Source organism: Mercurialis annua, linkage group LG6 (assembly GCF_937616625.2).
Source record: "Mercurialis annua linkage group LG6, ddMerAnnu1.2, whole genome shotgun sequence".
NCBI lineage: Eukaryota > Viridiplantae > Streptophyta > Magnoliopsida > Malpighiales > Euphorbiaceae > Mercurialis > Mercurialis annua.
This window is the reverse complement of record NC_065575.1, coordinates 40,581,253-40,653,155: the sequence shown is the minus strand read 5'-3', so window position 1 is coordinate 40,653,155 and position 71,903 is coordinate 40,581,253. Positions and strand designations below refer to the sequence as shown.

Genomic DNA, 71,903 nt, shown 5'->3' with positions numbered 1-71,903 from the left:
ATGTTGAAACTAATAAATAGGCAATTTGTATTGAATAAGAAGTTTGTTTAGATTAAAAACTAATTAAATCAATTATAGTAAAATAAGTAGTTTAAATAAATTGGAGACTACCACAATGCTCTATTTGCTGAGAATGAATGAGAGGGCTCCGTTGGTCCTCTCAATTATATAATACTAGTCGCAATCCCGCGCATTTGCGCGAATCAAATTAAAATTTTATTAAAAAATAATGTCAAAAAATCAAACATTTTTAATATTTGTATCTAATTATAGTTATTTTTCTCTCTCATAATTTTTTTGTTCCTCTCGAATTTAATTGTTTTGTGCTCTTGTTGTAAATTATAAATCATGTACTATAATTATCAGTATTTAACGATATTCATCAAAAACTACTTGCATTATTTTTTTGCAATTTCTTTTATTATATTTATGTTTATTTTCTATTATAAAATGTGTTTTCAATAATCACATAGACAAATACAGTAATACTTATTTGTCATTTAGACTACGGAATATTAATAGTTAACAATTTTATAATCATCTCATTAGTTCTAGTGAAAAATAAAAATAAACAGCAGAACAAAAGATATTATTGAAAAAGATAAACACTATTCTATGTTCAATTGGAAGCCCCTTCAAATAATTATTTTTCTCTTTAATTATTGACGAAATAGCATCATTGCTGCACAAAAATAACAAACAACAAAATAATAATTATAAATGTGAAAATAGATTAGATATATAAATGATCCTTGATAGTTGCTGCTGAATACAATTTATATATGTGGTATATGATTCAAATAAAAAAAATGACCATACACATAAAAAATGACCATACACAAAAATTAGATACAAATGCATATGATTGTTAAATATAAAGGATTAATTCCTAAAAAAATCACGAACTTTACACGAAATTTCATTTTAATCATGAATTTTAAAAGTTGTCATTTAAAGGCACGAACTTTCATTTTGTTTCAAATCTATTGCCAAAATAAAATCCGGTGTATTTTATCTAACCAAAAATTCCTAATCCTATATACTCTAACTAAAAGATAATAAAATTTAATGTCGATTTATAATTTGGGTCTTTCATTAATAGTTTATTGAAGAATTTAGTCAACAAAAATACACTGAAATGATAGATTTGAAACAAAATGAAAGTTCGTGCCTTTAAATGGCAACTTTTAAAGGTCATTGTTAAAATGAAACTTCGTGTAAAGTTCGTGATTTTTTTAGGAATTAATCCAAATATAAATACATGCATGCTAAACTAAAAAATAGAAAACATACTCTTTAGGCACATTTCCGAAATTTGGAACTTTACGAAAGCACTATGAACTCTCAATGATGTTCAATCAAAAAAGACAATATAGAAGAATAAAGGGTTAATTGCAAATGCATACACGAACTTTATCCTAAATTGCAATTACAACATAAACTTTAAAACTTGGCAATGTCGGTAACCAACTTTCATTTTTTGGCAAATTAGTACATCGACCAATCACGCAACGACACATGGCGGTATATTACAATGTCCACGTTAGTGTTTTTCGTGTTTGGTATATCGATTTGCCAAACGTGTAAAGTTGGTTACTAACATTGTCAAGTTTCAAAGTTTATGTTGTAATTGCAAATTAAGGTAAAGTTCGTGTATAAATTTGCAATTAACCCAAGAATAAATTTTAACAAATACATAAAATGTACATTTGGATTTTCACATTCTCTTAGCCAAAAATATTTTTGAAGATTACATAACCATTTGCTAAATAAAATGCAACAATCCTAGACTTGGTTGTGCCAGATTAAAGCTGAAAATAACCAAAAGAATATAACAAATTAATTATAAGTGTTTTAAACAACAACATTGGACATGCAGATGATAAATAAAGTTGAACTTATGTTCATTATTTTTCATATAGATCTAACGGGCAAGAATGAAAGAATGGAAATAAATACACACTTTAAAATAATTATTAATTGTATAATTAAAACAAAACAATAGATATTCATTAATTGCCTCATCTATACGTATAGTATTTGCTGTTCAAATTGCTATAAAAGGGTTAGAGGATGTTCCAAGAACACAATGTTAAGATGCAAAAGAAATTTATCAAAATAGAAACTCTTATGACAATTCTTAACGAAATACACAAGATAGAAATTCATACAATTTATTTTTAATTATTGTGCTTATAGACATATTTCTGTTGGAGTAGTTGTTTTATATAAATCAACCAAGTAAGGGAGACTTGCTAAATTCAAATCTTAAAGACACAATTCAAATTGGAAACAATATATAAAATAACTATAAACTGAATAAAAAAATCACAAACCAAGTGAAAAGAAAAATATCAATGATTGACTCGGTATATTTTTTTCAAGTCTACATCATAAAAATGCAGTGACTAAGAAAAACAAATAAACTGGTAACCCAATTGAAATTTTTTGGTAAGACTGAAAATACTACCCGCAAAAGCTAAGCTCCTTCTCAGACATTTAGTAAAATATAAAGCAACTCATTGAAAGTTTTAGAGCATAAAGCACACAACTTGCTCATGTGGCAATTAAATTAAAAAGAACATAAATATAAACAATAGGGATAATAAAATAGAACACACCGGTTCTATTTTGACGGGATGCTCATTTGGGTCAATTTCACTACATCTCAACCTCACTGAAAATTCATGAAATTAAAATATGTCTTAATCAAAGCAATCAAATTAAAAACAACTTAATTTAAAATTTAATAAAGATTACATGCAAAAAGTAAAGGCCTAATCACTTAAAAACCCCTCACTTTTAATTTTTTTTTCAATTCCACCCCGACGTTGAAAATTTATCAATTTTACCCACTTTTAAATTTTTCGTTTTCAATTGTACCCCAATATTTTAATTTTTGTTAATTTTTTTACTTAAATGATGAAATCATTCAATTAATTAAGTCTAAACATGAAATTAAATTCTTTTTTATTCAAAAAAGTACAAATAAGTCCTTTATTTTTAAAAACTAACTAAAAACCATAATCAAATTAGCACTAATTTAAATTTTTAATTAATTTAACTAAATTTAAATAAATTTTAAAAATATACAATTAATATATGTGAGACATGGAGAATGTTTTAAACAAATTTCCAAATTCAAAAGACGTTAATTTAATTTTTCAGGGTACAATTGAAACACAAAAATGCAAAATAGGGTAAAATTGACAAATTTTCAACGTCAGGGTATGATTGAAAAGGGGCTAAAAGGTCGGGGTTTTTTAAGACATTAGGCCAAAAGTAAATCGATCTCCATCTTTCAGCGTAAATAAAAGATGCCAAAATAATGAATGCCATGGCCAATATGGTGTAACTCCTATTGGAATTACGAATTCAGCTTCTCTGCTAGATATGTTAATGAGTAAAGAACTAAAAATAGCCAAATGGAAAACACTTTCTTCATTGTTTTGATCTATAATTCTCTCTCTCGTTTTCTGTTTGTTCGTTTAATGCTTTAATGGAGAAATAGTAGTAGTAATAGTAGTAGAGTTCTTTTACATGACTGATGTATTAAGTGTTTGTTATTGTTTTAAAGACGTTTTTGAATTAGTATTATGTTTATCACACTCAAATTGTTGTTGAAATTATATTATTATTTATTTTTTTCTGGAATTATATGTTTTCTAGCAATTGTTTCACTGGTAACCAATTTTTAAAATATAATTTATTAGTATATAATTTATTTTTCTTTATATATTCTTATGAAATTATAATTTGATCATTATTATTTTTTGTGCAAATGGATGTATAATATTTAAATCTTGATCAGTCTTTAAATTAAATGATAAGTTCAAAAACTTGATCTTACTTTTTTTTATTTTTACATTTTTCTAATTTACTGTAAAACCATATATTTTGGATTGTCTTCCCAAAAAAAAAAAACCTTGCTTAGATTTTATGTTGAATTATTAAAACAAATTGAATTTAGAATGACTTGTTTTTAGTACGAATTTGATCTAACGTAGGAGTAATGGTATATATATTAAAAGTGATTTATAAAATGTAATATTTAAATTAAATTCAAATAAGTGTTTCAAAAAAGATGGGAATTAATAGGAATGCTCTATTTGGTGAGAATGAATGAGAGGGCTCCGTTGGTCCTCTCAATTATATAATATATAGATAATTGATAGGCTTATCTGATATATATTGAAAAATTAAAATTTTTAATTAAAATTTTGATATTAATTATTTATAATATTTTTATTAAATAATTGATGATTGATCAATTCACCATCCTTGTATATTTGTATTAAATAATTATTTAAAATGACTCATAAAATTTATATATTACTAATTTTAAAATTATGAAAAATAATTAATTTTATACCAAAGTTATAACTAATTTAATTGATTAAAATTTATTTAATTAAAAATATTTTAAATATTTACCTAGTTAACCAACTTTAAAAATGAAATAAGTTTATAAACTAGAACTCTCAATATCAATTGATTATGAAAAAATGAACATTTTTTATTGGTTTAATAGCGTAAAAAATTACGAACTTCACCATGTTTTGCAAATTTAACATGAACTTTTAATTTAGACAAATTAATACATCAACTTTAATTTTTTTGTAATTTTAGCACAGATTAATTTTTCTTCAGAAAATAGAGAAAAATGTTGATGTGTGCACCGGAATAACCACTGTTCTGGCGTCCACATATGTATTTTTTTGACAAAAAATTGCTCGGTGCTAGATGTTTTAATTTGTCAAAATTTGAAAATTAAAAATTTATATAAAATTTGCTGAACACGCTAAAATTCGTGATTTTTTATTCCAGTAAGCTTTTTTATTTGACAAAGATACTAATTATATGAAAATGTCAAGTTATAACAAAAAAGAAAGATCTGCAAATTTATGTTTATTATTACTGCATTTTATATTCAAATTATACATTTATAAGTATAATGTTTAATAGTACACAAGACAAATGAATTAATGAAATAAGTTTTATTTTTGGATTATTAATTTTTTTTATTCTACTTTTTTTATGAATAAAACTATACTGAAAATTCTTGAGAAAAGGCAAACCAACCATTACAAGCAAAAACGCAACTAAAAAATGTGGCAAATACCAAGCAACATTATTCAAGTAAAATAAATCTGAATTTTAAACAACTTCAAAATAGAGTAAGCAAAAATCGAATTAGAATATTTGTAGTCATTTGAAACCATAGTGAAGCTAATAAAAACCTTATCCTCAACTGAAGTGTTCTTCCTCTGAAAAATCGCATTTTTCTGCTTACCTAAAAATTTCATATCGTAAAAAATCATATCCCAAACCACAACTCAGAAGACGAGCTATTATGAATCAAATGGCACCAATGATAAATAAAACTTCAAAAGAGTGAGCATCAGCCGAAGCAAAACCGACCTTTGAGATGCTCAAATTCCAAATTGATCTAGCAAAGAAGCAATGCATAAGAATGTGATTATTCGTTTCCGTCTCTCCGTAAACACTACACCGAGTTTCATTAGCTGGAATAATATTATGAATAGCAAGGAAGGAGCAACTCGCTAACCTACCATGAAAACATTCCAAGCAAAGAACTTGACCCTAGGAGAAAAGGATGATTTCCACAGCTTGAAAAATGTTGTATTAGCAGCTCCATTTGCAGCACAGCATCACGGCAAAAGAGTGAGCTGAAAACTGTTAATAAAACATTTTATCAATTGAGTTAAATCATCTCAGTCTAAAAATATAGATTAGAAAATTTGATTTATGAGTTGTATAAAAGCTATCTCAAATTATTTAAACCATATAAATTTTACACCAAAATCATGTGCTAATTTTTTTTTTCCCGAAAAAAGAAGCTGAAGTGTTTAATATCAATCATTTACAGCATTTTCAACATCAAAAATAAAATTCTCAAAATATTCTTATCGAGTGGTAACATTATATTATATACATATTTTTCACATTACACCATGATTTATTCAATGTTTACAAGAGACGTTCATATATTTATTTATAATAAAATAAATAATAATTAATATAAATAAGTTTATAAATTTTACAAATTAATAATAAATAATTTAATTAATTATATTCATGCATTCTTAATTAACAAAAAAGCTAAAAGACTTGAAAATAAATTTATTAAAAAGATATAAATTATACATTAAAATTAAAATAGTGGATTACCGGATTATTAAATGATAGTATGTGTTTTAATTTATGGTTTCGAATATTATTAATTTAATTGTTGTTGGGAGTTCTTTTTTCAAATTGTTGTTTAGATTAGTGCAAACTATATGTTTGTTTGCATATTAAAATTTGGACTATTTGTTTTTTTTTTTTAAGAATTTGGACTAAATTCAATATATATAATTTTATCAAAATAAAATATGTTTTTTTTTTATCAAAGCAAAATAAAATATGTTGCTCAATCATTATCAATTATTGTTATGTAAATAGCCTTAACCTTTGACAACAAAAATGTGCATACCGAATTTGTTTTAGCCCCTCACCTAACTAGAGCCTGAGCCACACAATAGAGTAGGGCAGTTTGGTAATAATAGTGCCTGGGTCAAACAAGGCAAACAAAATGTGATTTTGTAATCGTAGAGTTGCACTTGCACAACCAAACAGAGCGGTAATTTTCTTTAAAAATCTTGTTTTGATTTGAACATTTTAAATCTGTTGACCATCATCGATACAATTTTCAAAAAAAATTATATCTATATCTATACTATATATATAAAAGCACGGATGAGGGACATACAAATTTACTTAATAATCCTTTTCAGTTTACTACTAAATAAAGGTTTTATAGTCATTAACTAATTAGTTATTTAATTAATCACTATTGTAATTAACATCCTAATTAGAATAGGTAGCTAAATTATCTCAAATTTAGGAAATTGTCTTCAAATTAGTAGGAATACCTAATTTTTAGCTTGATTGAACTACAACTAATTAGTTATTTAATTAATTATTATTATAATTAAAGTCTTAATTAGAATAGATAGCTAAATTATCTCCAATTTAGTAAATTGTCTCCAAATTAGTAGGAATATCTATCTTTTAGTTTGATTGAACTACAAAATAAAAATACTATATTTGGTCAATATAATTATTATTTAAATTTCTATCTTTTTATTTTTAAAGATATTATTAATAAAATTAAGTTAATTATTTAATTATAATTATTATAAAACCAAAAGAAGAATAAATTCAGTATTAAAAAAAATTAATAACCGAATATATTATATTTACTTTTACAAAAATTCTTAACTAATTTAATATTAATTATAAATAAAATATTGATATAATAATAATAAATTTACTAATATATTCATTGCCGAGTTACGTTACGAGCCACGTGCATAGCACGTAATGCGAAACTAGTTATTAAAAAAAAGTAAATAGAATTGAAAAATATAAAAAAACCTTTAACTTTTTTTTGCCAAAAGTTAAAGCTTTTATTAATGATAATAAAAATTATATGAACGGTTTTTCAACACATTAAATAAATTATTTTAAAAAGGATGATGAGAACTGTACAAATATAGTCTTCAAATAGGACTAAACTAACCAGTAAAAGTCATCCAAATACATAAGTTAAAATAATTAAATTAAAAAATCAAATTTAATTAAAAGACAATAATAAATTATAAATCTAAATAATTGCAATAAGAAAAGCCATAGATAAGTTTAGAGAACAATAATCAAGTTAAAAAAAAAATCTAAATTTTGTAAGTTAACCTTCCAAGTAAACGATTTTTTGTAAAAATCCCATCTTTGAAGAAGAAAATACTCCATAAAATGAATAAACTCATGAAAAGTAGATAAATCCAAACTGAAAAAAACAACAATAAACTTATTTATATGATACTAGTTTTGCTTTATGTGTTTCACACGTGACTCGTAGTGTGACTCGTCAAATTATCAATCATAATTGAAATAGTAGTTAATTTGTAATAGTTTATCTTGTTATGTGGAATTAATATCCAAATTTTATAATTATATTATATTTTAAAAAAATATAAAATAATAATTAAAATTGTAATTTATTGGGATGGTTTATCTTATTTTGAATTCTATATGATTAAAAATAATTAAAATAGTAATTATTAGATATTTAACGTAGTATATTTTAATTAATATTCTAAATAATTATCTTAACATAATAGTTTGTTTTAATTAGTACTCTAACTTATCTTAATATAATAGGCTATTTTAGTTAGTACTCTAACTCTAATAATTATTTTAATAGTTTTCAATTAATAATTAAATTTTATAAAGTGAAAACGAAATTAACATAAATGTGTCTGTCTCATCCCCTTCATATTTTTATATATACTATAGATAATTATTTATTTTATGCGATTTATAAAAAAAATTGAATGTGAAAAGGTGATTTTTAACTAAACACCGGTTAAAAACCACTTCTCTAAAGAGAAAGAGAGTGTTCGGAAAGAAATGTTGAGAGAGAGAGAGATGAATTTGTAAGTGCCTTACAACTTGAACCATTTCTTTAAATTATTTAAAAATAATATATAAGCTTTTTATGTTATTTGTGAACCATCTAAACCTTGATGTTTCCAAATTTTGTGAATAGGTCTTCCAATTTTTTTTTAAAGAGAATTCAGCCTTTTAATTTACTTTTTGGACATTTAACAAATCAAGTTTTCGATAAATATTTAAACATTAATATTATTTTTGAACCTTTTTCCTATATGATTATGAGATACATGTCAGTAATTAGCAAGCGTTTCTAATGGTGTTGGACGAAAAAGATTATTTGTTCTATTTTAAAAACAAAGAGGATTTAATTGTGCTCATAATTAGTTTAAGGACGAACATTAAGGAAATTATGAAAAAAAAATTGTACCTTTTACCGTAAATAAATATTATAAAACAATTTAGATTTCGAAAACCACAAACAAGTTTAGTAATTATATTATTAAAAAATAGTAGTGCTTCACAAATAATTCTAAAAATTGCATAATCTTCTATGATTATTAAATTCTCAACTCTTAATTTACATATTTCTTTATCTTTTCAAATATAATATATGTAATTATTACATATTTAAAAAAAAATTATATATATATATATATGTAAACATAAAATGGTGTATAGAAATTTCTAATAGGAAATTCCTATTAGAAATTCCTAAATATTAGAAAGTTTGTAGTTATCTAAACATAAAAAAAGATTATTTAATAAAATGAAAAACAATTAGGACGAAAAAAATGAAGAACAAGTATCAAAAAAGAAAAAGTAATCTCAGGGGAGATCCATCCGTCTACGAAGCATAAAATGCCCTCATTTTAGGTTGTATATCTAGCACTATAAATTAATCAAGTAGAACGAATTTTGAGGTGTTCATGTCTAACTCTTAACATGAACGAGGTCATCGTCCAATCATTCAAGCTTCATTTTTTCTTTATTTAAATTTTATAGTGTTCATGTTCAATTCATATGTTCATATCATGTTCGTTCGTTTAGCTGCTGAACTAGTCAAACTTGAACCAACCTTGTTCAATACCCAACAAACAAACATGAGTTCGACTCGTTTAATAACTAAAAATGAACACGAGCTCAATACATTATAAAAAATACTATTTAATAATGATATTTTGAAAAATATATAGTTAAAACTTACATACTATAATTTTATGTTATACCTAATTTTTATAATTTGCAATTATAATTATTTAAATTTTTATACTAATTAAAATTAATTATTATATTTAATTTAAATATGAGATAGTTCGCGAACCTATAATCGAGCTTATACAAGAGCAGTTCGTGGCGTCTTTATCGAGCTCGTATACGAGTCATTTCACGAACTTTTAATCGAGCTCATATACGAGGTCATTCACGAACAATCAAACAAGCTCATATTGAAGTTGTTCGTGAACGTAAATGAGTTGAACATCATTATCTTCATATTCTACTCCTTAAATAAGTGAATATAAATCTAAGTTCGGCCTTGATTTGTTTAAAATACGGATGAATATAACCCAAGTTCTTATATAGACGAAAACCGAGTTGAGCCGCTCGTAAGCCGCTCGTTTCATTTACAGCATATGTGTCTCCTCTTGAACTATATTTCATGAGAATTACATACATACAAATCCTATATTTAATTCCTATTTCTTTTTCGCGTATAAAAAAATTGACAAATACTATCTATAATTATTAAGAAAAATTGAAACTACTATATCAATTTGATTTAAATTTTAGTTTTTTTCCTATAATTTATTTTTTTATCATATTTACTGATATATCTATATGTAATGGACGTGGTTGAAAAGTCTCATTGTCAAAGTAAAATTTAATTTAATTTATAAAATAATTTATTTTTAAGTCATAAGATAATAATTAGTCATATAGATTTAAAATTAATTATACGTTTATACTAAATTACTTATTATATATTGGTATTTTATATTTTAATTTAAATTGAAAATAAACAGTAACTTAACTATACATATATAATTTTTTATTATAAGTGTTAGAATTAATATTTCTGGATTATGTAATTAAATGAGAATAATTTCATAAATGAGAATAATAATAATCATAATTATTAAAAAATATGCTGATATAAAATAAAAATAACATTAATCACAAATAAATTTTAGTTTAAATAAATTTTATTTTTATGAAAAAAAAAGTCTAAAAAATTAAATTAAATTTTAATTACAACAATTAGATTCTTTGACCTTCAACCAGTATTGATGGAATAAGGATAAGACATTTAGTATTTTCATTTTCTACTATGTGGCTATTGCTGAGTTGGCAACCAGACAGCGACAATGTCATAATGAACCGGATAGTGACACGTCAGCAATTTTTGCCGGGATTTTGAACGGTATATTGATTTGAAAAAAATTGATAGTTGGCGTATGAAAATGATGATTTTTAAACGACATGATTAAAATTAACAAATGTATAAAGTTGGTGAATTTTTATAACATTACCCCTATATTTTTATGATATATGTATTATACTTATTATTTTTTTATTTGTATGCTAAAAATAACATAAAATATAACACATGCAATGCAGATGCTTTAATATTATATATATGCGTGAGTGGTAGGCTGAGGTGCACGCTTCAAGTTTTCGCGACATTATTGTTAATCAAAATTTAAGATATTAGACTAATTACATGAACTAACACGAAGGTTATGGTGTCGCACCCGGTGAGACTAGACCATTTTTATATATTCGGGCAATGACTAGATTCTGTCATGTAATACTAGTAATGACATCAACCGTAGATAAAAGTTGGGTACTAATATTCTATAAGTTATGTATAAATTTTTATATTTAATTAATGTCATGATCTACCATCTTTATCATGGGGAGAAGGTTTTAAATAATCGAACCATCAAGTTCTTTTCCACAATTACCATACGCTAAATTTGTCTAGCTAACATCACTATATTGAAATCTCGAACTTTCTTTAAATCCAAACCGCAAAATTTTTCCGGGCTCCATAACTTATCCCATCTAGTGCAATTTATACATTTCTTATTCACTTGATCTCTATCCATCAAAAACTATTCACCATCCTTTCAAGCTCGTCACAGAGATTGTGATAAATAATAAAAACAAAGTTATGTTTGTCATAGCATATTTGAGGCTCAGTTGGGTATTGAGGTAGGAGCTCGTATAAGAATAGAAAACAAGCACTCTACTTCAGTTTGGGGTTCCCCTTGGCTACTAGACTCTAATTCAGGTATGGTGGTTACTGAACAACCGCCTAATCTTAGGCATGCTTCAATCGATCGATTGCTGAAATTTGAAGGTGATGGTTGGGACGTTGCTTGGTAAGTGATATTTTTGCGGAAGAAGATGTTAGCCGTATTTTTAGTATCATTGTTAATAGCAAAAACGTGAGTGATCGCTTGTGGTGGAGGTTTGAGAAGAAGAGAAACTTCAGCGTGAAGAGCTTTTTATGGACAAATGAACAATTTTGAGGTAGGAAATCCTAATGTGTTATGGAATAAGTTATGGAATTTAAACGCTCCCCTTCATATTATGAGCTTTCTTTGGAGAGTGTGCTCCAGATACCTTCCTAATGTTGAGGCTTTGGCAAGTCGACCTGTTTTTGTGCATACAGCGTGTATGGTTTGTAGCTCAGGTCAAGAGACAACTTTCCATCTTCTTTGTGAGTGTTATATGGCAAAAGATTGTTGGAATCTGGCCGGGTTGTCTCTTGCCAAGTCAGGTTTCAATAATGTCCAGGAATGGTGTCTTGATTGACTTAGTGTTTTAGGAAAGGAAGATTAGCCTGTGACTTTGTTTATTTGTTGGAATCTCTGGCTTAATTGGAAATAGTCGGTGTGGATGAATGTTGGTGGAACGGCAAGGGGGATTGTGGAGGCAACAAATTTCCAACTTTCGTCTTGGTTGATGCGAGATCTTCTTCCCTGCAACTACGTGGAGTTGTAAGGGTGATGGTTTCCCGAAGTGCAGAGTCCTCCTACGGGCTGGTTAAAAGCTAATATTGATGCCTCAGTTTCTTGCCAAGTCAGTTTCTTGAAGCTAAGCTATTAAGACTGTTGATTCATTTTCTTCCACAAGGGCTTCTCCATTTGATGATAAAAAAAAGATAAAAGCACAATTAACCAAGAGAATTGAGTTGGATAGACATAGGCATGGTTTTAAAATCGAACCGGACCGCCCGATTAAATTGGAATCCGGTTACAGGTTCGATTTTTTTTTTTTAAAAAAATTTCAATCGATTTGGGTTGGACCGATTTGAACCGAATAAATCGATAGTTAAACTGATAATTGAACCAGTCAAACCGGACAAAAAGAATTAGTGAAGAAAAAATCTGTCACTTAAAATCTAAAATACGCCTTAGTTCAAGATTCTTCTTATTAAATGAAATTAAAGATTTAATTGATCTGTTTCGTCCAAAATGGGATTAGGTTAGAGTTATGAATTTATAATCTATAATTTGATAATCGAGTCGATTCCATAATTATAAGTTCATTCTATACCGACCTTTATAATAAGTGAATGTCTCTTTTTTGTTGGAAGTTGTCAGAATTATTCGTGATAAGATATTGGATATCGACTACAATTAAAAAATCTTATCAATAAAAATTCCGGTTATCTGAGATCTAGGTATAAGTAGCAATCTCTTTTTCAACTTTTTTAATTACTTCTCATGAGAAATTGATCCCACAAAAAAGTAGTGTTGATTTTAAATATTTTAATTTTTTATTGAACCGGTTCAATCGGCGGATATAAGAACTACTAAATGAATTATACCGAAATTAAAAGAAATTAGCATTAATTTCAAAGAACAAAAAGAAAACAGTTCAACAAAAACCGAAACAAACAATAAAAAGCGTGGAATACACGTGTTACATCCCGCTCTTCATAAAAACACTGCAAACATAATTTTCAAACAAGCTTCCCCGCAGTAACTTTTCTTTTAACAGCAGTAATTTTATTTTTAAATAAAAACTACACAACTTAAAAATTCCAAATTAATTCCATAATTATTTATGCACTACGTTGCACTTGATATTAATTAATTAATTAAATTAAACCAATTAATTAAAAAGTAAAATAAAAAAAATAACGGAGAAAAAAAACGCGGCTGCCGTAGACACCAAAAACCAGAGAAAGAGAGAGAAAGAGTCTGTTTTCTGCAAAAGATCGCACCAAAGCCAACACAAACAAACCTTTTAGGTCCCCAAATACAACAAATTTATTTAAATTTTTCAATTTATTCGTCGACAAAAAAATAAAATTAAACTGATCTTTTTATTCGATTGTTTAGTAACTTTCAGAAGTTTAATTAATCTGGGTCGGTGGTGTGGGCATCATCGTCGATTTGGAATTTTCTGATCGGGTCAGATTCTGATCGTTCAATTGGGGAAATTCCGGTTGTGTTTTAGGTTTTATGATATGGGTCGGGTGTGTTTCTGTGTTTGGATTTATAGAAATAGAGGGGTGAGGTTGTTGTTGTTGCCCTGATTTTTCTTAGGTTTTGTTTAATTTAATTAATTGGTTATTGTTGTGGTTTGATGATTTCGTTGGGGAGGAGAGATGCGAGAAAGGAATTAGGGTTAGGGTTTGGAGAGATGGAAGATACTGAGCTTGAAGAAGGGGAGGCTTGCTCTGACCATAATGTTATGAATAATAATAGTGATGATGGTTATGATGCAAGTATTGACCCTGATATTGCTCTCTCTTACTTAGTAAGTTCCTGTTAATACTGTTCTCATTTTTTTAAATATATTTTGATGTGTTTGATTGATATTTCATATGTTTGTTTGACTTTTTAATTCTGGGTATGTATGTTTAGATAGAAATTACTAGTGTTAAATGAGCTTTGAGCATAGTTTTTAATTGTCTACAATGTACAATGCAGAGTATAGTTTGTTGTATTTGACTATTGTCTGCTATGAATATGTTTGGCGCTTCATACTTTGAAACAAAGGATCACATGATTAGACTATTAGGAGCATTTCTTTTAGCAATTATAGAGCTGCTTTTGGAAATTAATCACTTTGATCTATCGAATGGATGGAAATATATATGAAATTTGGTTATTGTGCTAGTGGAGATGTGGAACTTTTGTTTAGATGGTTTTGATAGTGTGAAGTATACTGTCGAAGATATAATTCTCAAGTCTTGAGATTGACGAGGTTGATCCTATAGTTACTTGGTTTATGATTCTCATGTGCCAATGCTCGATAATTTCAGATGAGATAAATTAGGATTCAGTTAGTTTAGTTTTTCATTTAAGAAACTTTTGAACTTGGGGATTCTTGGAATTGAAACTTGAGAGGTGGCATTCTTAAGCTCTATTCTACTGGAGATTTGAGTTGAGACAACACGAATGCACTTTACATATTGTCCTTATTGCCATTTCATCTTTGTAACTCTTTTTTTTTTTTATATATTTTGTAAAGGATGCAAAACTTCAGAATGTCTTGGGACACTTTCAAAAAGATTTTGAAGGTGGCGTTTCCGCTGAAAATCTGGGTAAGTCAAAACAACAGCAGAAATAATACCATTGGAGTCCTACACCGATATTAATTATCTAGGGGTTTACATTTCAAACAGGGGCAAAATTTGGCGGCTATGGTTCATTTCTACCTACCTATCAGCGCTCTCCGGTCTGGTCTCACCCAAAGACTCCTCAAAAAATTCAGAACTACAATGCACCTAGATCTCCAAACAATATCCAACTGGAGGTATTTTCAGTATTAGGCATATTACCTGTTCATAATGGACTCATTTCATTTAACAGCTTACTGTTCAATTAAATTTTTGTTGACTGGGGAGTTTCCATATTGCTTGATCGCTTTTTAAAATTAGGGCACTCGTTGTGGCCTGGTATCTTCATCAACTGCTTCTCAATCAGTGAAACGTGAACCTGCTTCTGTGTCGAAAGCATCATCCTCTCCATTTCTTGCAGTAAGACAAGAAGCAGGCATGCAATCCTCTGATCTTGCTAAGGAAAATGCACTCAGATATGAACCGCCAAGCAGAAAATTTACTAATTTACCAGACCAAAAATTGCTCAAGGTTCGAATCAAAATGGGTTCAGATAATTTGTCAACACAAAAGAATGTTGCAATCTACAGTGGACTTGGCCTTGTTATGTCACCATCTTCATCTCTGGATGATAGCCCATCTGGAAGTGAAGGGATGTCACATGGACTTCAGGATTCTCCATATGAGTCTCCTGCTCATATTCTTCAGGTGAAGTGTCCTTCCTAGATTATCCCGTTTTATACCTTTTTCTTATTTTCCAGTAGTGATTAGTGTATTTGCATTGATCTTTTGTTGAAGCAGATTATGACTTCCTTTCCAGTGCGTGGGGGCAAAATGTTGTCACCTCTTGCTGATGATCTAATTCATTTGACAGAAAGAGCGAAGTTTCATAAAGGCAGAACATCATTTCCTGTTCTTACTGTTGGCTCAGGAAATTCTGGCAGTTTACTGAACGGGTCCCTGAAAGGCGATGGAAAATTATTGGGAGAGAAGAGAGTAAAATCACTAGAAAGGAATGAAAAAATTGCAGAACCAAAATGTGAAAATGGAAAGGACTCTCACAGTGTCGATGCTTTGCCGAAGGAGGTAGATATGGACACTTCGGCTTGCGAGGATCTTGTCTCTAACACATTAAAGCTTCCGCTTGTCTTGGATTCATATTCTGCTGGTGCTGCTGCAAATATATTTAGGTCATCCAATATATCCAGGGAGGTTTCTAATGGTGTGGTGAGAGATAAAAGTTTTTCTGATCAATCAAAGGAGCCAGTGTGGCCAATCAGTACTAATGAAGATATCTGGGTTGAGAATCCCAAAGGAAATTCAGCTGGAAAGATCTGGGAAGACGAGAAAGCTAGTTCTCTTGACAGTGTTCCTTTTTATTCCCGGAAAGATGCCCATGCGAGAGTAGAAAAACCTTCTATCAAAAGTGACTCAAATGTGTCAAAGGGGATGAAGTCTTTAAGTTCAGAATTGACAGATATGATAAATCTGAAGGCTGATCACAAATTTACCTCCAGTGAACAAGAAGGGATCAAGCTTCCTTTTGGAAAAGAGCGTTCATCCTATGATGGAAAGAAGAAACTGAAAGGAAGTCAAAATCAGGTAAATATAGCTGCAGATGTACCAAAAGATGGCTTGATTAGTGGTTCTTCTTTAGTGGTGAAAAATAAAAAGAGCACCCCCTCAGATGAGAATATAAATAGAAGAGAAGTGGAAGACTTGAAGTCGCAAAAGAATACTGGAAAAGTTGGGGATAAATATGCAGATTTTTTTGGAGATGAACTAGATCAAGAAGAAAATCAGACGAGTCCACTGGAAATGAGATATACACATGGGCAAAAGGAATCTGACCTAGGTGAAAAAAACACATGTTTCTTTAATAATGCACCAAAAGAGAGATCAAGTAGCAAGAAAAATGATAAGCTTCTAACAAGTGAGATGCATCCTAGAACTGCTCCTCCTGTCACTCCCTTCCCTGGAAATGGGACCTTATCTGATGTTACTCCTGCAGCAACAGCTCCTGCTGCAACAGAAGACCTTTGGGTATGTTGTGACAAATGTCAAAAGTGGCGGCTTCTTCCACTTGGGAAAAATCCTCATGATCTACCTGATAAGTGGATATGCAGCATGCTTAACTGGCTGTAAGTTCTACTCCACTATCATTTAGTCTTCGTTTTTTTAATATCTGTGTATTTATAATGATAAAATAAAAACACAGATGACTCGATATAAAATAGATTAAAAGAAAATGACGATGGCTTGAATTCCTGTGAAGTTTGATAATTTGATCCTAAATGATACAGGCCTGGTATGAATCGGTGTATTTTAAGTGAGGATGAAACAACGCACGCTGCAATGGTACTGAACCAAGCCCCTCTGGCAAGTCAAAGTAATATGCCAACAAATCCTGGTGGTGTTGTACCTAGGATAACCATGGCTGGTGATCAGCTTGATTATAATCATCAAAACCTCGGTTTGCATCCCATATCCAGTGGGGGAAAGAAGAAGACATCCAATGATGGCACCACTCTATTGTCAAACTCTATGAAGAAGAGCATACCGGCATCAGTAATAAATAATGGAAACTTAATTGAGGTGAACCAACCATTGGTAAGTGAACCTGGCTTTCCAAAACAGACTAAGACTAGTGACTTAACTGTGGAGAAGCACAAACATAAACAAAAAGAGAAGCATAAAGTACTTGACAACGGTTCTGATGGAGGTACTGTTTGAAATCATGTGCCTCTTGTATATTTTCTTCTTTAACTATGGAATTTAACTCTTGGCTAAACATGTGGACAGGTGATACTAGGCAATCAAAGATGAAGGCGAGAAGGCACCTTGAGGAAGATTTATTCAGGGAATCCAAGAAAACCAGGAATGAGGGTTTATCAGAAGATTGGGTTTCTGATAATTCAAACATTGAAAAGGTAGGGCCTAGTTCTAGTCATGGGTTTCCTACAAATTCATCCGGGATGAAGTTGCCTAAAAGCAATGGCCGCATGTCTTCTAAGGATCAAGTTCTTTCTAGAAAATCGAAGGACAGAGTTCCGATGTCCTTGGATGATATGCCCTCAGATATGGGGAAAAGAGATGATAGAGAGGGTGGGAAAAAGAGGAAATTAAAGGCAAGTTATGATACTGAAGTTAATACAGGACCCATCTTAAATTCAGGACATAATCTCCAGGATAGTAGCATTGTGGCCAAGGAGGAGTTCAGTGACAATGAGTACAGGAAACAGAAGAAGGCTAGGGTATCCAGATCTGATGGAAAAGAGTCTAGTGCAAGTAAAGGTTGTGGTAAAACAGAAAGAAAAGGTAGTCACAGAAAGAACCAGCAGCAGTTAGGGAAAAATATGGGTAGTTCTTTGTCTCTACGCGGCATGGATGGTGTGGATTTTTCAAAAAGGGATTCTGGATCTCTGCATCCTTCTGTTGCAGCTACTTCTAGTTCTTCTAAGGTTTCTGGTTCGCATAAAACCAAAGCTAGTTTTCATGAAACAAAAGGGTCTCCTGTAGAATCTGTTTCGTCATCACCTCTAAGAGTTTCAAAACAAGGCAAGCTTGCATCGGGACAAAGAAAGTTCACTGAGAAAGATGACTCTGGTGATGCTGGATTTTTGGCCCAACGTGGTCGGCCAAGATGCTCGGATGTAGAAGATGATGGTGGGAGTGATCGATCTGGGACAGGGAAAAAGGAAAATTGTTTAGAGGTGGCTCGTCATGGTTCCCATGAATCATCTCTGCTTGATTTTCAGGAAAAGGACTTTGGCCGTGTTTCTAATGGTAAAGCTAAACAGCAGATTGTGCCTTCTCCTGACATTAAACGCAACATGTTGGCAAATGGTAGCTCAGAATATATAGAACAAGCAACTCGATGTTCTAGTAAAACTACCACATTGGCCCGTTCTCGTGATGATGCTAGACAGCATGAAAATCATTATCATATGAATGGATCCCGTCCAAAGAAGTCTGGAAAAGGATCATCTTCACGCTCTAAAGACAAGAAAATTAATTTTACTTCTGAATTTGATGATGGTAACATTAAGGTTTCCAAGTCTATTACTGAACTAGCTCCTTCCTTAGAAGTGAAGCCAACAGATGTTAAAATTAAGATGGAAGATAAGTTTGGGGTCAGGTCCGATGAAAGTGAGAATAGGCATGTTGATAAAAAGGACTCTGCTGGACTGTTCGGTGAGACCAGTAAAAAAGAGAACCAGTCAAAATCTCGCGGACATGGGGTTTCTGATAGCAAAGTGCATCCCATGTGTAGCCGTGATGCAACCTCTACTCCGAAGCAGAATATGTTGCTAGCTTCTGAGATAGCATCAAGGAGAGGGAAGTCACCATCACTACCTCCATCTGGAGGTGCTCAAAATGAAACTGCTCCCTATAGCCCTCAACTTGTTTCTGGATCTCACAAAGAAAATGGAGCAAATGTTGCTGTTAGTAATGCCTCTGTTGGTGATAATTCTTTGAAGACACTGAAACAAATAAAAAATGTAGATTACCCAAATGGTACTCATCACAGCAGTTCAAGAGATTCTAATGGGCGTAGGACCAAGGATCTTGATGCCCCAAGTCCAGCTAAAAGAGAGTCTTCGAGTCAGGGTGCTATGAATGCTCTCAGAGAAGCAAAAAGTCTTAAACACCTGGCTGATCGTTATAAGGTCTTTATCCTTTATGTTATTCTAAATGTGATGCAACTTTATATTTCTGGTATTTTGGTTTTGAAAATTGGTAACCATTTGCAGAGTACTGGGCCCTTTCAAGAGCGCACAAAGTTTTACTTTGAGGCAGCTCTTAAATTTCTTCACGCAGCCTCCCTGCTTGAAACTTGTAGCAGTGAGAACCTCAAAAGTGGGGAAATGATTATGTCAATGGAAGTGTATAGTAGCACAGGAAAACTTTGCGAGTGAGTCAAAGCTGAAACCTTTGAGAAGCCATTTTATTATGTCTCGTTAATCTTGCAACTTAATTGGTTGTCACTTGAGTAATTCGCAAATGCTTGCAGTAGCACCTGTAGAAAATATGCACTTCAAGTGTTTTGTTTGAAACAGGATGTCTGAATGTAGTTTGTGTGGCTTGCAGATGTCTTACTGCCTTTTTAATCAGAGTGTTGATTAGATCTAATACAACAGCTTTATGGATGTCAAAACACTTGAACTCGTATATGAAAATAATGTGCTTCTATGTTGAACAATTAACAATGGTCTGAAAGCTAGTTTCTGATCTTGGAACCTTCAAATATGGTGTTCCTATATTGTTTTTCTACCTTGTCATCATGGATAGATTTCTTCTGGGTTTTCTCTCTGGTATTGATCATGACGTCTGCTAGGTATCGTCAGTTAGCATTCTAATTCACTTAGGTAACTTATTGCAAAGAGATGAGATTCCTTCATCCTAGAAGGGTTATCTTAAGAAGGAAACAGTTCCTTATAAATAAATAATTGATTGCTTTTCTTATGTAATTTTTGGAAGTATGGCCGAATTTCTAAGAATTTGTTGGGTTTTCCTTCTATTTGAAATTTACAATTCGGCTTTTTCATTTGGGATTTTCTGCCTTCTTGCAATTGTTGTTTGATCAATTATTAGTGTTCTTTATTTGTTTTCATAAATTTTGTTCTGAAATATATAGCAAGAATAATATCCTATATCAAACTGTGACATTCTATAGGATTTTCTTAATGCTAAAACAGAGCTTTTGGATGGTCTGGTTTTTCATTTGTTGACTTATTCTTTTTTTTGAATTTGCTCATTTAGCAGTACAGTATTGCTTGGAAAGAATTTCCATGCTGTTGTACATCAGTCTGATACATGTCAATAATACATAGGGTTGTGTGTGTTTATGTGGTTGCATTCTTTCAGTAATTCATTTGCAGTTATTTCTACTGTTGTCTTTCTCTTAAACTAGTCTATTATGCAGGTTTTGTGCCCATGAATACGAAAAATCCAAGGACATGGCTGCTGCTGCCCTTGCCTATAAATGCATGGAGGTGGCATACATGAGGGTGATTTATTCTTCACATAACATTGCATTTAAAGATCGTCATGAATTGCAGACAGCTCTTAACATGGTTCCTCCAGGTAATTAGACTAATGATTTTGTTTATGCAGGATGAAATTTGTGATTTGGTATGGGTTTAGTGCCTGCTTGTAATGTGTGTGTTTATTTCATTTGTTATTTGGAATATATTAACAAGATGTCAGGGCAACCTGTGTCTTTAGGAAATGCAAAGCTGAGTCTTGCTTAACCGTTGGCATTCATATATATTAATTGTTCTGAATGGTACATTATAAATACGGAGTTCTTTAAAAATGCCTTTTCCTTTGTGTCTTTTGGATTGAGGCAGGTGTGTATTGTAATGAGAGAATAAGAGAACAAACTTCTACCCCTATAACACAATAGTAGGATGATAAATATTTTTATTTGAGTTAAATTCATGATTTATGATGCTTTTTAAAATTGTATTTCTTACACGGTATTTAATTTGAATGTAAAATGATAGTTGAATTTGAGGTGATTGTAAAACATGACTGAATATTCTCAATTTTTATGTATAATGGTTTGCCTTTTTGTATATATTCAAGGATCCTGCTAATATCACTTTATACTGTTAGATAATTCCCTACTGTGCAGCTTTCCTCTTTGTTTCATCAAACAATTAAGTCTTCTTTATTTTTGACTTTAGCTTTTTCGGAGTTTTTTGTTTTATGTTGATATGATACTCTGGTTATATTATCAGGCGAGTCTCCTTCTTCTTCTGCCTCTGACATTGATAACTTGAATCACCCAGCAACAGTAGACAAGGGTATCTTGACCAAAAGTATTAGCTCTCCTCAAGTGACAGGAAGCCACATCATTACTGCACGTCATCGTCCAAATTATGTGCGTTTGCTCAATTATGTAAGTTCATTTGTTTTCTCCTGAAAATTCTCTGTTCTTTTCATTTTTATTGCTGTCTATGTCAGACTATATCTATTAACTAGGGTAATAATATGAAGATATTGGCCTAAACAATATTATGATGCAGGGAAAGGTTAAAGCTTAAATTATCTGTTTTCTATGATACCTTGAAATAAATATGCAAAAGCATGTTTTTTTGTCTTCTATGATCATATGTTCCAACATTTAGTGAGTGCCAGGCAACCAAGAGAGAACTCCGGTATAATTTATTTTTATTTTTATTATTATTGATAACTAACGTTACGAGACACGTCGAAGCATGTAAAGCAATACTAGTTTCCATAAAATTTTGCATCACCAAGTGCTATCATTTTGTAGGCCCAGGATGTAAACTATGCCATGGAAGCCTCAAGAAAATCACGGAGTGCTTTTGCGGCAGCTAATATAAGCTTGGGAGAATCTCAGAATACTGATGGTATATCTTCCGTAAAAACAGCTCTGGATTTTAATTTCCAAGATGTAGAGGGGTTATTACGTCTGGTACGGCTTGCAATTGAAGCTATTAGCCCGCCAAACAGTTGAGTTGCTATGGAGATGGAGAGTATCAAATTTGGGAGGCAGTGAAAGAGCCTAACTATTTGTGACATGGACCTCCTTTTGCATCTTGAGGCTTCTATTGGATGAGGAGATATTGCCATGTCACCGGCTACGCGATCTGTATGCATATGTATGATACATGATGGGTATGGAATTGTGAATATATTCTTTTCATCAGATATCAGTTGCTTTCTGATGCAGACGAGGACCATACATGCTAAATCCATTTGAGGGTTGGTAGTGAAATTTTTAATTTAATTCATCGATCTGTATGGAAAATATTCTGAAGCTGTAGAAAGTGGCAGTTTTGAGGTGCAGCAGGATTGTGGTTGAAGAAGTGAATAAAGATAGAGAATCCCAATTATACATAAATCTGGGGTTGTAGAATACTGGTGCCAGGGTGTGCCACCCCCTTTTCTGGCGATTGTTTTTTCACGGATGGGAATTAGTTTAGCTGTCCTTTAATTGTTAGTTAGTTACAACTTTCTTGGAGGCATCTCAAGGATAGGAACTGTAAAATATGACATCACGTCTTAATTATACTATCAGAGACTGCACTACTAACTTCCTTGGTTGGAGCATTGTGCAAAGCTTGCAATGACACGGCAGTCTCAGGTTCGCTGGGTTTTAGTTTCGTCCTTTCCTTACATTTCTGTTTAATTTCTCCTTGAACACTTGATTTCTTTTACAATTCAGCATGGCTTATTTTTTAATGTAAATATTTCTTCCCGCAGGATGTCTTCAGGAGATTCTGATATATTTTTTTCGTCGTTATTAAAATAGACGAGATGAGGAGGAACGAAGTTGGATAAGCTGTATATGCTACAAAATAAATAGCGCAATCAAGTCGTTTGAGTTATACAATAGGGAGTACTAGTAGGTGTGAAAATTTAGTTGGATTAGTTACTGTTCTTGCATGAATTCACCCTTAAATGTCTCTTATTTTTACTGTATTGCAGTGAGTATTTTGTATATATACCGAGGTTAAAACAACAGTGCTAGCTTTTTTTATGTATTTATTATTTGTTCAATAGTCAGTCCACTTATGCTTTCCTCCATTTGCCAAGAGAGATCAGGATTTTCAATACTTGTATCCAAGTCACAATATAATGTTAGTGGATTTTTTTTTTTCAGATGCAGAATATTTCTGCAATGAACTGCACTGAATAAAAACCTGTGAAGTTTTATTTCTTCCATAAAATGTTTCAGTTTGTTATTCTAGGTACGAAGAAGAGCATTTGATCTTTCATTTCATATCAACCCAGTAAATGTCCATACCGTACATGGTCATGGCATTAATTTGTTATATATATTGTATCAAGTAGGTGTATAAAAATGAGCTAGCGGATGTCAATTCACGTCGATGATATAATTAATGTTAACACGAATTTGGCCCATTTAATAATGTGTTAATATGCAAATGATATGAAAATTAAACGGTTTATATATGTCAATCCGTATTATCTGTTTGATTTGGTCGGTCAGTTATGAGTCATATCAACACGCTTTATTTAATCCTTCATCATAAATAGTGTTATAACGAGTTGGCGGATTGTGTTCGTGCCGTGCCGATTCACTTTGTTGATACAGTTAAACGAATACGACTCATTTAGTAATTGTATCATTATCAATACGAGAATGACATAAAATTTAAACGGGTTATACATGTCAATATGTATTATTTGTTTAATTTGGTGGGTCAATTATGAGCCATAAGTTATAACGAGACAACATATTTAATCTTTCATAATAAATGTGAGTTAATTATTAACTTTTTTAAAGATGATAATAAACTAATAGTTAAATATTTTCCCTAACTATTTAACTATGTCTCATGACTTTTAAAAAGTTAAATATTTTCCCTAACAATTTGATTAAATTCACCAAGCTCCATGAATTAACTTTATAATTTCACTTTATTATTTTTAAATTATTTTGGAATTTAATTTAGTCTCTTAAATTTATTTTCTTCCATATCTTTTAATATAATAATAAGAATTATTTGTTTATGAATTTATTATTATTTAAATAAATTATATATATATAAAAACTATATTTAATGAACTAATTAATATATAAATAATAATTTAATAAAATATATGAATTATTTCCTAAAATTTATTCTAATTTTATATGATTTTATGGATTTTCCGGAGGCAATTTTTTTATTTTATTTTTAATAACTTAAAATTTTAACTATGCTGATTCATATAACAAATAACAGAATAGAAATACTTTTTTTTCTTTCGAATAATAGTTTTTTTTTTAAAATTATTCGTAATAGCTATCAATTGAAAAATAATTACAGAAATGATAAAACAATGAATATATTAGACGGATAAACCCATCTACCTGACAGCCCCATTCAGGCGTATACCCACGCGGCCGCCGAAAGAAAGTGAGCGCGTAGTTTTATCTTATTCTTTTATTTCCCAGTCTCAATTCCCACGTGACAGTTGAAAAACTTTGGTTCCGCTACTCCAATTGTATCGTAGTCACCGTTATTCTTCTAAAATCATCATCATCGTCAACCTTCCCTCTCAATTCTAAAATCAACCAAACCCTAACCCTAACCCCCAAATTAATGTCAAACTTTTACCTATCTTAATTCTTGTTCGTGATTTAACAATTCTATTTTGCAATTAAAAATTCACCGTAGCTAATGTAATGCGTAGTTTTGGCACGTCAACAAGAATAATCTTCTTCGAATTCGACAATGATGGAGAATTTGGAAGAGAAAAAGATCGGTACCTCCGTGGAGTCATTTCAAAAGTTTTTGGATTCACAGAAGGAACTTTTTCACGGTCAGATCGATCAACTTCAACGCATCGTTGTTACTCAATGCCAGCTCACCGGTGTCAATCCTCTCTCCCAAGAAATGGTATCCTTCTTCTTTCAATGCTGAAAAATAGAAATTAATTAATTTTCTTGAATTATTGCTTTATGGGTTTAATTTCAATCTTAGGGCATCTAAATACTTGTTTTCTGTAATATTGTACTCTAATTTTTAGTTTACAATTTGATTTTTATATAGGAAATTTGACTGTTCTTTTAATAATGTGAACTGACAGTCTCATTGTTTGTTTTGAATCTTCTGCAGGCTGCTGGTGCCATGTCGATAAAAATTGGTAAGTTGCGGCTGTTATATCATTTCAATTGATCATGCATGAATCTTGATGTTTGTTATTTTATTTGCTAATAGTAGGATTCTTTCCTGTGGACAAGCTGAGTGAATTTGTTACTGCATATTTTCTTGCTCGACTTATTATTTCCTGGCTGAGCAGAGTAATTGTTATGGATCATAAGTTGTTATATGACTGCGTGATCTATTTGGCAGGGAAAAGACCTAGAGATTTGCTAAATCCTAAGGCTATAAAATATATGCAATCAGTTTTCTCCATGAAAGATGCAATCAGCAAGAAAGAATCTCGTGAAATAAGTGCTCAATTTGGTATTACAGTTACACAGGTCTGTTTTCTTTTCCGTGTATTTTTTTTGAACTGAAGCTACTTTTCCTTTCTTTCTTTCTGCTTTTTTACCTTGATTTAACTTGTCTGGGCCTTAATTTGGTACTGGATGGATACAGTAATTGCTCAAGCTATAGTGTTACATTGACTGTAGGTTCGAGATTTTTTTAACAGCCAGCGCACAAGAGTGAGGAAACTAGTCAGGTTGTCAAGGGAGAAGGCTGCAAGAGCAAATGTACATATTGAATCACATGATGGGGCACCAACAAGCTCTGATCCTATGATGCCTATTGATCTGGCTCCACTAATTTCCCTTCACCCTGATCCAGTTCCTCTAAACTTTGCTGGCTCTTGTTCAGCTCCATTAAGTTCTGTTAGCTCCAATCCAGCTCCAGTAAATTACATTAGCTCCAATCCAGCTCCCTTAAACGCTGTTTGCTCCAATCTAATTCCCACAAACACAGTTGAATCCAATCCAGCTCCATTGAATGTTCTTAACTCCAATCAATCTCCGCTAAACTCCATTGGCTCCAATCCAGCTGCCGTAAACTATGTGGCCCCTAATCCTGCTCCATTAAACTTTGCTGGGCCTTCTAACCTAGAAGAAGCACCATCATGCTCAACGCAAGATGACATATTGTCTGGCTTAGATGATGCAGACAAATTTTTTGTTGAAAATATATTCAGCTTGTTACGGAAGGAAGAAACATTTTCTGGACAAGAGATGCTAATGGAAAGGATCCTGCAAATACAGAATCCCCAAGTGCTAAACTGGTACTTGGAATATGATTTCTGTGTTGAAGAAGATATATTTGTCTCTCTTAGCAACTGAAACTTTCTGTTACACCTTGCAGGTTCTTAACCAAAGGCGGTGTCATGATCTTGGCTACATGGCTGGGTCAAGCTGCTGATGAAGAACAAACAAGTATGCTGCTTGTCACTCTTAAGGTGCATATGCATTCCGCAGACTCTTTTTATGATATTTTACCTCATATCCTGCTTAGGACTGAATGATTTGCTGGCATGCAGGTCCTTTGTCATTTGCCCTTACATAAGGCTGTTCCTGAACATATGTCCGCCATTCTGCAGAGTGTTAATGGACTGCGTTTTTACAGGACATCAGGTGTACTTTCATTCAGAGATTTATAATTTGTAACTTTTGCTTTCTATCTCATGTATGCATCTTACATCAGGCAACAACGATGACAATTTGTTGTCCTAAGATGAGTTACTGGTACATTGAAAATTTGTGTTGTTTGAGTAATTGAATGTCTTTATTGCTGAAGTCACGTATTCAGTATGAAGAGTGAGACACTGTTTATATTTGTCTCATTGGCATAAGAACGAAATGCTTAGAACATGTGTGTGTTTTCACTGAAAAGATTGGAGGGTTTCATAATTCTACTCAAGTTTTAATCTGGTGCATACTGTTTTGTCTATGGACATCTAATCATGGGAATTCTTGTATAGTTTAAATATTCTAGGAATATGTAGCGCTTATATGCAAGATTATTATTCCATTTAACAAACAAAAATCAGTTTCTTAATTTCTATGGTATATTACATGCATCTTTTCTTCATCTGTAATTTATGATGCTGCTCCTGTTAATTTTGAATCTCATATATCTGATTTTAATATCAGACATTTCAAACAGGGCAAGAGTTTTGCTGTCAAGATGGAGTAAAATGTTCGCAAGAGCCCAAGCTATGAAAAAGCCAAATGGCATACAATCTTCTATGGATGCACAAGAGATGATACTGAAGCAGAGGTAAGTTTGTTTCCTTATTGATGGTTTGGTAGCTCTTTAATCATTTGCTCATTATTGTGATTAATCTTCTTTTCTCTAATTGACCAGCATTGATGAAATTATGGGCAATGACTCATGGCAGCATAATGTCAGTAATTCTGTAAGTTTTATAATTTATACAAGCTAAACATTTCCTGTAGGTGATGTAATTATATGTGATGTTCTCATTTTTTTTTTTGTCTTTCTACAGGATGCTCTTGCTCTTTCTGAAAGTTCTGAAAATATCAGGTGTGTATATAATTGTGTTCTTTTCAACTCACATTCAACATGTTGGATTTTTTTTGTCTGAGTAACTTGGAAGGTATGCTCTGTTCAGGAAAATGGAACCTTCACAAACATTGAAGTTGTTGCCATCATCAACGGATGATTCAAGCAGGAAGCACGTCCTAGGTGCATCTTCATCCTGTATCCTTCATGGTCATAATTTGATTAATTGATGTCCATGTCTTTTCATATTATTCTGGCTTGTGAAAAATTTATAGAATTGCATATAACTTAACTCTGAGAAGACAATTGTGGATTGATAATTGCAGATCAAGAGCTCTGAAGTAAATAAGCTTATATGAGATATAAACATGATGTGCTTATAATGTGGTGGTAATAGAGTGTACAATAGTAAGTGTGGTAATTTAATGCTGCATTTCAGCAGTAAAATTTTCGTTGGTTCACTTATCTAAAAGAAATAAATGAACACATAAATGGCACACACTAATACTTTGGTTGTGTACATTAGTAAGTGTGGTAATCTAATGTTGCTTTTCAGCAGGTAAAATTGTCGCTGGTTCACCTATCAAAAAGAAATAAATGAACACATAAATGACACATGATGTACACTATGAAAGCTTGAATTACTAGCCTTATCATGCACCATAAAATGTTTAAGCGTGATTCTCTGTGGTGTCAAATCTCATACTAACAGTCTGCAGGAGTTACTACCAGTGCTTGCACAATTTCCTTTCTCTATAGGAAAAAATTGTCAACAATAGGAACGTAGTATTGTAAGTTGTAATGGGTTTTTCTCTTATTGGATTTGGAAATAGGTAATGTTTCGATCTTATTGGATCCCAAATCTATTTTTGAATTTGTCCTCTTAGATTCTGTTAGCTAGATTGCTAGTTATGCAGGAGGAACTTTCTTCCGATGATAAGAGTTAATACCTTTTTTCCTCTTAAAACCTCATTGCCAATTCTCAATCTTTCTGATACATATCTTATATTTGGATGTGTGTGGAATTAGAAATGAGACTCCTTGATTGAGATGATTTACTTTTGGAAAATAGTAAACTTAAAGGGGTCTAATTGGTGCATGCACGATAGGTAGTTTCTTCTGTGTTTTTTTTGTGTGTGTATGTGTGTGAGGATGATCTTTAAGTGCATTCCTTAGCCACTACCAGATAACAGAGAACGCAGAAAAGTTCAGCTTGTTGAACAGCCAGGACAAAAAGCTGGTGGCAGAAGTCCCCTGGCTACTAAGGCTGTGCCTGCTAGTCAAGGTCGCCCGATGTCCACTGATGATATCCAAAAGGCAAAAATGCGTGCTTTGTTCATGCAGAGCAAATATGGGAAAACCGGTTCCTCATCTAATGGAATTAATGGTGTGAAAACAGTTCTTACTAGACCTTTAAGTACGCCATCTAATGTATCCTTGGCATCTAAAGTTCCTTTCCTGCCTAAGATTGAGGAAAACAAAAAATCTGTGGTAGCTTCCCTAAACATTTTAAGCAAGCAAGAAGCTTCCCTAAACGTTTTAAGCAAGCAAGAAGCTCCCCTAAACGTTTTAAGCAAGCAAGAAGCTCCCCTAAATATTTCAAGCAAGCAAGAAGCTCTCCTAAATATTTCAAGCAAGCAAGAAGCTCTCCTAAATATTTCAAGCAAGCAAGAAGCTCTCCTAAATATTTCAAGCAAGCAAGAAGCTCTGATCGTTACAAAGCATAAATTGGATCTAAAGGAGCCTTTAGGAGATTTGTGCAAGAGGGTCCGTATACCATGGAAGAGACCGCCAGGTACATTTGTTATTGGTGTTTATTCAATTCTTTTATTAATATTTCCAGCAATAATACTAGAGAAAGATCTGGAATATTTGTTTTTACCAGTAAAGGAGAATATTGGTTTTAAAAGATTCTCTTAATTTTCAGCAATAGAAAGATATATAGTAAAATAGCTTTTGCAGCTACAGATGCATGAGATTTTCTCTTCAGGCCGTCAATTTCCTTTTCTTATTTGGCCATTTTTCTATTGTTATGATTCTGCCAAGTTGGAGGTAAAAATTGAACATCAACTAAAAGTCTAAAAGATAATAAAGTTGGCATAGTAGCATGTCTGATATGACCTCAATCTTGCTCAGTTCGCTAATATGGCACATGATCTCTTATCTCATGAAATGAATACTTTACTAATTTGATTTATGGCAAAATTTTGATTTGTCGGTATGACTCTTCAATTCAATTCCAAATCCACATCATTATGCTGGATAACTGTAGCCTTCAAATTCTAATATCACAAACTGATAGCATTTGAATGTATTGAAGAATAAAGTTGCTGAAACCTCAGATGGCAAAGCTTGAATTCTTTTTTTGTTTGGGGAGCTTGGTTCTACCAGATTTCATTCTAGTGATAAGCTAAAGAGAGCTGTGGTAGTAATTAGATTAATTTGACGTGCTGCGTTGTTTACTTTAAATGGTATTCTGGTTGAATGGAAAGTTTCTTCTTATTATTAGCCAGATAATTTGTAGTAGTTTCAGAAGTGTCTAACTAAAGATGTACTCAAATAATATGTACAGTGCATGGTTTTACAGCTAATTTTTTTAAACAGACTGAATAAAGAAGACTTTATTTTGTTCAGTTATGGCTCTTTCTCCAGTTATACTTTTTGTTTATTTATGTTATTGTTGTCAAATGAGGTCATTCAATGAAAATCCATCAACTCCAGTGTGAAGTTATATAAAATTGGGCATGGGTGCAAACCATATTTGTGCCTCGTACAGATACAGTACTGCAATAAGCATCAGTTCCTTATGAGCTGCAGAAACCATTTGTGTTTTGTAAATTTGATCAGAATAATATTTAAGGCTATTTTTGTTTCTGAACGAGAAATATTTTTAAGGTTGATGATTATAGGGCCAACCCATGATTTTTTTCTACAAATTACAAACAGGATAAAGTAATTATTTTAAAACTGTAATACCCGAAAATGCAATCAATGGACCTTTTTTGTTTGCAACTGAATAATCACACCCTCCGTTGCTACTGAGCTTTGGTTAATCTTCAAGTAGCCGTAACTTTTTTTCCCTTTAAATTTCTCTTCCTCTAAAACCAGCAAACGCCAAGTTCTTTTTCATGGTATGCCATTTGTATGTATTGCAGTAAAAGATTTTTAATAGTTTTGAGACTGCTTGTTTTGGATTTTTGCTTCCTCTGTTTTGTTTCTTTTACCTTACTATTTTGGCATTTCAAAAGTTTATTCACGTTTTATGCAGAAATAAAACTGGATGATGTTTGGAGAGTGGGCATTGGTGAGAATAGCAAAGAAGTTGATGTTCAGAAAAACAGAAACCGCAGAGAGATTGAAACCATCTATCGGACAGTTCACGAGATACCATCTAACCCCAAGGCCCCTTGGGACCTTGAAATGGACTATGATGACACATTGACACCCGATATCCCAATAGAACAGCCACCTGATGCTGAGATTGCAGAATCACAGGCCTCCCCTCATGAACCTATAGTAAAAACAGCAGTCACATCCGTGCCTGTATTGCCTCAGATTAATGCTGCTATACCGGATCTTGAGTTGCTTGCCGTATTGCTTAAAAATCCAGAATTGGTTTTTGCATTGACTTCTGGCCATGCTGGAAATATAGCACCTCAGGACACTGTCAAGCTGCTTGATATGATTAAAAGAAGCGGCGGCGGTTTAGCTGATAGTGTAAATGGACATAGCGGAAAAGTAGACATGGATGAAGTTTCGCTTCCTTCACCAACGCCTCCCACCAATCCTGGAACGGTGCGTGATTTAGGTCCATGCTGCAAGTTTACCCCCATTCATCTATTATCAACTTCTTGAGTCAGACTGTATTTTACGTAGTTAGTATAATTATAAAAATAAAAGATTGCACATGTGAAAAATTAGACCACTGCAGGTTACAAATTTTAGGTTTTAACTGAAAACAATAAATCTTCAGAACACCATCACATAATTTGATACTTAAATAGTAGGAATGTGATTAATGCATAATTGGTATATTCTTTCTCCTCAGCTATTTATGGTTACTGGATGTTCCATGTGAGTGGCACAAATGTTGTGGCTAGATACGAGACTTTTACGGTCGATTCAGTAACGGAAATTATTACCTTTGGCAACAAAAAAACTGTAGCATCTTCATCTTTCGCTTTGTCACTAAATCCAAAGTCCAAATATAGCATCTGTAGTTGTATAAGTACAAATATGGACATTTTTAATTATGTTGTCATTTGGATTTTTATTATATTTTCATATGCTAACTAAATTTGGAAAATATTTGCAGGCAGGATGGAGGCATGAGCCTGTCAAGAACCCATTTTCCCAGCAAAATTCGAGAGGGAAGAAAGTTGCCTATACAGATGCAACTATCCCTACCACCATTCCTTCAATTCAGCCGCAGAATCTCGACAATGCTATTCGAATATCTCAACAGCACGCGATCGTGCATGAAAATGCACAATCTTCTTCAGTAATGTTCTCATCACACCACAATATCTCCACCAATTCTTCAATTTTACAAATGCAAACCAAAAATTTCGCCACGAGCAACCAAAGAATGCGAGTTGAAACTGAGAACTATGTTAAAACAGTTCAACCTCTACCTTATGCTGTGAATACTGCAGACAGACGAGTTTCCATAGCTCCAACTCAGTCTCACCATCAAACTCATCTGATACCTGAGACAACACATTTGCACTCATCTAGGCAATCAGGAAACACGGGTTCAATGCCCGAATCCTGGAGAAATAGTAGGGTTTCGAATTCTGCATCGCAAGTTAATTATCAAACGAATTACGAGTTTAGAGGGGCGGTACAGCCTCAGGTGCGGGAGAGAAATGGATATAATACGAGTAATGATGGATTCGAGTCATGGAGTCCTGAGAATAGTCCTAGTAGGTCACCACAGTATATGTCTGGAAGAAATTATCAGGGGCCTAGAACAACAAATCCTGGAAGAAACTATAATTCTGATAATAGAGGTGGCCCCCGGAATTATAATTCCGGCCACCAAGACCAAACTAGGAATAGTAACAAAAGGTGGCGTTAATTAAGCTTTGCTTGTCAACACTGGTGGGCATTTCTGGATGTAACTGTAATTGTTGGATGTTCAAAAGATTTCTTTTGATACTGAATTTTGATCCAAAAAAAATTGATACTCCTGAAATTATAGCATGTTGTGTGTAGTATGTATACGAGTTTCCCCGTTTGTTTGAGAGGGTTATTTAGATTCTTAAAAAAATCTTATAAAATCAGATTATCAGGTAAATTTTGTTAACAGTTTAAAGGAACTTACACCACCAAGTGGCAAGTGCCTGTTTATTTTTGTTTTAAATGGTAAAATTATGTTTGATTCAGCTTGCATGTCAACGGAGACAAGAATTCGACAATATCTTGAACTGAATGTCCAAAATTCAACGGTTGTGCTGTGCTGCGCCGTTGTTAAGCACTTCATGTATTTTGAATCTAAAAAAATGACCCTAACGTCTTGAAAAAGTTTCAAAATTTCCTTCCATTAACATTTCCGTTTAATTCCGTACACATTTATGTTTAACGCCGTCCATTTATTGTATTTTTTTGTATACTTTTTCACAACGTTAGGATCATATTTGACATCCGAAATACATGAGATGCCAACAAGAGACACGGGGCATACATATGAGTCATTTTTGCATCTTTTTCCTAAATTTAAAATAAATACACAGGTTTATTTTTATTTTAAAGTACACTGATCATTAAAAAAAACTATTAGAAACACTTAATACATTTTTAAAAAGTCCAAAATATTAGTAGTAATTTAAAAGAAAAAAAATAGTTTAGATACTTAAAGAGTAGATTTAAAAAATTTCGAACACCACTATCGTAAGTTGTCCATAAATTAAGTTCTTGCTCTGCAAGGGAATCCATCATCATCATTGCTCAACTTCGTCAACTTCATCATTTAATTATTTTCCGATCACAAAATCAATGGTTCTCAGATTCCTGTTATGCAAATCCAATCTGATCTCTTCCCGCCATCATTTCAAAACACTTCTCATCCAATCCCTTAATTCTCACCTTCTTCACCCTCCACCTCGTGATTTCACTCTCTACACTATCCCTAAAAGATGGCATTTCGGTCATTCTCACTCCCATTCCGATCACCACCAAAATTCCGGCAAAGAAGGCGAGAAAATATTCCGATTAGGCCTCGCTGCTGATATTAGCTTAGCCGCTGGTAAAACTATTACTGGCTATTTATCTGGAAGCACCGCTATTATCGCCGACGCTGCTCATTCTGTATCCGATGTGGTAATCGCTCAATTTTTTTTACTCTTGTTTTGAAATACATGTAGGCTAAAATTTAGGCGTGTAACCGTGTTGGGGTCAACTATTTGAAATTGACTCGAAACAGACTCCGCTCATATCAAGTTGAATTCGAGCTACTCGGGTTAATTATGGAGTTGAGTTCGAGCTCTAGCTAGTAGCCTAATGAGCTTTCATTAATTTACTTTTTTATATATTTATATATATTTACAATTATTTCTTTATTTTTATTATTAAATTTAATTTTTAAATATTTATATATAGATAATCAAGTCGAGCTCGAGTCTCGACTATTCTATTAGTTCGAGCTCGAGCTCTTAAACTGAAACTTATTCGAGTCGAGTTTTGAGCTTCAAATTTTATAGTCGAGTCGAGCTCGGAAGTGTTTCGAACTCGATTATTCGCTTCATTTGTTAGAATCAATCTTAATGAACATTTGTAATATTTGTTGTAAATGATATTGCAGGTCTTGAGTGGAGTAGCGCTATGGTCATATAAAGTTGGGAATGCTCCGAGAGATAAAGAACATCCATATGGTCACTTACATTATAATTTGTACCTACTCTTTTTCTTCTTTTTAACTTTATTCATCATATGATTATACCAAACAAGGGAAAGTCTAGTATTGCTTGAGAACTTTTTTACTTTAGAGCTATTGATTTCTTGCTAAATAGATTCGAATTTTTGCTCTTCATTATCCGTATTGATTTTTCATTTACTTCAGTCAAATGTTAATTCTTGTGAAATTGAAGACTGAGTATCGTGTGTGATGTGTATTTATTTGATACAAATTTGAATAGGCATTGAGCTTTGTAAGTTTTGTAGTTTTTGTTTTTTATTATTTTCCTTTTCCTTGTTCAGGGCATGGAAAATTTGAGTCCTTAGGAGCCCTTGGGATTTCTTGCATGCTTTTGGCTACTGCTGGTGGTATTGCTTGGCATGCTTTAGATCTTCTTCTTGTATGCATTTCTTTATCTCTTTCCTTTTCTTACTTTTGGTTTTATCAACTTCAACTGTCATCTCATGTTATTAATCTCAATCTTGAGTTCTAAATCTTGATTAATTCTCATGTGTAGGGTTTACTGTCTGCATCTCCTGAAGTTCTAAACCATTCTGCTGTTCTCACTGGCAGTCATGGTGGACATCATCATGGTATTGGCATGGATCACCCCGGCCTAGCTTTGAGCATGACCATTGTGTCAATATCGGTAAAAGAATGGTATGTACTGTGTAAAGTCTCTCACCTCCTGCTTTTTATCGGCATATCTTGACACTCATCTCCTTTATACCTAACATGTCACGTGCAGGCTTTACTGGATAACTAAGCAAGCAGGGGAAAAGCAAGGCAGTGGACTTATGAAAGCAAATGCGTGGCATCACCGTGCAGATGCCATTTCTTCTGTTGTTGCACTTATTGGTGTTGGTAAGAAGCTTCTTTTTCTTGCAATGACCATTTTGTCGTACTTGGGTATGTAAGTTGCACTCCATGTCTTGCAGGATCTTGTGAATAATTGGTATTAGAGTCTTTCTCTTAAGAGTCGTAGGAGCTAAATCAGTACTTTATGAGGTTGTAAGAAGCTTTGCTTTTGGGAGTTGTAGCTGCAGTATCTTGTGATTATTGCTGGTTTAGCTAGTCCTTGTTACCTTCAGTCTTGTATTTTCTTGTTATTCTGTCTTTCCAGTCATTTTTGTGTGTTGAAGTGTTCTAAAGTTATGTTAGGATGTTCAGTCTAGTGACTCCTACCTTGCTATATAAAACTATTTGTTACTTTCAGTCTTGTTTTTTCTTCTTATTTTGTCTATCCGGGTTTTTTGTGCGTTGAAGTGTTCTAAAGTTATGTTAGGATGTTCAGACTGCTGAACCCTACCTTACCATAAAACTATTTGTTATGACTTCAGGGGGCTCTATTCTTGGAGTAAAGTTTCTGGACCCGCTCGCTGGACTTGTTGTCTCAGGGATGATACTAAAAGCTGGATTGGAATCTGGTTACCAGAGGTATTATCTTATTTTGGGCTGCTGCTGATATGCCTTAGCTGGAACCTTCTTTTGATATTATTATATTTCTGTAAATATTTGAATATATGTCTTCATTCAGTGGATCAGGTTAATCTGTTTTCATTTGGTTTCTTTCATTTCATACATACGCTTGGTTTTATGTACTTATGGTATGTTTGCCATTTGGACATGCTCTTTATGCTGCTTGGCCTACAATTAATTTTTGCACTGAAGTAGATGATATGCCTGCTGCAAATGGTTGTCGATATCTATTGCATGCTAAATTTGTCACTGGCCCATTGTTTAACCATTGTATCAGGGTTATGGTTTTTCTTAGCATCAGATCAATATTATATGCCAAAATGTTAATCTCCTTGTTTGATTTCTTGCATGTTGACCAATCAGTGTCTTGGAATTGGTGGATGCTGCCATTCCAGCAGAACTCTTGGATCCTGTAAAGCAGACTATACTACAAGTTGAAGGTGTCAAGGTTGGTATTACATATTTCGCATGCAAAATTTACTTTAGTGAAAGACTTGATGAACTAATAACTATTGAAGTATTTAGTATATGATGGGAATGTATTCTGGTAAACTTCATATGTGAACGCAAGCGTGAAATAGATTTCTGGGAATTTGTCCCAGGCTCCCAGCAAGAATCTAAACAGAATACTTTTTCAGCCAGTGAATTGTTCTGCGTTGTTATATTCATTCTATTATCAGGGATCTTATCTGTTGGAGAATTATGAACATGTCTTTACTCACTAACATACTTACTGAAAACCATTTGGAATTCTTCACAGGGATGCCATCATTTGAGAGGAAGGCGAGCCGGTTCCTCTTTATACCTTGATGTGCATATTGAGGTTGGCAATCCAGAATCTAACTTCATTCAATGCTGGAACAGTATAATTCTCAATTTTTAAGAAGAGAGATTTTATTTAGGAGTGTGCAAGACCAAACAAAAACTGAGCAATAAAATCTATAAATTTGGTTTGATTTGAAATTATAAAAAAAGAATTGATTGTTTGAGTCGGTTCAGTTTTGGTGGTAAAAAATCTCATTCTAATTTTGGTACAAACTGAACTGAAAAACCAGTAGAGCCGATTGGATAGGTTTGCACCGAATGCACACCCCTAATTATACTAATTAGATAGCCTCACAGTTTCTCATCATGAATTCATGATTGACTGATTATGATTTGCAGGTCGATCCTTTTCTCAGTGTTAGTGTTGCCCATGAAATTGGTGAAAAGGTCCGTAAGGAAATTCACAAGTCCCATCATGAAATAGCTGAAGCTTTCATACATATAGGTATGACATATCATTCTTATCATTTGATATTGATCTAATATTAAGCTCAGATGGAGTTCATTATAAGCTGCCTGACTGAAAATACAATTTGAGTCACTGACCTGCTTATTCAGAAAAGGCTTGTCAAGAAAAGTTAATACGAAAGAACATGGGGAAACAGTAACAAATTGTTTAGATTTAACGACGTATTTATCTTGAATATTCAATTGTATACAGATTGAAACCCATATCTTTTAGAGTATTGTGCTTGTCCTAGGGTCAGAGATTGCAGCTTATAATTTCTTGGTGCGAGTTTGCTGATTTGATGAGCAGTATCTTTTGCATAAGTAGTTAGAGATTTTCAAGGAACTTGGTGTTGGCCATTACAAAAAGTTAGCTACATTAGAATTTGTCTAAAGTGTTTAGCCTGCAACAAGGATTTTCAAACCATATATACCCAAGTTCAGACATTATATAATTCTTGCACCTGAGCCTGAAACTTCTTGGTTCACACTGATTTAATTTTGTAGATATGAGAAGATAGATGTATTTCTGTTTCTTCCATTTATCCTTCATATGAACTCTAATCTTTCCATATAATTTCCCAACATGGCTGCAGATCCTGCATATTTAAAATTCCAACAGAGTATGCAGAATAATTTAGAAGGTTTCTCATATCAGAATAGAAATATATCCTTGGAAGACAAAGACATTGCAGTAATTGTTTCCAAAATTTTCTTGTCAAAGTTCCAGGTAAACATTTTGATCACAAAGTTAGGTTCAGTCGTGAAACCTGTAATTAATAGGTGATATTGTTGAGATCCATTTTACTGTAATTTATAAATTTCTGGCACACAATTAGAAATAGTCAGTCTATGCGACATATTTATGTTCAAGTGTTTAGCTAATTTATGTTTGATTTACAGAAAATGGAGGTTGAGCGCATTACACGGCACTGTTTGCAAGGCAAAACAATACTAGAAATCCAAGTTTCCTTGTCCCCGGACATATTTATAAAGTAAGTAGTAATACGAGCTCGACTCTGCTCATGATGTCCGTCTGGCGTCTTTATTTATGATGTTGCCATACCAAATGCAGGGAAGCAACGGAAGTGGCAGAAGCAGCAGAAAAAGAAATTATCAAAGCAGCATCTGATATCATTCAAGTGAGCATTCAGCTCAGATTGGGACGTCCAGTTCCTGAGTTCTACTTCCAATAGGCAGTTCAAAGGAATAGTTAGTCCATGGGTAATACAGAATAACAGGACAGTCCACATTATGATTTGCTAATTGTCAAAGATGTAAAGCATCCCTCAGGAAAATACCTGCCTAGATTTTTTTGGTCGAAGTTAGATGACATAGAAATCTTATCAGAATGTAAAATTCCTTAACTACAGTCGACCCTCTGATAATTAATACACATGGTGGATCAAAAATTTATTAATTATTAGAATTATTAATTTATTGAGTTAATATAAAAAAATTATAAAAAATATTTTAAAGCATCTAAATTAATAGACCTAATATTAATATTATATTATAAAAAAACTAACTAAATACACTTTACAATCACTCAATTTAAAAGAAATAATTTTATATTCAATTTAAGAGATATCAATTGATATCAAACTAAAAAATAATTATTAAAAAGTTGTATTCATAAAGTAAAATAATTTTTAATATTTTTTATACTAGAAATACTTTAATTACTTTAATTTGTTTATCTAATAACCTATTTTAAAATTTCTTAAAAGAATAAGAAAGTCATAATTTGATGGTATTTTAACTTCTACTTTATGAATTAAGGTTAGTATTTTCTCAAATAAATCATCAATTGTTATATATTTTTTTTAAAAAATCTCTCTAATAATTAATATTCATGTAGAATATATTTTAAATTTTATTAATTATTAAATAATAGAATTATTAATTATCCGACATGGAACGAAGTTGGTTCTCTCAATTTTCTATTAATTATTAGAATTATTAATTTATAGAATATTAACTATTAGAGGGTCGACTGTATAATGAATGAACCATTTCAAAAGTAAATGACAGAATATTGGAATGAAAATTTAATTTGACATGACAATTTAGATAGTCTTTGGATAGAAAGATTTGATGGGCTTTACAATGACCTATACCTAATTTGATATAACCATTAGCTAGCATTGTAAATTCAATTCTTCTCTAATGATATAAAATTAATAATTATACATCTTTAAAATGTGATTATCAATTAGATTTACATTTATTTTATTCAATTGTGTTCAATAATAAGCTATTTATTTGTATATATAAATAATGAGTTAATAATATTAAAAATTTACTTCAAAATTGTTCAGATTTGATTTAGTTAAGATTTAGTTAAAAAAGAGTGTTGAGATTTAAATAATTGTTTTCCAATTGACACAACATTCCGGGTGCTGGAACCAAATCTAAGGAATTCACCACATACAAATTCACTCCATGGTTCTAGAGAATTTCGATAAAGCTCCTCTAGGAGGTAACATTCTGGAAGAGTAAATTGTTTCAAAAATCAACAGAAAATTTAAAGCAAGATTAAAAAGGAAAGCCAGATGATCAGATAATTGTAGTCTGATTTAGTCGACATAGAATATTCAGATAAAGTTATCATCACATCAATTGGCTCTCCACAACATAATAAAACAAGTCACAAATATCGTTTGATTTAAATCGTTAAAAATAACGAAAAAATCTTAAAAAAATAAAATAGAGAAAATCAAAATGGATTGTTGGGGAAGAAATAAAAGGCTCAGAAGGATCCATTGGTGTTTTCTAATCAGGAAAAGGAATAACCTTTCATAAAATAGGTAGTTTTTACGCATCATCGCCTTCGCTTCTCATTCCCCAATTCATACTTAAAAATTTAAAAACCTTAAAACATTCAAATTAAACTAAACAGATAAAAAATCAAAAACTATTAAAACAATTCAGAGAAGCAGAAAGAAATGAGTTAGAAAAGGAAGAAAGGAACTGCTGTGTAGAAGCTTGCAGTTCCGTTTTTATAAGCTTAAACAGTCTTTGCTCCTCTTCAATTAGAATTAGGGTTGCGATTTGGAGACGCCGTCGTAGCTCAAATTACTATAGCACCCCCCATTCAAAAGTTATGTTACTAATTGGGCTCATGTGGGCTTTACAATTGAAGCTAGGTTAGGATCACGTGCTGGGTTTATATGGGCCTTTTACTCTAAAGATGAACTCGATTTCTCTGGACTGTATTGGCCCATTTGATCCACTTACTATTATAATTAGTAAATTATCAAAAAGTCACAGTTCCCACTTCTTCTTTTTTTTGGTGGTAACAGTTCCACTTCTTAATGCTGCAAGAAATGATAAAAGTACTTTTTAAAATTATATTTTTGACCCATAATTTTCTTTTATGTAAAATTTAATGTTTATATCTCAAGATTTGGTGTCAGCTCAAAATTTAATTTATGTATTGAAGTCAATTTTTGTTATCTTTCTTACATCATAAATTCAAAAAAGAAAAATAAAATAAATTTGCATATAAAATTGTACTTGTAAATTCACACTAACTAGCTAAACAATTGAAATATGCTAAATGAATCTGCCCTTTTTAGAGTCCTGGTCTAGAAAGAAGAATTCTATGAGGGATAAAATTACATGAACCGAAAGTCAGATAAAATTTAGATTCTGTTAAAAAAATTTGATGAAAATTATTACTTTGTTGTAAAAACCAGTATTTTTGATCTGCAAACTCAAATTTTTATTTTAAAAGATAAAATCTAACTAAGACAAGAAACTAGGAAAAAATTAGGACTAAAATGATCAAGAGAAAAATTAAAGTCACACTAAGAGAATTTTAATTAAATTACATTAAGTAAAAAGTAAGAAAAAGATTAAGAAGTTAGATTTATGAGGCTAGAAAAGAGAGGAGGGACCTTGTTTTTTTTTTTTTTGGATTATAAAATATGAATTTAATATTTATATATTTTTAGAGGATTTAGGGGGAAAAAAACAATTGTTGAGGTATAAATCTAAATAATTTGAGATATTTGTGTGAACAAGAAACTGCTTCTCTTATCTATCTACCTATGTATGCATTATACACAGCTTCAAAAACATTAAAACGAAGATAAAAGAAAACAAGCAATTTCCATAACTTTTTAAACATCCCAAATAGTTTTATCCAGAGCAGATTCCCCAAGCGACAACTGCTGCTGAAAATGATTGGTCATCGGCACTCTCTGCTGGCTCATCGCCTCCATTTCCATTCTCTGTTGCTGCTCATGCAAATTCACCGCTCTCGAACCTCCAATTCCCATAAAATCATGAGTCATCGTGTCACCACCTTCAACACTCCGCCCTACAAATCTCGACCCTCCGATCACGCTCCGCTCCATTGCATCTTGACGTTCATTATGGTTAATGTTATGCTCTATATTTCTCATCAGCCCTGGATTCTGATCAGTGCCCATGAACATAGTACTTAACATCCCCATATCGTTCATGCCTGAGCTACTACCAGGATCAAAGAATCCTCCGCCGCTGATTCCCATCATATGAGTTTGATCATGTGGAAATGGATGGTGATCATACGGTGACGTGGTGTAGTTATGCTGCTGAACCGTCGTAGGCGGCGGCGGCGGTCTTAATGAAGTGGTCTGGTCAGAACCTGCCATGCTGTTTACGAAGCTTTTTTGCATCATTGGAGAGTTGATACTGTGACTAGCAGTTGCACCCATTTGTGCAGCTTTTTGTAGTAAAGCCGTGGCCGACATTTGAGCTGAGCTTGAAAGTTGACACCCGTTATTTTTTCCATCTTGTAGATAATTGTAACCGGACGAGTTATTAGAGCTGAGCTGTAAGCTGGAAGTGTTTGAGGCAATACTGCTTCTCGGGCCACCGAAGAGGGTGCCGGAGCTGGTGGAGAACATGCCGCCGGCCATGTTCATGGACTTGAATGGCATTGGTACAAGTTCTTGAGGAAGGGATTTGAGTGGGTTTTTGGGGTCGAAGCTGTTGAAATCTGAGATTCCTATAGATGTGTTTGGGTTGGTTGTTAATGGTAGAGATGAGATGAGGTCAGGCATTTGGTTTGATCCGATGGTGGAGATTAGTCCTTGGTTTACTTTGCTGTTTTCTTCTGCTAATGCGTCGCAAAAAGCTCTGTGGGTTATGAAGCTGTCTCTTCTGCATATATGATTGGCAATCAAAAAGATTAAATATAAATCTGCTCAACTTGCATGGCAATGAACAATTAATAAATAATTATTAAATATAATAGTTGTATTATGTTATTCGTGGAACAAATCAATAAGACTTTCCTAACGTTTGGATATTTAATGATAAATATAAATAATAATTAAGTTGAATATTCTATTATTGTAAATATTAATTGGCTCATTTGGAGCATTTCATGCCAACTATGGTGCAATGACTTGTATAGTTAAAATGACTTGCTAGAACAAAACAATGTTGTTTCAATTGATCTTAATGAATTTTGTTCCGGTTAGGATTTTTCATTGATAATACTTAAAAATACTGGATTAGACGGAATAAAATTTAAAGATAATAATATATGCGGCAAATGAGTTATGATTGTTGGTTGATAAATTCATTTCGTCTTGATTTCATTGATTGGCTTGGGACAAATAATTAAAAAGAATAGGAAGTTATATTACCTGGAAAAAATGGTACCACAATCACATTTGTATTCCCTTGTACCGCAAGTCTTTTGATGAGCTTTCCAATCAGATTGAACTGCATATTTCTTGGAACATTTATCACATTTCCATTTCTTCTCACCGTGTTTTCTGCTAAAATGCTTCTTGATTCCCGTCAAATCTCCTAATGCCCGACCCGGATTGTGATGAACACACGTCGGTTCGGGGCATATATACACTCGTTTTTTCACTTCTGTCGTACTTCTTTGCCTCAGCTTCCATGGAAGGTTATGGCCTCTCCTATGTAGTTGAAGGTTTTGATCCCTTTGAAACCCTTTGTTGCATATTTCACACACAAACCGATTCGTTGCCATCAGAGTTGTCGGTGATAATGCTACCACTTCAGCATTTGGATCTGATTAATATCAAATTAAATCAAACTATATTATAAATTATTGGTAGTTCAAATGGTATAAGCTTTCGACAAGAGTCAACTAAGGTCGTGAGTTCAATTTTTTCCACAAGCGCTCCTCTCTCCAATTATAAAAAAGAAGATGGATTTAAATATTTATTGTAGTTAACCAAGAAAAAGTGTATATTATGATCCGTTATTGAAAATATTTTCATGAAAAGTTATGTTGCACAGAAACTTATCGAATTTATTCAACGTTTCATTTCTGTTTATTGGAAACTCAATGGACCATGTGAATTACACGATAGAAAATACCTCATTTGATTATATTCGTGATAAATTTTCAACTAAACATATGAATGTGGTATTGTGGAGATTCGAACGCGAAATCTCTATAATTCTCACAGAGTATGAATTGCGTACTTTAATTTGCATGCTGAGTAAATTCATACATAGCTAGGATAGACTCCAATCTGGACTGGAGTTTGAACTTTTTTAAATAAATTTTAGTAAATTTAAAGATAGAGGAAGGTCAAGTCTGCACTTCGGAGAGTCAGAAGTGAACTAAAAATTTAGTTCGGACTGAAAAACGTTCTGAATCCGCCAAAATGTAGGCGTGAATAGTGAAGTGAACAGTTTATTAGCAATAATTGAAACATTAAAACAATAATTGAACCTCTCAATCCATATTACTGTTCCTTCCAAAGAAAAAACAAAAAAGAAAGAACCCTTTTCTCACTAGCTAGCTAGTCTTAAAAGTGAAAAAATTATACTAAGATCAATCCTGAAAATATATATAATAATTTGAGTTAATTGAGCTTGCCTGGAGTTCCCGGTAGATTTCTTTTCTTCTTGGCAGCAGAATTAGGCGCTGATGATGAATCGGAGCCGCCATGGAAATGATTCTGCAGCTGCTGAACTTCTTCTCCAGTATTACCAGAAGAGAAACTTCCTTCATCGCCTGTAATATTTGACATTTAAAACGGAAACAAGATTGAAATATGATTATTATATATAACAAGTTTAATTTCTTTTTCTTCAAATTTGTATCTTTCCAAGCTTTTTTTTCTTGTTGTTGGTGCTGTATCAGGAAAATCAGGAGCTGTGTTCTCACTATTGGAAGACAAAATCGAGGGAATTCTTGATTATTTCTTGGGAATAAGTATTTAGATTTCTGCTGCAATTCTAACTTTGGAACCTACTCTTCTTTGGCCTTACATACTTATATATAGTGTTCAAAATTATGCCATTTGTAAATACCACCAATACTCGGGGGTATTTAAGTGAATGTAGTCTACTAGTAAGTAGTAGCACTTAACTGTAAGATTAAAGCATCTAGTTTAATCAAGGTAAATTCGATATATACTTTGGGTTGTACATAATTTTCTTTAATTAACAGAAAAATTTTTAGGTAGACCGAGTCTACCACGTCATCCGTAGACTGGACCACTCATAATGTAACACCTCATTAAAATAATGGCAATAATATAATATAACCATTAAAATTTGAATGTATTTATTGCATAATTATTATAATATTGTCATCATCTTAATAAGGTGTCGCATTATAAGGTGTAGTATTTTATTGTATTTATTGTATAATTATTATAATATTGCCATCATCTAAGAATTTTTCTAATTAACATGTCATGTGCGCGACGCGGGTCGGTTTTAAATTAGTCAGGACGAAGTCTTGAAAACTTTATGGACAACCAATTAAAATAAGTAAACATAGCCTGTGTTAGAGTTGGAGTCGAACCCCCAACTTCAATTTGTACATGTGAGAAGTTTAGCCTAATCAAAGTAAATGAAATAGCTCAATTACCGACTTTTAGTAAATAAATTAGTAGTAGTATTTTTATATTCAACTGAATACTCATTCAAATACAATAATTTTAACATTTTATAACAAATTTAATATCAAATCTACCTTAACTTTATAATAATTATTACTCACTTAATGATACATTCAAATTGATGATGACTTGTAAGCGATCATTGTTTTAAGAGTAATAAGTTTATCCATTTAAGGGTTAATTACAACATGGTGTAGTGCAGTCTTTCATATTATTATATAATTTTCAAAAATCTAATTAATAATATAAATTATGTACTTTTCTCTTCATATTTAAAAGTAATAAATAATGTTTTATTTAAAAAAAAAATATTTCTATTTTTAAAGTGATTTCATATTAAATTTTCTTTCTATCTTTTTCTTTCTAAATTTAAAATAAATTTGATAAAAAACCTCCACTATCATTAATAATAAAAAATATCATAACAAATACTTTTTAAATTTTTATGTAGAGTGAAATGAGATTTTTAAAATGAGATAGGGAGTATAATTTCTTGTTCAATTTTTCTATTATACTTTTTATTTAATACAACAATTAATTTCTCATGTTTATATATATTTTAATAGATAACGATAAATATTACTTTATTAGTGAATTTTAGATAAAATAATATAAAAATAATTTTTAAAAATTATATATATTAGAAAATGGACAATTTTTCAAAGAAAAAATAAAAATAAAAAATGCTATTAAAACGAGGAAAGCAATAATATTGGAACAAAGGTAGTAGTAATTAATCTACTTTACTCGTATTCAAATATCTTTTTACTCATATAGTATAGCATATAATTGGCGAAGTATTTAAATTTATAATTTCAAATAATTGATTACACCAATTATTATTAATGTATGATTAGTTGATTAACTTTCATGTTCTTGTCACAAGCAATCTTTTTCTTTTACCTTGCTTCCTACCTCCATAAATAAGCTTATATAAAACAAACCTTTAATATATTTTATTTATTGTTTAAATATAAAATAAAAAGTTATTAGATCAAAGTAAGACAATTTCTTATTCAATACTTATTCCGACCCTTTTAAAAAAAGACATTTCATTTACACGTCCCATCTAAAAAGTTCATATCAGATTTTTAGTGTTATTTTACATGGAATTTTTTTAATTAATGGCTATAATTGTAACTATAATTTACAAAATTATCATAATAGGAGTAAAATTGAAAAAAAAAACTAAATATTTTTATTCTCACATATAAAATATATATGTTCTTCTTTAACAGTAAGGAAGGATATGTATATTTATCAATTTCTTCATAATTTTTCATACTAATTCATTGTTCTTATTTAAAAGAGTTAAAGTCATAAAAATTCAGCAACTTTACACGTTTTCTCAATTTAATCACGTTTTTAAAAACTTCTCGTAGAAATACACCAATTTTTATTTTTTTTCCAAATTCATACACGGTGCTGACGTGTCACTCATTCATTGGTTAAAAATGACTTACACCTCAGCAAATTGCACCAATGAATGAGTGTCACATCAGCATCGTTTATGAATTTGAGAAAAATGAAAATTGGGTATTTTTATAGAAAAAATTTAAAATATGTGATTAAATTGAAAAAACGTATAAAATTGATGAATTTTTATGACATTATTCCTATTTAAAAATGAAGAAGCTTATTTTGTCCTCGGGTTTTGCTTAAATTAGGTATGCCTCTGTCTTAATTATTTGATCCAAACGGTTGAATAGAACCAAGCATGTCAGTATCCATAGTTTAAATTTGTACAAATCAATTGATGACATAAAAGAATATTTATACTTTGTTTTCTAGGTAAAAATTTATAAAACGTTGATAGATACGTTTTGATGTAGAATTTAAAGAGCCCCGAATTACCTTAATCTTACATCTTGTGGAATTATGGTTTCATATAACATTTTTCGGTTTGGTCGGTTAATCAATTGCAGACCGAACCGATCCGGCTGACTTACAACCTTATATCTCACTAATCAAAAATTAGAAATGATGAGTATGAATTGGTCAGAATTTATAGATATAAAAAAAATAACAATACCTAGGTGTGAACAGAAAAATTGGTAAACTAAATTAACCGATCTTAATTGATTAATTTAGTTAAAAGTTTTAATTAATTTGACTAGTCTGATCGGTTCGTTTAGACTAATAAAAAAATAGTTAGATTACGGCTAAAAATATTAAAAATTTAGATAATCAATATAATTGAATCAACCCATTATTTTTCTTAACTTTTTATTAATTCTTTATGTTCTTATCTGTTTAACAAATTATAAGCAACTAAGTTGGTCAGTTTAGTTTTCTATTTTTAAGACTTGAGTTAATTTAAGTTATTCAATTTCGATTAATTTGATTAATTCGGTCGGGTTTTTAAACCAAACAGATTAGATCACTCTATACCATCGCACTTTTCCTTCAGCCGGACTTAGTAATGTTTAAAGTTAATACCCCTACAAATTTTACTATAAACAACAAGGAGACAGAATTTAGAATAAAAATACAGGGGCTAAAATCTAAAATATTAGTCAAAATAATTATTGGCTTAGAGCAGATGCTAATTCCTTATGAGAAATATGAATGATGATAAACTAATTACTTAGTTATCGTCGCTCAAGCAATTTCAATCGATACAACCTATGAATTCAATATCAGCACAACAATGTCAAGACACAAAAATTGAATTGACAACTTGATGTGCATTCTTTTTCCTAGATTAATGTCATTATAAAATAGAATATATTAGTTAATTAGTTGCTAATTCTTAATTATTAGTATTAAAATTAGACTAAGTCGCTAATCGACATAAGCAAGAACCCTATGGATAAAACCAATAGAAAAGACAGCCGAGGACCTAAATTAATTAATTAATTAATTAAGTATCTACTATATTCCTTTTACATCATCAATTGATGTTTGATGAAATAAAAGCAAACAATGGAATTTATATAGCTGGTGGGGTCATTAACATATTTGATTAAGAAAGACAAAAAGTATACCTTATCGGCATTAATTTGAAGCTCATCAATTGATTGTTAGTTCGTTTTAAAGACTAATTGGGATAATTATTAACTCGTATGAAATTAGTTTAAAATTATTGTTTTTTATTCATATCATAATATTTTGTATTTTAATTTTATTTTACTAACAATCTTTTAATACTAGGAAACAATAATAATTATTTTAAAATTAAATCGATTCAAATTCAAACTATACCAAATCAAATATAGAGCTTGATTTTGGATCCTAACGGATTTAAAATTTCACTCAGAACATCATTATAGAAGGTGCACGCATTCCGGTTGTTATAGAGTAAACCGGATTTCATCCAAACTATTCAAACATATTGAATTCAATGAGAAATAGTACCACATTTTAAAATAATAAAATTGATTACTATAAAATATAAAATTTAATCAATATATATCTATAACAAATATAAAAATGTATTCGCGGGAGAACACTTCCATTCACGGACAAAAATACCCTCTACATATTTTATCCAAATTTATATTCCTAATTGTGACATATAAGAATATTTGTGCTTAACAAATAGAAAGATGTAATCCATAAAGAAAACATATAATTATCGCAGTAGCTATTATCTATACTATATATAAAAGCACGGATGGGGGGAGGACAGGGAAATTTACCGAATAATCCTTTTCAGTTTAGTATTAAATAAAGGTTTTATAGTCATTATCTAATTAGTTATTTAAATAATCACTATTGTAATTAAAGTCCTAATTAGAATAGGTAACTAACTTATCTCCAATTTAGTTTTAATATGTAAAAAATAACTAAATTGTCTCCAAATTAGTAGGAATACCTATCTTTTAGTTTGATTGAACTACAAAATTAAAATACTGTATTTGGTCAATATATTAATATTTAAATTTCTATCTTATTATTATTTTTAAAGATATTATTAATAAAATAAAATAAAATTAATTATTTAATTATGGTTATTATAAAACCAAAAGAAGAATAAATTCAGTATGGAACAAATTTAATAACCGAATATATTATATTTACTTTTACAAAAATTCTTAACTAATTTAATATTAATTATAAATAAAAAATTGATATAATTGTAATAAATTTACTAATATATTCATTGACGTGTTACGTTACGAGCCACGTGCATAGCACATAATGCGAAACTAGTTATATATAAAAATCCTAATCCTAAAAGGAATTGTGCAACAACTATCATTATGTGTTAAATTCCCGATCCTAAAAGAAATTGCACATATATAACACTATATATAAAAAAATATGATGAATTTTATTAATATTAAATAATTATAATATTTGTGTTAAAGTTTTGATATTTTTTATATTTATTAGTTATTTACGATGAAAAATAATATAAATTTGCTTCAATCATATTATCATTATTTAATAACAATAATATCAAAAATTAAATCTTTTGCTTAATTCTAACTTTTTAATATTTCCATAAAAGAAATTAAAATTTTATAAAATAATTAAACAAAAACAAATAAAAAAACACAAGTTTAATAAAATTTAAACAACAATATATTATTAAAAAGATATAGAATTATAATATTAAATAACAGGTAATATAGATATCGTTAACGTGCGTAGCACGTGGCCAAAAAAACTAGTATATAATAAATATCTAAATTTAAAAATATATAAAGTCAAAAGTAATTATTATTTTATGTGGATAAAAAATTGGAATTATTTTTCAAATATCTATTTTGGATAAATTATTTACATCATTTTGGCCAATCTTTTTCTCTTATCCTACGTTACCTAATAAGCTAATTTATTTATCAAAAATACCCACTATATAAAGAAGGCTTATCTCATTTTAAGTTAAATTTTTACATAGCCATTTTTTTCTCTCTCTTCTTTTTTCTTCTTTTCTTCTTCTTTTTCATTTGATTTTCAGTTTATTTCCTCTGATTACTTTTTCGTTCGTCTTTCCGGTCGCGCTTCCGCTCGTCTATTTCCGATGGATTTTTTGTCGTTTCCGGTCGTTTTTTCATTCGTCTTTTCCGTTCGCGCTAGTCCGTTCGTCTCTTCCGTTCGCGCTATAGATTTCTCGACTCGTTTTTAGATTTGTGTAATTTTTTTAGGTTTTTTGTAATGATTTAAATATTTTGTAAATAAATTATTGTAGATCTATAAATTTTTGTTTATAAAATTGTTCTATTATTCATATAATTATTTATTTTATCTTCTCTTATTCATAAATTTGTTAATAGTTACTGATTTTATAAAGAAAAAATTGATTAATGGTGCATTTGTAGTAATTTTATAATATATTTACGTTTTAGTGTATTTTTGGTGTATTTATAGTGTATTTCTGCCGTTTTAGTATATTTATGGCGCTTTTACAGTGTTTATGGTGTATTTGCAGTGTTTCATGGTGTAAACCACAAAAGACACTACAAAATGTCATAAATACACTACTTATACACTATATATACACTACTTATACACTATATATACACTACTTATACACTATATATACAATACTTATACACTAATCTTACACTACATAAACACCATACGAACACTATATATACACTACTGTTACACTATAAAAGATAAAAAAAATCCAGAAAATATCTATAAAAAATAAAAATTAACACTATATATACACTAAGCTTACACTATATAAAAAATTGTCGGTCGATTCGGTCGGTTTGGTCGACCGAACCGAAAAAATTAAAAACCGAAATTGAAAACCGAAAAAAGATATTTTTGAAATTAAAAAAATAAAAGGTATTTTTGAAATTAAAAAAATAAAAAAAGTAAAAAAGAAAAAATCAAAACTTAACAAGTAAAAGTGTAAATAAATTACCAAAATATATATTTCAGAAAATTACAATTAAAAAATTCGTATAATTTAATTTGAATCTATGAGCCACATAAGTTTTCAATTTACATTTGAATAGCTCAAAGTTCAAACTTTAACATTATTTCAAAATATTTTTGAGTTACTGTCAGTAATCCAATTCAGTTATTTTTTGCGAAGTAAAAAATAGAGGATATTTATTCCTACGATTATTGTGTCACATTATTTTTAAAATAAACGAATAAATATTTATATTAGAAAATTTCATAATTATTATTTATTTTATTATTATTTAATTTTCTATATATTTGGAGTTTTAGTCTTTCATCCGATGATATTTATATAAGTGAAATTATTAGATAAATTTGTAAAATGGAAGAGTCTCGACAGGGTAGTAAGAGTTCTAACTAATGTATTACTCCTTCTTTTCCAATAGAGTTGTCCATTTTAAGAAATTTTTGTCCCAAAACTTTTGTCCACTTTCAAAAAGTAACTAATTTTTACAATCAATTTTTTTTATTATTTCTATTTAAAATTCATTAATGATTAAATTGAAAGTAAATTGTAAATTCACCATATATTAAATAGAGATATGACAAAAAAAATTAAGAAAAATTTTATAAAATTATAAATAATAATTACTTTTTTAAAACTGTGTGATAAAGATAAAAAAAACAATTCTATAAAAATAGGAGAAATTCTTAGATGAACCAAGTCTACCATATAGGATTGTGAACCATCTATTTAATACGAGACACGTGGCGTAATTATTTACATGAGCCAATTAATAAAAGACACATTAATTTTAAATAAAACATATTAAATAATTATTAATAATTGTGTCTTTTATTAATTAGTTTATATAAACAATTACGCCATGTGTCTCATATTAAATGGATGGTTCACAATTTTATGTGATAAACTTGGTTCACCTAATAATTTCTCTAAGAGCATAGGGAATATAAATTTATACGAATGATATTACTTCCTCTGTTCCATTCTAATTGAGAAAATTTCAATTGCACATTATTTAAAAATTTTTAGTAACATTACTTTTATATTCTTATATTATATTAAATGCATTACAACTTTTTAAAAATATGCTTTCTAAATGTATTAATTGAAGAGGGTATAAAGAGAAAAATAGTGTGAAAAATACTTTATAAATAGAAAGTGTCAATTAGAATCGGACATTTAAAAAGGAAATAGTGTTCGATTAGAATGAGACGGAGGGAGTAAAACAGTTGTATTGAGTGTAATTTTAGAAGAATAGGTTCTCACTTTCTTATTTTGGAAAATAGTTCATAGGGATGCCACGTGCTGCTTTCTTCCCATGGAGGCAGCCCACCTGGCATTGGTGATCGACTGGCATATGTACACGGGATGATGAACTTGGAGTCCTGTCCAATCTGGTCATGGAATTCAGCCACGTGTACAATAGTTGTCACAGTAGATATCTACCTGGGGAAGGGGAACAGTGAATAACGTGTTACGTGCTTACGACCAGGTCCTTTGCCAGTTACAATCTTGAGGAACAAAAGAATTTTAAAACTATATTCTAAATTTTACAAGTTCAAGCAGTAAAATGAAAATATTATAAACTACAGGGAGCTATTTTAATATTTATCCATTCGAGAGATAAAAGTTTTATCTTGTATTGACAGCGGCCCCGCCTGCGTCCACATCTGCTCAGCGCCACATAATAACTTCTCCACGTGGCATTCGCATCATCAAAAGCTATCATTATTAGTTGACACATGTAATAACTGATGACTGGGCAACCCGAAAAGCTTGATTCAATCACTTGCAGTCTTCAAAAAATTGCAAGCAAAATAAAAAGTTCAATATTTTCAATATCTTCCGACAAAATAAAGACCTGAATCTATGTATAAAAATTGCAAAAACAAAACCTAAACAAGTAACTAGATGAACCTAAGCATTATTAGGTTAAATTTAAATTGTAAGAATTAAAATAGTTGGAATTATATGGATGTTTTAGCTGTATATACGATCAGGATGAAACCACAAATTTTATATTTCTCCACCAAGCTTGTTGATGTGAGCCTCTCATTGACATCAATTCAGCTGCTTCTGTCCCCAACTGGTTGCTCTTTTTATGGGAAGTATTTGAAACTTTTAGATCTCAGTAAACCCTAGAACTCGCCGACAATGCCGTTGTTATTATCATGGAAACCATTTGATGACACAGTTATAGACTCTGCGGCATCATTTGGAGCAATGTCCATGGAGGTAGCTTTGGGGGTAGTCCGTCTACGAGCTCGTGGAGACGGCCTAGATATGGAGTAATTTTCCGAAAAATCGACACCTTTTCTCTTCTTTGGTAAGGTCAAAAATCCCATTTCTAAGGCTTCCAATGCCTTTGTGGTCAATGGACGATTCCTCGTACTTTGCCTTCGGTTGTTCATGACAGGCTGTTGCTCGGTACAAACCTCAGCATCAGGAAACTTACATGACTCGTGTTGCTCGTCTGATCTAGATAGAAATGACGAATTGTTTACACTTGAATACTCATTGTTTTGCTCCATGCCCGTCGTTGTCATGCTATGTTCATCGACTGCAAAATCTGGTGAATCTGAAGGCATGTTCAAGTCGAACAATTTAGGGAACTGGGGCTCGTTAACAGCTCCTTCATAGCTTCCAGCTGGACTATCTTTTACCAACGAACTAGCAGATGACAAATGCTGATTCTGGCAGACTTGAAAAACCATCCCCCCGCATGCATCGGACGAGTTAGACATGTAGTGGGACTCATATTGGGTCAACTTCCTGTCAGCAGACTCGAGTTTAATGCTACAGCTTGATTCTCCACGGTCACAAGCAATCTTACCCAGTGGCTTAGCTATAGGAACCATATACTTAGAGCAACTAGATTTTGGCTTCCGGATTACTCGATGCTTCGCGACCTTCTTTATGTCCTTGTTGATTTCATGACTTCCCTCCGCTGAAAATGGATCAGAGAGGTTATGCACGGCAGTGCTTAAAGGTCTATTTTCCAGGTCTAATGAGTCCGCACAATCTCTCCTTTCAGTCACATCCTCTTTTCGATTTGAGGTGTTAGTTTCTGCTATATTTTCTTGTGAATCATCAGATGAATCTTCATCAGTTTCACTAGAAAGGCTAGAGAATGTAGATAAACTGGCAGTTTCAGCAGGTAAACTTCTAAGCTCCCTCACCTTTGGTCTTTCTGCTCCATAAGCTAAACTGGTATCCACAACGGTAAATTTTGGTAGTTTTCGATTATAATCTAAATTACGAGGCTGGAGGTAACAATGGTGCTGCTTTTTTAACAGGCCGTCTTGGTCCGCTTTTAGAAGTGGATCCTCTCCACCTTCTTCCTTATGTTGGGTGCTTATGAGAGTTTCAACATCAAGCTTGAGTAGTCCTGGTTCTGACGCAACTTTACTCAAGACATCACTAACAGAATCAAAATAGTGGTTACCTTTGACAAGTCTTCTCCGTGAAAATTTTTTAACACCGGGAATGAGAAACACCAAAGAATTCTTGTAACAAGAAGTTCCATTATCCCTTGGTTGTTCGGAGTGCCATCCTCTTGCTAAAAGTCGGGGCCAAACAGCTTCCCAGAAGAGATCATTAGATCGAGCTTTGCTTAACCTAATATCCCCTGTTAGAAACTTGACGATGTCTGCAGAAGTAAGAGAGGACCATGCCTTGCCAACTGGTATTTCAGGGCGAGTCAAAATTGTATGATTCGCGGCCTTTACTGGTTCCATGGCAGTACCAGTGAGGTCATCCTTTCCTTTGCCAATGGACACAGCTTGTGTTAGCATATTGATGCCGACTGTATTTCTTAAAGCGAAAACATACTCTTCAAATGAAATTCTCCCCTCTGCAAATGTCCTAAACGCCTGCAGTACCATAGTCATTAGCAATAGAGCAAGATCAGCTGTTGGAATATAAACATAACAGCTACAGTACCAAGGTTCTTTATTGTTTCCGTTATATATTGAGATTCAGTGGATTGTAATTCTGGAAAAATAAGGGGGGAAAAAAGATTTCCAATTGATACTCATGGACGCTTTTATTAAGAAAAAAAAAAGGTGAGGAATGGTTGCTTAAAGAAAGGTTATTCAGAATACTACATGTCGTAAATGACAGATATAGTATACAATCTTTACCCAGAATTGATGATATAATCTTTCATTATGAACAATAAGAGCAACTGACGACAAAAAATCAAGCTTTACACCTGAATTCCTATGCATAATGAGGAGAACCTGGCCATACTACTCAGAGAAGTTAAAATGAATAATTGGCGATGCTTCTAGAAGCACCTAAGTCGAATAGCAGTTGAGAATACTTGTTGCACAAAGATGAATTTACAAGCACAAAACAAGTCTATATCTATTGACAACCACAGGATAGAACAATTGGTCATTTGGCAAGTCCTGACCTTGATTTTTCTTGTACCTTCCCAGTTCCTCATTGCCAACAAGCCTCGCTCTAACTAGTATAATTTAATGGTGACAGATAAGAGAAAACCAGCACATAAAACGGCAAGCAGATAGAGAATTCAGGACATGCAATGAACAAAAGTTGCCCCAATACCGACTCTATGCCCAAACCACAATAACTTACTGCAGTTTGAAGCTATATACATATACTTTTGTAGTTACAAGAACAAGAAAAGGCTGTTAGAATTTACAGTATAGTGGCATGGTACATACTACACCTGCTATGATTTAACTACTGGTACTGTTTAATAGCACTTACTTCAGTTAAGTAGGATTGTCAGAAATATGAAAAGTCAACTTACGAATAGTCAATAACTCTAAAGCAGAAACACTTATGTTTTTGGTGCCATATGCATATTGATTTGACATTGAAAAGCTTGACAAAGAAGATCAATTTGCTCTGTGATTCTGTGAATAAGGAATAATTCATCATGTCTCTAATAAGAATGAAAATAATATTTCTAAGAGGTAGTGGATTTTCCTAACATCACATGATATTTTGATACAAATGTGTCAATGAACAAACTAATAGTGATGCAAAGATTAGTAAGATCGATGCTAATAAGTTGACATTAGCCTACTTTCTTAAATTTTGAAATAGAGATCAGAGGCATGTGCTTATAATGCGAGCATCAAGAAAGTACCTCAAGCAATAAACTCTGACATTCTGGTGAAACTTGAGAAGATAATCGTGACATTAGTTCTTGTTGCCTCCACCCCGTAAATATTTTTTGTCCATGGATGCTTCGTCTACTTCTTTGTTCCAGGCAATCTGACCATCTGCAATATTCAGCAGACCTGTAAAACATTCCATAGTAGAAAGACAATATATCCCCCATATTTTTAGTCTCAACAAACTTCTTCACAGCAATAAGATTCTTTCCAAAGATGTATAGGCCAAGTAGAAAACTATCACGTTCAGCATTTGTCCATGATCCCCCCAAAGAATCAGGAAGAGCACGTAAACTTCTTTTTACAATATTCATTTTACTTTCAGATTGCTGGGGCAAGACTATATCAGAATCCATCTTATAACTTCCATTTTCCAGTATGTTTGAGTGAACTCCTCCATTAAGTTCTAAATGTTCATTGTTATAAGTAATCTGACTCTCTTCACTGTCCTGAATTTCTACAATCCCATTAATGTTCTCAACTCCAGTTTCTGACCATGTGATTGGAACAGGTAATCCAAGCGGAGAAAGCTCATGAATATTATCCGTGAATTCTGTGAGTTTCGGTGTAGTTATAAGCTGTAAACGATCATGAAGTGAAATCAAATGAGGAATTTCTGCCTGGAACTCATGTCCAATTCGAGGAAGCACCTCGGGATCTCTAAAAGTATCTTCCATTTCAGATGAACAAGGAGATAGTGACTCCTCAGCTTTTTCATCTTGAGTGTCTTCCATGTTGCTATCTAAACAGACACAATCAATCTGCTCATAAAGAACCAGAAATTGTACTCAGAAAATCAGAATGTACAAGATCTTATGTTGTGAGTATTATTACTCTCATCATTTCCACTATGCACAATCCCAGTTTTCTTGCCAAGTGGAGCAGGATGGCGGCCCACACTATGAAACAAGTTTGAGTATACAATTACAGGAAATAAAATTAAAGGCATTCTGAAGCTTAGATTTTAGCTTGATTGAACCAAAGATTTTAATTTTTCTACTATGACTGAATACATATACAAATATATAATGCGATATTTTGATATTCAGCCTATCAAAGTGAAAGGTAAGAAACCAATCAAAGTTCAAATAATACAAAATTTAGCTCTTTACTTCTTCCATCTGGGCATCTGCAGTTTTCTTAATCAGAACATACATTCACTTAAGTGTTGATACTCTTGCAGATTTAATTACCATAAAAAAAAAAAACTGCACATTGAGATTCTGCTTTATAAGAACTTTCCATGAATTATTAGTCGAATATCTTATCAGAAAAATGAAGCCCAGTACCGAAAAAAAATCAAGAAAATAAAAATAAAATAAAATTAATTAAAATCCACAATATCAATTTACTCTGCAGGGAACATAAAATTCCCCACAACTATTAACTAAACACCCAAATACTTGAATAGGATAAGGATACTTATCACAACATGCCAACAACGAATTTCTACATGAACCATTTCATGCCATTTTGATCTATAAAAACAATTATGAATTCCCAGATCACGAAAAAATTATTATCCACCAGAAAAAAATGAGCACAATTTTGTTCCACATTCAACACTCGGATCATATAGCAACATTCTTAAAATATAACCAAATATAACGAACTATCCATATATATGCACAATCATTAAAACAATAGCTAAGCTAATTCAAAGAAACCCAATTGTCAAAACAATTTTGCATAGCATAATCTCATCTACACGATCACCATTCAAGAAACAAACATTACCCACCATTATATTCGAGTGTTAAAGCGTTAACATGACAGTATAGCCAGTAAAAAATAAGATACATTTACTGGGCCATATGTATATAATAATAATACAATAAAAAAAATACGTTAAACATAAAAATTCAACAAGTAAAAACATATATAGATAGCGAGCGAGAGAGCTAACCGGCTCCCGAGAAGAAGAACTTGAACGTGAAAACCCACGGTGGCAGATAAAACCTGCAGTAAATGGGTCGTACTTACTTATATATTTAACCTTTGATTATTAACAAAAAAAATAAAAAAAAAACGAAAAAAACATGACAAAAAAACAAAGAACATGAATATATTTTGTGTAGGAAATGAAATAAAAAAAAACTTGAATCTTTAACTGACCTTAAAGCTTGAGTTTCATGGTTGAATTGGTGAAGACTTTAACAGAGTAAGCGAGCAGAGAAAATAAAGAAGAAGGAAATTTTATTTTCGATGTGTTTTTTTTTTGTTCTGAGAGAAAATCATAAAGAGAGAGAATATATATAAGGGATTTTATTTTATTATTATTAACACTTGTTGTTACGGTTTCATTTATAAGAGTGTGAGACCACGCGTTCGTATGGTGGGCTTAGATATATGAGATGAAATGACTAAACTGCCCATGGTTTTCTTCTTTTCTTGCTGCTTTGCTCTGACTTTTCTTGGTATTTCACAGCCTCTTTTGGTTTTTTTCTTGCTACGGAGTGATTACATAGAATCAAGCATTTATTATTATTATTAATAATTTATTATTTAAGGGTAAAATATTTGCCCCAAATCTAATACTAGTATAGTATGGAATAATAATTTATAATATTTAAATGATTATTTTCAAAAGTATATTGTATAGTTATTTAATTTTTTGTGTATTTTAATAAAAAAATTAATTGAATATAAAATTGGGAAAATTAAATAATTTTGTATAATTTATTATTTTAGTTTTATAAATATCCTTAATAATTTTTATGAAACAAGTCGCACATCATTACACATTACAATCAAAATATTTATCATAATTTCATATGTTGAAAAAAGTAATTCATAGAAACATTTTTGATAATTAACTACTTATTTAACATTCAAATAAGTAAGCTTTTTTTATATTTTTTTAAAAAATAAAATAAGTAAGTTTTTCTATATTTAAAAAAAAAACAACGGCATCGATCCAAATGGAAAGCGGCTTAATATCGCATAAATAAAATTTTGGATTCGAGTTTTGTGAATGTAAAAAATTCCGGCTGCCAACTTACTCACCATGTCAAGTGTATGATACGGGTCAGATCCGGATTAGTTAGGGCGAAAGTTTAAAAATTGAATGGACAACCAAGAAAAAATTATCTTTCAACAACATTGGAAAGAATATTTTTATGAAATGATAATATTTAATTATTATTTATCATTAGTGTGCGATGAGTTTATTTAACATTTTTCATGTGATTTGTTTGGTGAATAAAGATACATTTCACCTAGTCTATTGGTCTTGATTTAAAGTATAAACACTCAATACAAACGACTCTATAAAACCGATTAATTACAACTCAAATAGTATAACAATCCAAGATTATTCTGTTAAGATTGTAGATTTAATTTTTATGACAAAGATATTTTTCTCCACTAATTACAAAAACAACTATATAAACAATGGAGAGATTCTTAGGTAGACTAAGTCCACCACGTCATTCATGTACTAACCTATCATATAATTACATGTCATTAAAATAATAGTAATCTTGTAAATTCGTTTATTATTTATTTACACTTTTGAATAGTAATATTACAAGATTGCCATCATTTCAATGACGTGTCATTATGTGATAGGCTTAGTTCACGGATGACGTGGTAGACTGAGTCTATCTAAGAATTTCTCATAAACAATGATACAAATGAAATATTAGGCGATTTTAAATATCCAAAAAAAAAATTAGTAGAATCGTTTTAAATAGTTGAAATCTGAATCATTTTAAATGGTTTAAATCTTATTTCCCCTGTTCCATATAAAAGATAAATTTTCACATACAAATTAACAAAGAAATAATTACTATCGGTTTTTTATTTACTTTTATTAATAGCGGTTTTATAATTTACGAATAGTCGATAATTTTAGGGTGAGGGGAGAGAAAAAGGTAATTTCATCTAAAATGGCATAAAAATCATGAAATGTACTTTTTAAATGAAACATATATAAATAAAATGTCTTTTTTTTAAACAGGACAAAAGGGGTATTAATTATAAACAAATTACTATGCAACCCCTCCACATATGGCATAATACACACTTTTATCTCTCATGTTTGAAAATTAAAATACAGTCCTTTATTTTATTTCCGTCAACGATTTACTGTCCATTTTTTATATTAGTCAATGATGCACAAAATTGCAAGTATACAATATCATGATGAATTAATGAAGAGTAAGTAGAGTGTCGAACCCACGAGGAGTACATCTAATACCAAAACAGTTAGCTAACTATTATTTGAGCAATCAAATATGAGGTGTTTTTATATGTTAAATTAAACTAATAAAAACAGAAAATAATAAATAAATAAAAAACTAACAATAATAATAAACAACCTGAAATATTGCTTCATATGGATTATTGATGCCTTACAATTCTAATTCATATCAATCCTAGCTTTAATCATTCTTTACAATGGCGAATAAATCTAACCTCGTTAACCCCCTATTTCGTAGACATTAATCTATTGTTTATAACCCTATTACCCTGAATCGTCCTTACTGTCACGGCTTAGAGAACAATATAAAATAACCCGACAATTATAATCTGAGCATTAAAAATAAGTTATCCACACATGCCACGCAACGCAAACATAGTGGACGGACTCATATTTTATAATTACGTTCTTGTTATCTTTTTCAACCAACTTGTTTTAATGGCGTTTACTCACAAATAAATTTTCAATCATGTAATTGGTGATCAAGTAATTACAAGTATTAATCCCAATAACAAAAATTGCAAAAATAAAAAAAAGATAATTAGAATTTAAATCATATACCCATACTACTTACAACACTATAGATTAATTAAATTAGGTAGACATAGTAAAAGTAAATAAGTAAACAAATAAGAATTGCATAACTAAAAAAAAAAGGAGAGAGAGATCAAATTTGAGTTGACTTGAAAATAATCCACTTCAATAAAATTTTGATGTCCAAATTGTGTTTGGATGATTTTACAAGTTAAGATAAAGAACAACTAAACTAACAACTAAAAATAAACTAAACTAACAAATAAAGAATAGAATAATGTATTTACATTATGAACTGAATGAATTATCAGCCTTGGGCTGAGCTCTATTTATAGTGGTCTTGAAACTTGCGTTTTGTCTTAAGTCAGTCTCATTTTAGGATTAATTTTTTTTTTTTGAGTGTGTAGAGAAAACACTCCTAATTCAATTTGGACTTTGATCTTTGATGCTCTCAATCTTCTAGAAGTAGAAGATTCCATCTATTATGTTGTAAAACATGTCCGAGTCGAATTAGGATTGATCCCCGATGAATTTAGCGCATTTTGGGTGAAATTTTCGTAAATTTTCCATTCGCAGGTAGTCTTAGCGAGTTTCTACCTTTTGCCGCCCGTCAAAAATGGTAAACTCGACACAATGTGTTTCCAGAATGCATTCCTGCCGAGTTCTCCATTTTTAACGCCAAGTAGAATTTCTGCACAACTACCAATTTCGAAAAGCCATATCTCTTTGCATACACATCCAAATAACGTGGTTCTTAATTCAATGGAAATATTGAGATGTCTAATTTATTTCATATGAAGAATAGAAATTTATCATAGATCTCTAAGTATTCTGAAATATTCAATTAAGGCAGAAGGGTCAAATCTATAAATAAATTAATGCAACGTGCAATTTTGTCAATCTTCAAAACTTCATAACCTGAGTTAGACAACTCCGAATGATGTAAATCTTGATGTTTTGGAAAGTTTAGGATGTCTGCTACAATTTATAATAAGAACTCTTTCTCTTTGAGGTTTTGAAGAAGGAAAAAAACAACCAATTCGTGAATAAGAATCAATTTGATATAATTCTTCGTTTTTTTGCAATTTACTTTGATTCTTGCCTCATGGATTTCTTGCATAAACCACCTACAAAATAACACATTTCTAAGTATAATTTCCTAAAAAATAATGTATAATGCACACATTATACTTAGAAAAGGTATTATACAAATTAAGTGTATCAATCAATCGAGACAAATGACTAAATTAAAAAAAAAAAACGATGGAATCACCCATTTTTTCTGTCAAAAATTCCGTCTCTCATGTTTGAAATTAATTTACTTCTAAGTTTTTTGACTCAGTTGACTAGCACCAAAAATAAATGGAGAAACTAAACTGTTGACGGAAATAGGAGTGAGAGATCATATTGTTTGATTTTCAAATATACAAGACTAAAATGGGAATTATGATATATATAAAGGGTTTCAGATTAATTTGATGATTAATTAACCTCCTCCAACTATAATTAATTTATACATAATCTCATATAATTAGATTAAATATAATAAATGTACTCATTTAATAGGAAAATAAATGTATTTATTATTAACTTCCTTTAAGTATTCTATAGTCAAACCAACAAGTTGTAATCCAAATAATATAAACGTTGAATAACAAATTATTAAAATTGTTATCCAAATAATATAAACGTTGAATAACAAATTATTAAAATTGTTGGTTTAGTTTTTTCTGTAAACATTCGCCTTCCCTAATTATAAGAAAAAAATATTCAATAATTAATATCATAATGCAAATCTATAATAAAGATAATTGCGAGTAAAACTCTTTTTACAGTAGATAGTAGATTGTAACTACTTGTTCTTTATATATATTTAATAGGCTTAATCACCGAGCTTTTAATCTCGCCATGCTCGCCAAACAAGCTTGGAAGTTGATCCAGTCTCCAGACTCCCTTTGTGCGAAAGTTCTTAAAGCTAAGTATTACCCGAATATTGAGTTTATTAAGGCAGGCCCAAGGCGGCGGTCAAGCTATATCTGGCAAAGCATCATGGAAGGTAAACGAGTTCTTGAGTCTGGACTGGCCTGGAGGATCGGCAATGGGGAGAAGGTGAAGGTAGTAGAGGATAACTGGATTACGTCGACTACATATATGAAGCCAGTGGGTTGCTCAAATCTGCCTGCAGGATGTACTGTAAGTCATTTCATTACCAATGGCGTGTGGGATGAAGAAAAGTTGGCTCATTGTTTTTTGCCCTCGGATATCCTCAATATTATCAAGCTTCCACTTAGTAGAAGGCTACCTCCTGATAAACGTTTTTGGCTCCCAAATAGAAATGGGTTCTATTCGGTGAAGACGGGGTACTATCAAGCGCTTAAACTGTCGGCGAGAACTCAAGTCTCCACATCTACCAACGCTGTGAACAACGATCTATGGGGGAAGATTTGGCGTTGTAACGTCCAACCTAAGGTTAGACATTTTCTTTGGAGGATAAACCACGATTCATTGCCTTGTAACATGTACCTTTCTGTGCGTATAGCTGAAGCCTCCAAGATTTGTCCAAGATGTGGAATTGAGGAGGAGACGCAATTACATGCGCTGAAAGATTGCGAGGGAGTTCGCTGTTTATGGCTGTTGTCCCCGTTAAACTTGCTTGTTGATTTGTTCCCATGCAAGACAGCCTCAGATTGGCTTTCTCAGATGTTTAAGCTTTTAAAGGACGGTGATATCAGGATTTTTATCTTGAGTTTATGGACGTTGTGGACTAACCGCAATAACATCGTGTTTGGGAATAAAAGACTCCCCCCTGAGCTGTTGTTTCCTCTCTTAGCAATCCGCCGTCTGCTGAATGACTGTTGAAGAGTCTCAGACCTGACCCAAGCCCGCGTTGGCTTCCTTCGCCGGAGAATATGCTTAAGGTAAACACTGACGCTGCTGTTTCAGTCAGTAACAATCTTTCGGTTGTTAGTGGGGTTTCCAGGAATGCCGATGGAGATGTTATTCGTTGGGGAGTTTCAGCTCGTGGTATAACGAAAGTGGAAGTTGCCGAAGCCAAAGCTGTCTTGTTTGGTTTACAGCTTGCTGCTGCAGTCCCTATCGAGGTTTTGTTCGTGGAATGTGATGCTGCTAATGTTATAAGCAGACTCTCGAACCCCGACAGTACTGTGGACCCTATTCAGATTATTATTGATGATTGCATGGCTGAAAGTGCTCTTCGCAAGGTTCAGTTTCAGCATATCAGAAGAAATTACAATCAAGTGGCTCATTCTCTAGTGAAATGGGGTATTTTTATTAATAAAAATTGTAATAATGACGGTGAACTTCCATTCCAGGTCAATGAACTTGTTAATTCTCATTTTTGATTAATAAAGTTCAATCTTTCTCTCAAAAAAAAATATAGGCTTAATCACCAAAAAACCCTCCACCTTTCAGCCCCTTTTAAGTTGCATTCCGATGTTGTAATTTTTTCCAATTCATCCAAATTTACACATTTGGTTTTCAATTCCACCCTAAAAATCAAATTAAACTCTTTTCTACACGGGAAAAATTCATAAAAACCCTATAAAGTCTTGTTTGAACTCTTTTCCATGTAAAATGTAAAAAATGAACGACTTATTTCAATTTTTTCTAAATGGATAAGAGATCAATTTAGTATTTGAGGGTGTAGTTAAAATCCAAGGTGTGAATTTAGGTGAATTGGATAAAATTATAACGTCGGGGTGCAACTGAAAAGAGGCTAAAAGATGGAGTTTTTTTTATGGTGATTAAGCCTATTTAATTATAGTGATACATGTTCAAATAAATTAAGATATAAAGAAACAGGGAGTGGCTCCCCTTATGTGTCATCTATCTAAGTGAACTTGAGAAAAATGGAGAAATTTTAAATTTGAGGGGAGCCATTCTCAAAGAAACAGATAACAAAAAGATAAAAGAAGCATTTTTCTTTTTTTGGAAAAAAAAGCACAAACATAGAAATGGATAACTTATATGATCCAAACAAACTATACGAGCATTATTCTATTTTTATTAGGACTAAAAAAAGAAAAAGAAAATTAAAAATTCTCAAATTATTAAAAAATTGTAATTTATTTATTGACATAATTTTTAAAATTTATATATAAATATAAACAATTCAATATATGTTCGACTTAAAGTGATGTGATTTTAAGGACAAAAACATCCATAGACTAGGATATATTCCAGTCTGAATTATTTTTTTTAAACTAGAAATACAATTTATAGTGAATTCAGTTTTAAATTCCGTTAAGACCAAAAACTTACATCGCTTTTTTCTCCAAAATTTGTTCTACCTTCCTTTTAAAACTTTCTTTTCACCTTTATATTTTGGAGGAAAAGAGAGGACGACTTGTGGTATAAATAGGGATTTCATTTTTTTTCCTCCCAAAATTATTACATATCGTTTATTTTATTTAATAAATTTCTCTATTTTGGAGTGTATTCATTTTTGAACAAATTTTTATGATATTATTTTCTGTCTGTATGTCAATTTTTTTAGATTATTTAAATATATTTAGTGATTGTTCGGGTTTTATATTCAAGTTTTTGATGATACAAGAGTTTTTGATGTGTTACGATCTATCTTTTTAGAATTTTATTGAAGATGATCAGAAATTTTAGGATTCAGCGGATTGGGCAGATCGTCGGTATAGTCGAACAAGTGTTAAATCAAGATTCTCACACCAACAAAATTTTGTTTATCGCTGAAAGCGAAGAATACACTTTTAGCGAGTTCCATGTTCTTGATTTTTCTTTTCTTTTTTCGGTTAATTTGTTTTTTCTTGTATCTTTGGTTGTTTCTTAGTGTTTAAAATGTTAAAAAATTAATAAATTTAGAAGTTCAAAAGAACTAAAATGTTTAGAAGCTCCAAAAGTCAAAATCCCAAAGGAATTAAGGAGATGTTAGAGCCTACAAGCCGGTTCTCCAATTTAGCATGTGCAATAACAGTTTGCTAAAACGACATTTTTTATCAAAATGGAAAATGTGAAAATTAGAGAACGTCGGCACTTGAAAAGAAGTGGGCATCTGACGGTTTCAAACGAAGCACTTTAAAAGAAAAAAAACGACGATTGTAAGAGTTCAAAAGAATGAAGGAGATGCTAACTGGGGTATTCATGCGTATGAGAATATAGTAATGGAGAAGTTAATAGCCGAGATAGAATTCGTTTTGGTCAGAGTACATAAATCCGCCATTATGTATTTGACATGGGTTTGCTGTAATGCTAAAACTATGACGAACCATTCTACTACCAATTAATTTAAGTATCAAAATGAATTCTGGATATAAAAGTCAAATTCATTGTAACTGTCTATTTTAACGGTCTCTGCCAAACTCCAAAAAATGGACTCACTACATTGCTACGAAATCCATCAATTACACGGTAAAATTTCGATTTTTGACATGCAATATATGTTTTTGGAAATGGGAACGTGGCTGTTCAATTCTATAATTTTTTTTGTAAACATTACTCATTTTTTAACTTTATTTACATAAACTTCAATTTCAAAATTTTGTTTTTTCATTTTTTAAAATATTTTTATTTATACATTTTCAATTCGTAAAAGTACTATGTTTAATTTATATTTTAAAAATATTTAAAATCATTACAATTTCTTTTCAAAAATAGTTACAAACTGAATTTTTACTATTTGAGACTATTTAAAAATTAATATTCTTTACGAACTGTATGAAAAATATTTTTTTTAAAACGGTTACAAATTGTATTTGTAATGAAGCCGTTTTGTTTTAAAATATGCTGGAACAAGATTTGAAAAAGAAAATCAAATTCAGGATTAAGAAAAAGACGCAAAAAAAAACAGAATTTTCAATTTAAAATTTTGAAATTAAAGTTGCAAATATTTTTACTTTTTTAGTTTTTGTAAACACCCTTTAGCAAAACACCTCAGGAAGCAACACGAAGGGGAGAGCCACTGGGCTAACTTTCATGATGTGGGCCATGCTGTTAGGTCTCGAAATTGCAATTTTATCCACAGGACAGAATACCACAAACTACATATATTTCCTTGAAGTTTAGGTATTTACTCCAAAAATGAAAATATTTGCACATTTTACCTCAACACGTAAAAGTTGCAGAAAATACCTCACGTTTTTTTCAGATTTATGTTTTTACTCTGTGTTTAAAAATATTTATGATTTTACTCCGTTATCATCTGGTTATCATAAATCCTTCTGTAATTATATTTTTGCGCACGTTATCATCCAATTATCATAATCTTATCATATTTCATTATCATCTAGTTATCTTACTGCAGTGTTATGATAACAACATGATAATATACTGATACTGAGATGATAATCAGATACTGTTTTATCATAACATAATCATAGATATTATCATAACATTATCATATTTCATTATCATCTAGTTATCTTACTGCAGTGTTATGATAACAACATGATAATATACTGATACTGACATGATAATCAAATATTGTTTTATCATAACATAATCATAGATATTATCATAACATTATCATCTTGATACCATAAATATCATCATCTCGATATCATATGATAATGTTATGATAACGAAATATGATAATATTATGATAACGATTTTATAATCAAACATTATTTTATGCAGAATTTTTTTCCCCGCAATGTTATGATAACTATATGATAATACAGTGATACTCATATGATATTCAGAGGCTGTTTTTTTATAAAAAAAAATAATTTTTTCTGCAGTGTTATGATAATGTGATGATAATGCAGTGATACTCATATGATAATCAGATGCTGTTTTGTTTGCAGAAAATCGTTTTTTGTGCAGAAAATCGTTTTTTTCATCATAAAATCGTTTTTCATGCAGCTTTTTAGATCTAAAATTGAAAAAAATCAAGATTAATTTATTTAGATCTGAAAGTTAAAATAAATTGTATTTATCACCACGAATTAAGAAAAAAATCGTTAAAATCAAATATGAAAGAACGGCGGAGCGACGACGAAACGATGGCGGAACGACAACGGATCGATGAAGGAACGATGACAAAAAGAAGAATAAAAATGGAGAAGAAAAGAAGAATAAAGAAGAAGAAGAAGAAGAAGAAGAAGAAGAAGAAGAAGAAGAAGAAAAATGGCGAAAAAAAAGAAAGCAAAGAAGAGAAGAGAAAGAAGAAGAAAGAGAAAGGAAAGAGAAAGAGAAAAAAAAGTGACAGATAGTATATGATTAGAGTAAAAGAAATATGATTAGAGTAAAATAATAATAAAAAGTAGGTATAATTATAATATAAATATGTCTTAGAGTAAAAAAATAATTATAGTAAAAGGGTGAGGTATTTTCTCTATCTTTTCCTTCTTGAGGTAGGAAATCCTATTATTTTTAAAAAAAGAGTATTTTTCCTAATTTTCTCAAAATAAAACAAGTAGCTTATTCTTATTCTTATTATCTTTACATTAACTGATTAATAGAATATCTTTTACAAGATTTCTGTTTAGCTAGAAGCTGGAAATGTAAATAAAATTTATGAATTACAATTAATACATAGAAATAAAAATTGTTTTTATGGTTCTGATTTTTTCCTAATATATAAAAATATAAAATATGTCGTAGATGTAAGCAAAATAATATAGCTACCAACGAGTTGTAATGCAAATGGTATAAACATTGTATAGTAAATTATTAAATAGGGCTGAGCACGGTTCAGGAAAATCCGGAGATTGACAAATCTTCAGAACCAAACCAAAAATCAGGGATATTAAAAATTGGATCTCTGAATCCGTACCAATAATCGGTTCGGTTTGCTTCGTAGATTTAATTTTTCGGTACGTTTCAGTATGGGAATTCAGTTCTAATAGTTCGGTACGGTTCGGTACGGGTATCACTAGAACCACGGATATTGTTTTATTTAAAATATGATCACTATTATAATATAATATATTATTTTGACTTTTAAAATTAATTAGCTACTCATTCATTCATTTTTTTTATATTTTCAACTATCACAAATAAATAATCATCAATAAAATAAAAAGGCACAACATGTATATTATTGTTCGATTTAATATTAATTTTTTAATTATTTGATAAGTGTACTTTTATCTATTTTCAAGTCTAAAACTATATCATTTTATTAACACTGTGTAATTTGGTAAATGATAGAAGATAATAAATATGTAAATTGTTCATATTAATTTTTAAAAAATATTTTTAATAATTATTAAATATTTAATAAATTTATATAATTTTTATTAAAATATATAAGTAATTTTGTTTTATGTAAATTGATAATTTATATATATATATATATATATATATATATATATATATATATATATATATATATACTAATATTTTTAATATATATTATTTAATTTTATAAAGTAATTTTAATGTTTAGTAATTTAAAGTTAATACGAATATAATAATCAATATATATATATATATATATATATATATATATATATATATATATATATATATATATATATATATATATATATATATATATATATATATATATATATATGTGTGCGCGCGCGCGCGCGCGCGCGCGCGCGCGCGCGCTCTTGTGTATAACTTTGGTTCTTTGGTTATAAGTTTGGTACTTCGGTTCGGTACGGTTCGTTTCGGTTCTCGGTACAGTTATTTATAAAAGATCCAAAACCGTACCGATAAAATTTTCAGTATGGTTCGGTTCGGGAAAAATCAATGGTCAACGGATATTTTTTGATCCTGCATATTTTCGGTTTGGTTTTAGAGATATCTAGGATCCGTGCACACCCCTATTGTTTAGGTCGTGAGTGCAATTTCTTCCATAGGCGCTCTCCCTCCTCCAAATTATAAAAAAAAAACTATTAAAATATAATAAAAACTGATATAATTTTTTTAGAAAAAATAGTATTTTATATAAATTTTTCTTAATTATAGATAACATTTGATTACATTTTTTAGTTTGGATAATAAATTGGACTAAGGTGAGGCCTAACACATTTGGACTTTGGATCAGAATCCAATGACTGGGCCAGATGCAAATGTAGGCCTTATAGAAGATGAGGAATCTCATACAATTGACATAAACTAAGATATGAACTATCATTTTTTTAGAAAGCCCAGTTTATTCACTCTAGTTTTTTTTTTTATTAAATTAAGACTTAGTTATTTAAAAAATTATGATTTTAACGTGTTTTATAATTTTAATATTAATTTTTAATTTCGCAAATTTAAGATATGAACTATCATTTTTTATTTAAAACATCAAACAATTTTCCGTCAAAAAATACTGATGTAGACGACGGAACAAAAAATTCGAAAGTTGGTGCTCAAAATTGTTAAAATTGAAATTTTATGTTAAAACTTAAATTTCAAAATATGCTGAAGTTCATAAATTTCTTAAGCAATTAAGACTTAAATCAATATATAGATCAGGCAAAAATAATGGAACAATGAGTTTATATATCTCAAGTTGGTAAAAATATACATCAAATTAGTTACATTCATAAATTTTGAATAAATTTCGAAAATATTGAAATACTAATAACTAAATTAATTATTAAATAGAATTTTATAATAACAATATTTATTAATTTTTCTTCATTGAAAGTTTGATAAAACCCTATGAGGTAAATAATGAAAAACATATTATTTTCTTACATTCACTATTAAAATGATACTCTTTGTTTGTGTTAAAATTAATCAATCATAATTTTAAAAATTTATATTGGATCTGTTGCATAAGTATATTTTTGACACAATTAATGAAGAAGGATATATTTTAACTAAATTAAGCTAAATAATCTAAATAAGATAAACATGAAAATTCAAAAAAAAAGTAGAAATTACTTCTAAATTAAATTAATCGCATAATTTAAAGAATAAAAAATATTATAGCTGGATTTATTTTCTCTCTCAAGTGCTTCTTTTTTTAAATTATTTAAAAAAAATGTAGCTTGAATTTTGATAAAATAATTGAGTGATATCTGATAAAAAAAAGAAAAAACAAATGAGAAAAATTTGACCATAATGGAATTTGTTTTTAATCCAGATGAGATAGAGTCTCTTACTAAAAGATACATAAAATTAATATAAAAAAAAGATTTTTAGACGTTATATCTTTTTTTTATAATTGGAAGGAGAGGTGCTTGTGGGAAGAATTGAACCCGCAACCTAACAATATTATTGTCCAACGCTTATACCATTTAAATATAGCTCATTGGTGGACCTTATACCTTATCAATCCATCTACTCTTTTTGGATCGATGTCATAAATTACCCCAAGCAAGTTTTCTACAATAACAATCGACTTGTCTCCAATTAGTCAGTTCATGTTATAAAGGAGGTAATTTTCAGTTTTTATATTTCGTTAAAGGATAAAGTCATATTTTATGTTCGAAATTAAATGCTTTTAATGTATATGATTTTCAAAAATCACATAGTTCTTGCAAGATTTTTCAAAGATTAATCAAGTATGTTCGTCTTTCATATACTTTTTTTATCGGTCTTTGTTGCTAACATTCATGTTAATCAACAATAAAATTGTATGTGTATGGATATCGAATATACATACATACATACATACATACATACATACATACATATATATGTATGTATATATATGTATGTGTATATATGTATG

At 31.0% G+C, this 71,903-nt stretch overlaps 5 protein-coding genes and 2 non-coding genes across 10 annotated transcripts; 3 read left to right on the top strand and 4 right to left on the bottom strand.

Annotated features, from left to right (window-relative positions):
* The first annotated feature begins 13,616 nt into the window (after positions 1-13,616).
* LOC126653650 (cysteine-tryptophan domain-containing zinc finger protein 7-like) lies at positions 13,617-23,671 on the top strand. The gene is made up of 12 exons (XM_050347586.2): positions 13,617-14,232; positions 14,950-15,022; positions 15,104-15,234; positions 15,359-15,745; positions 15,839-17,178; positions 17,341-17,759; positions 17,840-19,707; positions 19,792-19,952; positions 20,964-21,124; positions 21,784-21,944; positions 22,323-23,156; positions 23,276-23,671. Exons 1-11 carry the CDS (start codon positions 14,059-14,061, stop codon positions 22,524-22,526), a joined length of 5,079 nt encoding a protein of 1,692 aa, XP_050203543.1. The 5' UTR covers positions 13,617-14,058; the 3' UTR covers positions 22,527-23,156; positions 23,276-23,671.
* A 1,322-nt stretch (positions 23,672-24,993) lies between these two features.
* Positions 24,994-33,322, top strand: LOC126686798 (homeobox protein LUMINIDEPENDENS). 2 transcript variants are annotated; one of them, XM_050381037.2, is made up of 13 exons: positions 24,994-25,422; positions 25,642-25,669; positions 25,879-26,009; positions 26,163-26,782; positions 26,863-26,956; positions 27,038-27,131; positions 27,651-27,777; positions 27,865-27,904; positions 28,007-28,044; positions 28,133-28,221; positions 29,210-29,818; positions 31,292-31,818; positions 32,339-33,322. In XM_050381037.2, exons 1-13 carry the CDS (start codon positions 25,258-25,260, stop codon positions 33,101-33,103), a joined length of 3,327 nt encoding a protein of 1,108 aa, XP_050236994.1. In that variant the 5' UTR covers positions 24,994-25,257; the 3' UTR covers positions 33,104-33,322. The 2 variants fall into 2 exon arrangements, with proteins under 2 accessions (XP_050236994.1, XP_050236993.1); XM_050381036.2 differs by having other exon boundaries at positions 27,865-27,916.
* Positions 33,323-33,918: 596 nt separating this feature from the next.
* LOC126654103 (metal tolerance protein 2) lies at positions 33,919-39,041 on the top strand. Of its 2 annotated transcripts, none has more exons than XM_050348168.2 (12): positions 33,919-34,344; positions 34,826-34,895; positions 35,221-35,318; positions 35,436-35,578; positions 35,667-35,782; positions 36,259-36,355; positions 36,761-36,845; positions 37,158-37,220; positions 37,562-37,667; positions 38,266-38,399; positions 38,573-38,664; positions 38,745-39,041. In XM_050348168.2, exons 1-12 carry the CDS (start codon positions 34,021-34,023, stop codon positions 38,863-38,865), a joined length of 1,449 nt encoding a protein of 482 aa, XP_050204125.1. In that variant the 5' UTR covers positions 33,919-34,020; the 3' UTR covers positions 38,866-39,041. The 2 variants fall into 2 exon arrangements, with proteins under 2 accessions (XP_050204125.1, XP_050204126.1); XM_050348169.2 differs by having other exon boundaries at positions 34,314-34,344; positions 34,826-34,914.
* A 1,181-nt stretch (positions 39,042-40,222) lies between these two features.
* LOC126654211 (small nucleolar RNA Z155) lies at positions 40,223-40,293 on the bottom strand. Its single transcript, XR_007632467.1, has one exon. It is a non-coding gene; the product is annotated as a small nucleolar RNA Z155 (small nucleolar RNA).
* A 120-nt stretch (positions 40,294-40,413) lies between these two features.
* Positions 40,414-40,506, bottom strand: LOC126654210 (small nucleolar RNA R41). The gene has a single exon (XR_007632466.1). It is a non-coding gene; the product is annotated as a small nucleolar RNA R41 (small nucleolar RNA).
* A 1,140-nt stretch (positions 40,507-41,646) lies between these two features.
* LOC126686134 (zinc finger protein GAI-ASSOCIATED FACTOR 1-like) lies at positions 41,647-53,129 on the bottom strand. The gene is made up of 6 exons (XM_050380166.2): positions 52,988-53,129; positions 52,879-52,943; positions 52,734-52,794; positions 44,532-44,669; positions 43,315-43,711; positions 41,647-42,823 (listed from the first exon to the last, which is right to left on the bottom strand). Exons 1-6 carry the CDS (start codon positions 53,127-53,129, stop codon positions 41,797-41,799), a joined length of 1,830 nt encoding a protein of 609 aa, XP_050236123.2. The 3' UTR covers positions 41,647-41,796.
* A 77-nt stretch (positions 53,130-53,206) lies between these two features.
* Positions 53,207-58,804, bottom strand: LOC126688118 (uncharacterized). 2 transcript variants are annotated; one of them, XM_050382709.2, is made up of 5 exons: positions 58,666-58,804; positions 58,457-58,509; positions 56,523-57,311; positions 55,818-55,871; positions 53,207-55,272 (listed from the first exon to the last, which is right to left on the bottom strand). In XM_050382709.2, the coding sequence occupies exons 3-5, from the start codon at positions 57,282-57,284 to the stop codon at positions 53,539-53,541; spliced, it is 2,550 nt and encodes an 849-aa protein (XP_050238666.1). In that variant the 5' UTR covers positions 57,285-57,311; positions 58,457-58,509; positions 58,666-58,804; the 3' UTR covers positions 53,207-53,538. The 2 variants fall into 2 exon arrangements, with proteins under 2 accessions (XP_050238666.1, XP_050238667.1); XM_050382710.2 differs by lacking the exon at positions 55,818-55,871.
* Between the last annotated feature and the right edge of the window lie 13,099 nt (positions 58,805-71,903).

Bases quoted from the DNA above. Each gene is read 5' to 3' on its own strand.
- LOC126653650 (XM_050347586.2), top strand. From the start codon at position 14,059: ATGATTTCGTTGGGGAGGAGAGATGCGAGAAAGGAATTAGGGTTAGGG. The intron at 19,708-19,791 runs GTCTTTATCCTT...AACCATTTGCAG, and splicing joins ACCTGGCTGATCGTTATAAG to AGTACTGGGCCCTTTCAAGA. The intron at 19,953-20,963 runs GTGAGTCAAAGC...TCTATTATGCAG, and splicing joins AGCACAGGAAAACTTTGCGA to GTTTTGTGCCCATGAATACG.
- LOC126686134 (XM_050380166.2), bottom strand. From the start codon at position 53,129: ATGATAGCTTTTGATGATGCGAATGCCACGTGGAGAAGTTATTATGTG. The intron at 52,944-52,987 runs GTTTATAATATT...TGTAAAATTTAG, and splicing joins TATTAAAATAGCTCCCTGTA to AATATAGTTTTAAAATTCTT. The intron at 52,795-52,878 runs GTAACACGTTAT...TTCCATGACCAG, and splicing joins AAGGACCTGGTCGTAAGCAC to ATTGGACAGGACTCCAAGTT.
- LOC126688118 (XM_050382709.2), bottom strand. From the start codon at position 57,284: ATGGAAGACACTCAAGATGAAAAAGCTGAGGAGTCACTATCTCCTTGT. The intron at 55,872-56,522 runs GTACTTTCTTGA...AAATTATACTAG, and splicing joins GTCAGAGTTTATTGCTTGAG to TTAGAGCGAGGCTTGTTGGC. The intron at 55,273-55,817 runs GTCAGGACTTGC...ATGGTACTGCAG, and splicing joins AAGGTACAAGAAAAATCAAG to GCGTTTAGGACATTTGCAGA.
- LOC126654103 (XM_050348168.2), top strand. From the start codon at position 34,021: ATGGTTCTCAGATTCCTGTTATGCAAATCCAATCTGATCTCTTCCCGC. The intron at 35,319-35,435 runs GTATGCATTTCT...TCTCATGTGTAG, and splicing joins ATGCTTTAGATCTTCTTCTT to GGTTTACTGTCTGCATCTCC. The intron at 38,400-38,572 runs GTAAACATTTTG...TTTGATTTACAG, and splicing joins TTTTCTTGTCAAAGTTCCAG to AAAATGGAGGTTGAGCGCAT.
- LOC126686798 (XM_050381036.2), top strand. From the start codon at position 25,258: ATGATGGAGAATTTGGAAGAGAAAAAGATCGGTACCTCCGTGGAGTCA. The intron at 28,045-28,132 runs GTGTGTATATAA...TGCTCTGTTCAG, and splicing joins GAAAGTTCTGAAAATATCAG to GAAAATGGAACCTTCACAAA. The intron at 31,819-32,338 runs GTGCGTGATTTA...AAATATTTGCAG, and splicing joins CTCCCACCAATCCTGGAACG to GCAGGATGGAGGCATGAGCC.